Source organism: Cervus elaphus, chromosome 11, assembly GCF_910594005.1.
Source record: "Cervus elaphus chromosome 11, mCerEla1.1, whole genome shotgun sequence".
Taxonomy (NCBI): domain Eukaryota; kingdom Metazoa; phylum Chordata; class Mammalia; order Artiodactyla; family Cervidae; genus Cervus; species Cervus elaphus.
This window is the reverse complement of record NC_057825.1, coordinates 70,150,335-70,222,423: the sequence shown is the minus strand read 5'-3', so window position 1 is coordinate 70,222,423 and position 72,089 is coordinate 70,150,335. Positions and strand designations below refer to the sequence as shown.

The 72,089-nt window shown below is 36.7% G+C and overlaps 1 long non-coding RNA gene across 1 annotated transcript; it reads right to left on the bottom strand.

Moving 5' to 3' along the window:
- Window positions 1-44,020: 44,020 nt before the first annotated feature.
- Window positions 44,021-58,862, bottom strand: LOC122702806. The gene is made up of 3 exons (XR_006343340.1): window positions 58,656-58,862; window positions 56,334-56,335; window positions 44,021-44,124 (listed from the first exon to the last, which is right to left on the bottom strand). It is a non-coding gene; the product is annotated as an uncharacterized LOC122702806 (long non-coding RNA).
- Window positions 58,863-72,089: the final 13,227 nt, after the last annotated feature.

The following is a 72,089-nucleotide window of genomic DNA, read 5'->3' as shown; positions in this document are numbered from 1 at the left end:
AAATATAAATATTCTTTGAAATAATCTTCAATGCTTTTCTAATTTTTTACATAAATGTTTCCTCTAAATCTCTTCTGAGAATGGGGAATAAATTCACTTCTATATATGCACAGGGAGATATGGATATACAGTTTATTTTATTTCCATTTTAATTGGTCTTCTAACTAAATATAAGACAGATAATGCAAATGTTTGCCAAACTTTATATGCACTATGCTTAACATGTATAATACTAGAATTTATAACTGAATTGATCCCAAGAAAGTCTTTCTGAGTAAAAGCTTATTATCATATTTTTAGAATAGCAAAAGTTTTGCTTTAAAATTGAGTTTTTACTTTTTCTTATGATCCCTCCTGAAAAAACTGCATGCAGGTCAGGAAGCAACAGTTAGAACCAGACATGGAACAATGAACTAGTTTGAAATTGGAAAAGAAATCTGTCAAGGCTGTACACTGTTCTCCTGCTTACTTATATGGAGAGTACATCATGCAAAATGCCAGGCTGGATGAAGCACAAGCTGGAATAGAGATTGCCAGGAGACATATCAACAACCTCAGATGTGCAGATGACCCCAATCTTATGGCCAAAAGCAAAGAAGGACTAAAGAGCCTCTTGATGAAGGTGAAAGAGGAGAGTGAAAAAGTTGGCTTAAAACTCAACATTCAAAAAATAAAGATTATGGCATCTGGTTCCATCATTTCATGGCAAATAGATGGGAAAACAATAGAAACAGTGACAAACTTTATTTTTGGGGGCTCCAAAATCACTGCAGATGGTGACTTTAGCCATGAAATTAAAAGATGTTTGCTCCTTGGAAGAAAAGCTATGACCAAACTAGACAGCATATTAAATAGCAGAGACATTACTTTGCTGACAAAGGTCTGTCTAGTCAAAGTTATGGTTTTTCCAGTAGTCATATATGAATGTGAGAGTTGGACCATAAGGAAGGCTGAGTGTTGAAGAATTGATGCTTTTGAACTGTGATGCTGGAGAAGACTCTTGAGAGTCCCTTGGACTGCAAGGAGATCAGTCAATCCTGAAGGAAATCAACCTTGAATAATCATTGGAAGGACTGATTCTGAAGCTGAAGCTCCAATATTTGGCCACCTAATGGGAAGAGTTGGCTCATTGGAAATGACTGTGATGTTGGGAAAGATTGAAGTCAGGCGGAGAAGGGAACAATAGGATGACATGGTTGGATGGTATCACCAACTCAATGGACATGAGTTTGAGCAAACTCTGGGAGATGGTAAAGGACAGGGAAGCCTGGAGTGCTACAGTCTATGGGGCTGCAGAGTCAGACATGACTGAGCAACTGAACAGCAACAATGAAAGGTAAATACTTCATAAATTTAATCTAATTTCTTTTCACTTTTAATTGATTTTCATGAACTTGAGGGAACTTCTCTTTACATATATCCCCAAGGAAGACTTTCCACCTAGCTTTTTTTAAGTGAGTCAGCATAATTCAATTTTCAATGTCCAGAGCCCTAAAATAGGTACAGAATTTACATTAAATTACTTATTTTCTACTTTAAAGTATTGTTGGATCAGCAGAAGGTTGACACTAACTATACTAATTGTAAGGATAAAGTGGGCAAGAGTCATGAAAGCTTTGTATTTTCTGATAATTTTTTTAAGTATCATTTTTTTCTCTTAAATGCTTACACTTGTTTTAATTGTGAAGACTTATAAGTTATGCCTGTAAACTGTCTTAATCTTCTCAGCTAAATTTAGAATTCTTATGTGTCAAAAATTGTTGGCATTTGGCCATTTGTTGAATTTCTTGCTGATATCCTGACATGATTAAAAATACAATTATTCTACTCAAGTTACAAAAGTAAGAATCATTTGTGGTGCCTGCTGTGTCCTACTAATACCTTTTACTCTGAGAACATGTCCTCCCAACCTCCCACTATTGGTACATCCCAGAAAAATTAAAAAAAAAAATAGCACAACTAGGATTGTCCTACAGAATTCTGCTTCCTGGCAATAGTTGATCAGGGAGAGATGTCTGCTCTAAGCCAAGCTATATTGAGATTCCCTTTTCTGGGAATATGAAGTGAGAAAGATTTTAATTCAACTGTGCTGTTTGCTTGGACTTGAGTTATGCAAACCTGATGAGCACAGGTGGGGAGGAGCTGCTTTATACATGGAAGTAGAGATAAAGTCAATTCATTACAGAGAGTGAACCATTGTGCAACTAAAGCAGAAATGTATAAGGAAGAAGAGAAAGAGAGAAAGGAAGGGAGGGGTGTGCAAGAGTTATTTCTTAGTCTTCTTACAGCTTTCCAGTTCTTAGCTTCACTTACCTTAAAGACAGCCAATTTTGAATTTTTTTGTATTCTTTTATTAATGTTAAATCAATGAGTTCCATTACTTTGTAGCAATATACATATATATATATATGTATATATATATATATATATGAAGGCAAAGATAAGTTCTCATATTTTTTTCCTTGAAATACACGTGAGAAGTCATATATCTAAGTCCTACAGCCCTTTTTCTAGGTTTGGGAAACACACTTTAGACTTAAAAAATCCTGATGCCTGTTAAATGTGCTGTGTGACTTGGTTTCCTAGGTAACAGTGTATGTTGATTTAGTTGTAAAATTTCTACTTCTTTGAGCTCATGCTTGAGTGGGTAGGGAGTTCTAAAATATATATAAATCTCAGGATCAGAAATTTCCCTCTCATCCTCCACTTCTTGCTACCTGCATCCACAGAGGATCTATATTTACCAACCTTCAAGCAAGATTTGCTGTTCTTCAATTTTACCATAAGCCCTTAGGAGCTTATTTCTAATTTTATGACACTCTCAACCTATGTTGCCTAATGCGTCATAGGAATGATTTAAAAATTTATAAATAATGAAAAATTATAATATTAAATCATTCACTGAGCATTCACTGAATATGAAGAACTTTGTCCTTCATTTGCATTATTCCATTTGATCTGCACAACAATCCTAGACACTAAATACGATTATCATTTATTTTTTGAAACTTTTTTGCTTTAGAGTATAACTGATTAATGGGCTTATCTGGTGGCTCAGTGGTAAAGAATCTACCTGCCAGTGCAGGAGACATGGGTTCAGTCCCTGGGTCGGGAAGACAGCAACCCACTCCTGTATTCCTGCCTGGGAAATCCCATGAACAGAGGAGCCTGGTGGGCTATAGTCCATGGGGGTCACAAAAGGGATGGACATGACTTAGTGACTAAGTAACAACAGCCACAACAACATAGTTGATTAACAATGTTGTGTTAGTTTTAGATGTACAGCAAAGTGATTCAGTTATACATATAGGTATATCCATTCTTTCTCAGATTTTCCCCATATAGGCTGTTACATAATATTGAGCAGAGATCCCTGTGCTATATAGTAGGTCCCTGTTGGTTATCTATTTTAAATATGGCAGTGTATACATGTCAAGCATTTCTTTTTGTTAGGTGAGGAAACTGACATTTCATGAAGATAAATGGCTTAAGGTCATAAATTTGTGAGATCAAGACTTGAATCTTTGTCTGTAAATGCCAGACTCATGCCCTGGATCAATATACTGCACCAGAAATACACAGCTATGTGTTCATCTGATATTTTTGTATCAAGGCATAGGAGGAGGCAGGAAGAGAGTCAGGTCCCCTCTCTTTGGAGCCCCAGAGAATACAAGGGAGATACACTGGTAGGTAGAGAGAAATTTGACTTGCAGCACTTGCCATCATTTATTTATTTATTAAGGGCAGGGAGAACACGGCATTATCTTCTGGTCTCACCCATTGCACAATGTCTTACTGATGACAGGCTCTTAATAACAAGTTGATTAATAATTGGAACCATGAATGCAGCCTCTATTGCCACTACCAGGGCATCTCCCCTAAATTATAACCTCTGTTTTTACTTCTATAACATAATTCAATAAGTGTCATCTATAAAAAATGTTTATTTTTATTTTACAAAATTTCTTGTATATATACAAAAACATGATTGAGTAAACAGCTAATAAAATATAAGAGTATATGCTAGAAAATTTTGGGTTTGGAATTTTTTTGTCCATTTGAACTCACTTCATTACTTCTCCCACCTTGGACCTCCTATTGATACTATTTCTATAATGATGTGACTGATTCTCCTTCTAAGAACATTGGGGGTTGAAGGAATCCTGTCCTTTGTCATTATTTTTCAGGTTAAAAAAAAAAAAATCCTGAAGTTTTAAGAGACAAAGGGGCTCACCGAATGATCCACTCCATATACAACTGGAGACTGCAGAATGAGAAGTAAAATTAGGGTTTTCCAATCACCTATCTGCTGCATCTCACATATCCACTTTGGTATATACTGCTTTAGTCATCTCTATTAGCTATGTCTTTGGTTACGATATATAAAATGAATAGACTGGACAATTGGAAAAGAATTGAACATACTTGAAAAGAACTTGAAATTGCACAGAGTTGGTGGAATGTTGAAGAATCAGACGCAAAATGTTAGCAGAGACTGAGAGATTGGGCACCCAGAGCAACTGCTAAAGCCCTGTCCTCCTTCAGGAGCACAGTTGAGAGCAATGGGGAAAGCAGTGGTCACAGTTTTACTAGTGGTACCACTGTTCCTGACAAAGTTCAGCCTTTACCCCACTGCTCCTGGAATGATTTCCAGACTGGCTCCTGCATAACTGCACAGACCACTAGAGAGTCAAAATGCCAATAGGGGTTAGTCCAAGGCAAGTTAGGGTCAGAGACCCACATTTCAGCTGCCAAGGACCTAGAAGACAACCCCCAACCCTTTTCAGTTTTCGCAGTGAGAGATAAAATTCTGTCTTTCTTTCTAGAGATTTCCCCAAGCAGAAGAGATTTAGAGACTGGGCAGCTGCAACTGAGATATGTCCACTAAACACTTTCAAATAGTTTATTGTATTGACAAAAAGTGCCTTTGATAAGTTACACTGGCAAGGAAGATTTTAAGACTGTTGTAATAGGCGAGAAAGATTGAACTCCAAAAGCAGGAGAGTTTTTTTAAGTGCTGGGATAAGCTGGTAGAAAAGTACTGGAGGAAGTTGGAGGGGAAGTTGACCATTGAGATTAGGCCATCTGATTTATTAATTGGTGCTTATCACAGTGGGACAAATTGAGAAAGCAGCATATCATCATCCTTTTAAAATATAACAGTGGTAAAAGATGACTAAGTATTTGAATTAACACAATGGAAAGTCATGAAACTTCTTTTAGCTTCCTTTTTCCTATAATAAAAACTTTTGGACAATAAAAGATGTCTCAGATAACCAGAGGATGAAAACAGAGATGTCTCCAAAGGTACAAATAAAAAATTAGATTAGATGCATTTAATTTGCAGGAAAAATAATTCACAGGCTATATTTTATTTGTGGTTGTCTAAGAGATATTGATAAGGAAAATCTGAATTTTTTTCAGCAAGATTATTTAGAGAAATGACAGTAAATGAAAGTGAAATTTGCTCAGTCATGTCAGACTCTTTGCATCCCCATGAACTGTAGGCTGCCAGGATCCTCTGTCCATGGAATTTTCCAGGCAAGAATACTAGAGTGGGTAGCCATTCCCTTCTCCAGGGTATCTTCCCAACTTAGGGATTAAACTCAGGTCTCCTGCATTGCAGGCAGATTATTTACCATCTGAGTCTAAGAGATATTGATAAAGAAAATTTGAATTCTTTTCAGCAAGCCTATTTAGAGGAATGATAGTAACAAATATCTGATTACAACTCCATTTGGTTATTAATTCCCCGTGCAGTTTAACTTAAAGCATAATTTCATCACTAAAGTTTATATTATTTTTCACTAGTCCATTGACAGAATACTGCCCCTAATGTGTATTTCTTTTTTTTTTTTTCATTTATTTTTATTAGTTGGAGGCAAATTACTTTACACTATTGTAGTGGTTTTTGCCATACACTGACATGAATCAGCCATGGATTTACATGTGTTCCCCATCCTGAACCCCCCTCCCACCTCCCTCTCCATCCCATCCCTCTGGGTCATCCCAGTGCACCAGCCCCAAGCACTTGTCTCATGCATCCAACCTGGACTGGCAATCTGTTTCACACTTGATAATATACATGTTTCGATAGCTGTGGTACATATACACAATGGAATATTACTCAGCCATTAAAAAGAATACATTTGAATTAGTTTTAAAGAGATGGATGAAACTGGAGCCCATTATAGAGTGAAGTAAGCCAGAAAGATAAACACCAATACAGTATACTAATGCATATAAATGGAATTTAGAAGGATGGTAATGATAACCCTATATGCAAGACAGAAAAAGAGACACAGATGTGTAGAGCAGACTTTTGGACCCCAATGTGTATTTCTTCTAACATTGTAAAATAAGGAAATGATAAACTTATAAGAAATAGTATTGCTATATAAGATTTCAGAAAAATACGCAAAGTAAAAGCTTGACCCTGAACATAGCTATACTTTATTTCTGTGAAAACTACTCTCAGTCATTTAGTCAGTTCAGTCACTCAGTCGTGTCTGACTCTTTGCGACCCCATGAATTGCAACACGCCAGACCTCCCTGTCCATCACAAACTCCCGGAGTATACTCAAACCCATGTACATCGAGTCGGTGATGCCATCCAGCCATCTCATCCTCTGTTGTCCCCTTCTCCTCCTGCCCCCAATCCCTCCCAGCATCAGGGTCTTTTCCAATGAGTCAACTCTTCGCATGAGGTGGCCAAAGTATTGGAGTTTCAGCTTCATCATCAGTCCTTCCAATGAACACCCAGGACTGATCTCCTTCAGGATGGACTGGTTGGATCTCCTTGCAGTCCAAGGGACTCTCAAGAGTCTTCTCCAACACCACAGTTCAAAAGCATCAATTTTTTGGCGCTCAACTTTCTTCACAGTCCAACACTCACATCCATGCATGACCACTGGAAAAACCATAGCCTTGACAAGATGGACCTTTGCTGGCAAAATAATGTCTCTGCTTTTTAACATGCCATCTAGGTTGGTCATAACTTTCCTTCCAAAGAGTAAGCATCTTTTAATTTCATGGCTGCAGTCACCATCTGCACTGATTTTGGAGCCCAAAAAAAGAAAGTCTGACATAGTTTCCACTATCTCCCCATCTATTTCCCATGAGGTGATGGGACCAGATGCCATGATCTTAGTTTTCTGAATGTTGAGCTCTAAGCCAGCTTTTTCACTCCCCCTTTTCACTCTCATCAACAGGCTTTTTAGTTCCTCTTCACTCTCTGCCATAAGGGTGGTGTCACCTGCATATCTGAGGTTATTGATATTTCTCCCCCACAATCTTGATTCCAGCTTGTGCTTCATCCAGCCCAGCATTTCTCATGATGTACTCTGCATATAAGTTAAATAAGCAGAATGACAATATACAGCCTTGACATACTCCTTTTCCTATTTGGAACCAGTCTGTTGTTCCATGTCCAGTTCTAACTGTTGCTTCCTGACCTGCATACAGGTTTCTCAAGAGGCTGGTCAGGTGGTCTGGTATTCCCATCTCTTTCAGAATTTTCCACAGTTTATTGTGATTCACACAGTCGAAGGCTTTGGTGTAGTCAATAAAACAGAAATAGATGTTTTTCTGGAACTCTCTTGCTTTTTCTCTGGCAATTTGAATTGGCAATTTGATCTCTGGTTCCTCTGCCTTTTCTAAAACCAGATTGAACATTTGGAAGTTCTCATTTCACATATTGCTGAAGCCTGGCTTGGAGAATTTTGAGCATTACTTTACTAGCGTGTGAGATGAGTGCAATTGTGTGGTGCTGTGAGCATTCTTTGGGATTGCCTTTCTTAGGGATTGGAATGGAAACTGACCTTTTCCAGTCCTGTGGCCACTGCTGAGTTTTCCAAATTTGCTGACATATTGAGTGCAGCACTTTCACGGCATCATCTTTCAGGATTTGAAATAGCTCAACTGGAATTCCATCACATCCACTAGCTTTGTTCATAGTGATGCTTTCTAAGGCCCACTTGACTTCACATTCCAGGATGTCTGGCTCTAGGTGAGTGATCATACCATTGTGATTATCTGGGTTGTGAAGATCTTTTTTGTACAGTTCTTCTGTGTAGTCTTGCCATCTCTTCTTAATATCTTCTGCTTCTCTTAGGTCCATACCCTTTCTGTCCTTTATTGAACCCATCTTTGACTGAAATGTTCCCTTGATATCTCTGATTTTCTTGAAGAGATCTCTAGTCTTTCCCATTCTGTTGTTTTCCTCTATTTCTTTGCATTGATTGCTGAGGAAGGCTTTCTTATCTCTCTTGGCTATTCTTTGGAACTCTGCATTCAAATGGGAATATCTTTCTTTTTCTCCTTTGCCTTTCACTTCTCTTCTTTTCACAGCTATTTGTAAGGCCTCCTCAGACAACCATTTTGCTTTTTGCATTTCTTTTCCATGGGGATGTTCTTGATCCTTATCTCCTGTACAATGTCACAAATCTCCTTCCATAGTTCATCAGGCTCTCTGTCTATCAAATATAGTCCCTTAAATCTATTTCTCACTTTCACTGTAATCATAAGGGATTTGATTTAGGTCATACTTGAATGGTCTAGTGGGTTTCCCTACTTTCTTCAGTTTAATTCTGAATTTGGCAATAAGGAGTTCATGATCTGAGCCACAGTCAGCTCCTGGTCTTGTTTTTGCTGACTGTATAGAGCTTCTCCATCTTTGGCTGCAAAGAATATAATCAGTCTGATTTCGGTGTTGAGCATCTGGTGATGTCCATGTGTAGAGTTTTCTCTTTTGTTGTTGGAAGAGGGTGTTTGCTATGACCAGTGCATTCTCTTGACAAAACTCTATATTAGCCTTTCCCTGCTTCATTCCATACTGCAAGGCCAAATTTGCCTGTTTCTCCAGGTGTTTCTTGACTTCCTACTTTTGCATTCCAGTTCCCTATAATGAAAAGGACATCTTTTTTGGGTGTTAGTTCTAGAAGTTCTTGTAGGTCTTCATAGAACCGTTCAACTTCAGCTTCTTCAACGTTACTGGTTGGGGCATAGGCTTGGATTACTGTGATATTGAATGGTTTGCCTTGGAAATGAACAGAGATAATTCTGTCGTTTTGAGATTGCATCCAACTACTGCATTTTGGTCTCTTTTGTTGACCATGATGGCTACTCCATTTCTTCTAAGGGATTTCTGCCCACAGTAGTAGATATAATGGTCATTTGAGTTAGAGTCACCCATTCCCGTCCATTTTAGTTAGTTGATTCCTAGAATGTTGACATTCCTTCATGCCATCTCCTGTTTAACCACTTCCAATTTGCCTTGATTCATGGACCTAACATTCCAGGTTCCTATGCAATATTTCTCTTCACAGCATCGGACCTTGCTTCTATCACCAGTCACATCCGTAACTGGGTATTGTTTTTGCTTTGGCTTCATCCCTTCTTTCTTTCTGGTGTTATTTCTCCATTGATCTCCAGTAGCATATTGGGCACCTACCGACCTGGGGAGTTCCTATCTTTAGAGTACTCTAATTACCTACAGTAGAGACACTGAGCATTGCAGAAGAAGGCTTTGAAATAATGAGTGAATACTCTGATAGTGTTTTTGTTATAGTTAGTATTAAAAAGGATTGTTTGGAGGACACTATTTGAGACATACAGTTCCTTTTCTCTGGAATTTACACCTAACTGCTTGAAACATAATATAATAATGATTCATTTTTATTGGTGATGTACTTTAACATTCACTGTGTATTCTTCACGTGATGTAAGTATTGAACCTCAATGAAAGATAGTGAAGTACAGAGTAGGTTTTGTTTACATTTTATAGGACTTGAATGAGAATACTAACGTTATTGAAAAGTAAAAGGAAAAGTTCAACTTGGAATTCAGGTTTGCTGATTCCAAGTTCACTGATTTAATTGATATAAAGAACATAGCACATTTTTGATGTACAGAAAATTCTAGCCATCAATATTATTACTATTAGTATCTTAATAAATCTTTTATAATATCTCTTCTCTGAGTCAACTGTCAAACAGAAGTAAACAATTTATAAAATTTTTGCTCTGAGATAGCATTTTCTTATATTCATTTCTCATAAAATCTTTCTTATTATTCTACTTTAAAGAAGACTGCTGATTCTTCCTAAGACAGCAGGACAATATTTTAGGTAGAAGGGTTGTTTGTTAGTATGTATGAGCCTGATATCTAGGGTTAGCATAATAAGAAAGACAGATTATTTTCTTCCCATCCAAATGTATGCTCCTATGTTCACACTAATTCCTCTTTTACCACAAGTACACAGACCATCTGGGAGTCCGGGGTTCTATTGTTATTTAAGATGGTAATCTGCTACAGTTGTCTGCCTTTATTCACAACCAGTCCCACTGGAAATCTCAGTCACAACTTGGATGACATGGATGTTAAGCAAAAGAGGAATCATTCACTAGAGTGGAACTCAGAAAAGAGTAAAGAAAGATGAATCTGATTGTCAAGCAAGTAATTTCTATTCTGCAAAACTGACTGTTGCACTGTGATGGACAGCTAATTTTGACAGACACTGAAGTGAAAAGATTACAAATTAAACCTCCACCAAGATGGGAAGCTGTTAAAACCTCGACTGGATTAGGCCCATTTGATTTTTTAGAAGTTGCATTTATTCATGAACATTTTGCCCCAATTCCTACTTGTCTAGGTAAATTTGTTGGTCTTTTTTTCATGAAATCTTTCTGTAAAGGAATATATGATTAACAGAAACCAAACACACAGTACAAGCCTAGTTCTTTCAGGCATGTATAAATCATTTTACCCTTCACGGATCACAGCTTTGTCACTGGCGAGGGGATTGGATAACTCAAGGATGCCATGAGCCATGCTGTGGAGGACCAGTCAAGATGGACGGGTCATAGTGAAGAGTTTTGACAAATGGTGGTCCACTGGAGGAGGAAATGGCAAACTACTTCAGTATTCTTGTCAGGAGAATCCCATGAACAGTATGAAAAGGCAAAAAATATGACACCAGAAGATGAGTTCCTGAGGTCAGAAGGTGAGTAGAGGGCAGATACTAGTAGCTTCAGAAAGAATAAACCATGGGGAGAGCAGAGGGCAGATAATATGGGGAGAGTATGCTACTGGGGAAAGCAGAGGGCAGAAACTAATAGCTCCAGAAAGAATAAATCAACTGGGCCAAAGTGGAAATGACAATCAGTTGTGGATATGTCTGTAGTGAAAATAAAGCCCAATGATGTAAAGAGCAATATTTCATGTGAACCTGGAATGTTAGGGCCAGGAATCAAGGTAAATTGGACATGGTCAAGCAAGAGATAGCAAGACTGGACTTCGGCATCTTAGGAATAATTGAAGTAAAATGGATGGGAATGGGCAAATTTAATTCATATGACCATGATACCGACAGGCAAGAATCCCTTAGAAGAAAAGGAGTATCCCAGAGTCAACAAAAGAGTCTGAAATGCAGTACTAGGGTGCAACATCAAAAACTACAGAATGATCTTGGTTTGTTTCCAAGGCAAACCATTCAACATCAGAGTAATACAAGTCTATGCTCCAATCAATGATGTCAAAGAACTTGAAGCTGACCAGTTCTATAAAGACCTACAACACCTTCTAGAACTAATGAAAAGTTGTTGCTGAACCACAAAAGATGCCGGGATTCTTGGCCTCCAGAGGAGAAGAATTCAATCCGGGGCCAGAGACAAGGCTTGATCACTCAGGGCTTTTGTGTAACAAAGTTTTATTAAAGTATAAAAGAGATAGAGAAAGCTTCTGACACAGACATCAGAAGGGGGCAGAAAGAGTGCCGCCTTCACTAGTGTTAGCAAGGAAGTTATACACTTTTTAATTAGTTATTACAATGAATCAAAAGAATGTCTGGAAATTGTAAAGATCTTACTAGACTTATGCACATAATTTACATTTTAAGATAACAGGATTAGCCAGAGGGTTTTCAGGAAGGAGAAACTGTCCTCTAGCAGGATACATTGCTGTTATAGAATCCTTAGTACAGAGTTTAAACTGAGTTGTTGTGTAATCATCAGTTCCAGGCTTAAAGATAAAAACATTTTATATGATTAAGGCTAAGGAGTGTAAAGGGAAAAAAAGTTTGTCCTTTCTTCCTCCTCGAGAACCCCAGACCCTTCTGTCCTTGGGGACGCCCAGACTACTTATCAACCTGCCTAGGAAATGACTCTCTCACTAACACCAAGAAAAGATATATTTTTCATCACAGGGGATTGGATGCAAAAGTAGGAAGTCAAGGGATATCCAGAATAAGAGGCAAGTGTGGCCTTAGAGTACAAAATGAAGCAGGACAAAGGCTAAAAGAGTTTTATCAAGAAGACACACCGGTCATAATAAATACCCTCTTTCAACAACAAAAGAGATGACTCTACACATGGACATTACCAGATCAGTTCAGTTTAGTTCAGTTGCTCAGTAGTGTCCGACTTTTTGCGACCCCATGAATCGCAGCACGCCAGACCTCCCTGTCCATCACAAACTCCCGGAGTTTACTCAAACTCATGCCCATTGAGTCGGTGATGCCATCCAGCCATCTCATCCTCTGAAGTCCCCTTCTCCTCCTGCCCCCAATCCCTCCCAGCATCAGGGTCTTTTCCAATGAGTCAGCTCTTTGCATCAGGTAGCCAAAGTATTGGATTTTCAGCTTCATCATCAGTCCTTCCAATGAACACCCAGGACTGATCTCCTTCAGGATGGACTGGTTGGATCTCCTTGCAGTCCAAGGGACTCTCAAGAGTCTTCTCCAACACCACAGTTCAAAAGCATCAATTTTTCAGCGCTCAGCTTTCCTCACAGTCCAACTCTCACACCCACACATGACCACTGGAAAAACCATAGCCTTGACCAGATGGACCTTTGCTGGCAAAATAATGTCTCTGCTTTTTAACATGCCATCTAGGTTGGTCATAACTTTCCTTCCAAAGAGTAAGCGTCTTTTAATTTCATGGCTGCAGTCACCATCTGCACTGATTTTGGAGCCCCCCAAAAATAAAGTCTGACACTGTTTCCACTGTCTCCCCATCTATTTCCCATGAGGTGATGGGACCAGATGCCATGATCTTAGTTTTCTGAATGTTGAGCTCTAAGCCAGCTTTTTCACTCCCCCTTTTCACTCTCATCAACAGGCTTTTTAGTTCCTCTTCACTCTCTGCCATAAGGGTGGTGTCACCTGCATATCTGAGGTTATTGATATTTCTCCCCCACAATCTTGATTCCAGCTTGTGCTTCATCCAGCCCAGCATTTCTCATGATGTACTCTGCATATAAGTTAAATAAGCAGAATGACAATATACAGCCTTGACATACTCCTTTTCCTATTTGGAACCAGTCTGTTGTTCCATGTCCAGTTCTAACTGTTGCTTCCTGACCTGCATACAGGTTTCTCAAGAGGCTGGTCAGGTGGTCTGGTATTCCCATCTCTTTCAGAATTTTCCACAGTTTATTGTGATTCACACAGTCGAAGGCTTTGGTGTAGTCAATAAAACAGAAATAGATGTTTTTCTGGAACTCTCTTGCTTTTTCTCTGGCAATTTGAATTGGCAATTTGATCTCTGGTTCCTCTGCCTTTTCTAAAACCAGATTGAACATTTGGAAGTTCTCATTTCACATATTGCTGAAGCCTGGCTTGGAGAATTTTGAGCATTACTTTACTAGCGTGTGAGATGAGTGCAATTGTGTGGTGCTGTGAGCATTCTTTGGGATTGCCTTTCTTAGGGATTGGAATGGAAACTGACCTTTTCCAGTCCTGTGGCCACTGCTGAGTTTTCCAAATTTGCTGACATATTGAGTGCAGCACTTTCACGGCATCATCTTTCAGGATTTGAAATAGCTCAACTGGAATTCCATCACATCCACTAGCTTTGTTCATAGTGATGCTTTCTAAGGCCCACTTGACTTCACATTCCAGGATGTCTGGCTCTAGGTGAGTGATCATACCATTGTGATTATCTGGGTTGTGAAGATCTTTTTTGTACAGTTCTTCTGTGTAGTCTTGCCACCTCTTCTTAACATCTTCTGTTTCTGTTAAGTCCATACCCTTTCTGTCCTTTATTGAGCCCATTTTGCCTGAAATGTTCCCTTGATATCTCTAATTTTCTTGAAGAGATCTCTAGTCTTTCCCATTCTGTTGTTTTCCTCTATTTCTTTGCATTGATTGCTGAGGAAGGCTTTCTTATCTCTCCTGGGTATTCTTTGGAACTCTGCGTTCAAATGGGAATATCTTTCCTTTTTCCCTTTGCTTTTCGCTTCTCTTCATTTCACAGCTATTTGTAAGGCCTCCTCAGACAACCATTTTGTCTTTTCGCATTTCTTACCAAAACCAGATCAATTATATTCTTTGTGGCTGAAGATAGAGAAGCTCTATATAGTTATCAAAAGAAGACCTGGAGCTGACTGTGGCTCAGATCATTAGCTCCTTATTGCAAAATTCCGGCTTAAATTTAAGAAAGTAAGGAAAACTACCAGGCCCTTTAGATATAAGCTAAACCAAAACTCTTATGATTATACAATTGAAGTGACAAGTAGATTCAAAGGATTAGATCTGATAGAGTGCCTGAAGTATGGACAGAGGCTCATAGCACTGTACAGCAGAAGGTGACCAAAAACACCTGAAAGGAAAAGAAATGCAAGGAGGCAAAAATGGCTGTCTCTGGAGGCTTTAGGACTAGCTGCGGAAAGAAGAGAAGTGAAAGGCAAGAGAGAAAGGGAAAGACACACCCAAGTGAATGCAGAGTTCCAGAGAATAACAAGCAGAGACAAGAAGGCCTTTTTAGATGAACAATGTAAAAAAATAGAAGAAAAAACAGAATGATAAATACTAGAGATCTCTTCAACAAAACTGGAGATATCAAGTGAACACTTCATGCAAGGATGGGCGTGATAAAGGACAGAAATGGTAAGGACTGAGGTGGGGTGGAAGAGTGGGCAGCAGGCAGCCACAGAGGAGACTGTTTAAGACAGGGTAGCCTCACTGGTTGCTCCTGGGGCAAAAAAATTTTTTTAAATAAAAGGGATGGTAAGGACCGAACAGAAACAGAAGAGGTTAAAAAGAGGAGGCGAGAATATACAGAATAACTGTACAGAAAAGGTCTTAATGACCTGGAAAATTACAGTGGTGTGGTCACTCACCTGGAGCTGTACATTCTGGAGTGTAAGGTCCAGTGGGTCTTAGAAAGCATTACTAAGAACAAAGATAGTGGAGGATATGGAATTCCAGCTGAACTATTTTAAATACTAAAAGGTCGTGCTGTTAAACTACTGCATTCAATAGGTCAGTAAATTTGGAAAACTCAGCAGTGGCCACAGGACTGGAAAAGATCAGATTATTTTTCAGTCCCATCCCAAAGAAGAGCGATGCTAAAGAAAGTTCAACCTATTACACAATTGCACTCATTTCATACGATAGCAAGGTAATGCTCAAAATCCTTGAAGCTGGGCTTCAACAATATGTATATCAAGAACTTCTAACTGAACAAGCTGGATTTAGAAAAGGCAGAGGAACCAGAGATCAAATTGCCAACATTCATTGGATCATAGAGAAATCAAGGGAATACCAAAAAAACATCTACTTCTGTTTCATTCACTATGCTAAAGCATTTGACTGTGTGAATCACAATAAACTGTGCAAAATTCTTAGGGATGAGAGTATCAGACCAACTTAACCTTCTCCTGAGTATCTTGTGTGGGAGTCAATAAGCAACAGCTGGAACCATTGACTGGTTCAAAGTTGGGAAAAGAGTAACACAAGGCTGTACATTGCTATTCTGCTTATTTAACTTATATGCAGAATACATCCTGAGAAATGCTGGGCTGGATGAATTACAAGCTGGAGTCAAGACTGCCGAGAAAAATATCAACAACCTTATATATGCATACGATACCACTCTAATGGCAAAAAATGAACATGAATTAAAGAGCTTCTTGATAAGGGTGATAGAGGGGAGTGAAAAAGCTGTCTTAAAACTCAACATTTAAAAAACTAAGATCATGGTATCTGGTCCTATCACTTCATGGCAAATAGAAGGAAAAAGTGGAAGCAATGACATAATATATTTTCTTGAGGTCCAAAATCACTGAGGAGGATGACTGCAGCCATGAAATTAAAAGATGCTTACTCCTTAGAAGGAAAGCTATGACAAACTTAGACAGCATGTTAAAAAGCAGAGACATCACCTTTTTTTACAAAAATCCACATAATCAAATTTATGTTTTTTCCTGTAGTCATGTGCAGATGTGAGAGTCTGTTAGTAAAGAAAGCTAAGTGCTAAAGAACTGATGCTTTTGAATTGTGGTGCTGCAGAAAACTCTTGAGAAATCAACCCAGTCCATCCTATAGAAAATCAACCCTGAATAATCACTGAAAGAACCAATGTTGAAACTGAAGCTCCAATACTTTGGCCACTTTATGGGAAGAACCAACTCATTGGAAGACTCTGATGCTGGGAAAGATTGAAGAAGGCAAAAGGAGAAGGGGACAGAAGAGGATGAGATGATTAGATATCATCACAGATTCAATGTACATGAAATTGAACAAATTCTGGTAGATAGTGGAGAACAGAAGAGTCTAGCGTGCTGCAGTCCATGCAGTCACAAAGAGTTGGACATGACTTAGAGACTGAACAACCACAAGAAATTATTTTTAGTATGATTTTACTGTTTTATTATTCATTTACTATTATACTACTGTATTTTTTGCTTGTTTACACCCTAAGAACTATCATTGTTAAAAGAAAAAACAGGTGGTTTTAAGGGAATCTATAGTATAATGCCTATATGCAGTAGGTACTCTGCATACAAAGGAATAAGTTCAGAAATGATTGCATTGCTTTGAAGATCATTAAATGGGCTATCATTTCTATTGCCAGAGTTCATCATGGATTCTGAAAGGTTTCTGTGACTTGGAGAATAGGTCATCCAGAGAGCTAGAAGCAGTGAATCAATTATTCTGTAGTACAATTTCAATTGAAACTAAATTGGTAAGAATGACTGCCTGATGTAGTTGTCAATTGTTTAAGAAATTAACAAACAGGTTTTGGAGAAGTTGATGTACTAAGGCACTCATTATTTAACTATTCATTTAACACATTTATTTAGAGTCTTCTATGTTTACACACAGTTTTCTGTGTTGGGAATATATCATAAACAAGAACAAATTGCAAAGTTTATCACAAGTTACCCAACATGAAACATTTTAAACAGAGACAAGAAAGTCTTGCTAAATCTAACTGGAGAGGTCAAGAAGTGAGCCTGTCTTTCTTTATCAAATTATTATTGACATAAAAATTATTAGGAATAAACAAAGGAGATGAAAGACTTGTACAAAAAAAACACAAAACACTGATGAGAGAAATTTTATAAAAAGATATAAATAACTGATAAGATATCCTATTTTCATGAACTGGAAGATGTAATATAGTTAATGAACTGGAAGATGTAATATAGTTAAGATGTCCACATTACTCCCAGCAATCTACATCTTCAATGCAAGCACTATCACCATCCCAATGACAAAAAAAAAAAAAATCTAAAATTCATACAGAACCACAAAACCTTAAATAGACAACACAATTTGAGAAAGAACAAAGCTAGAGATATTTCAAAATACATTATTCCTGATTTCAACATATGTTACAATCAGCCCTCAGTATCTCTGGATGCCAAAACTACAGATGAGGAGGACTGACTGAACTATTCCATTTCATACAAAAGACTATTTGTGGATTTTGGTATTTACAAGGGTTCTGGTACGAATCCCCTAACAGATAATGAGGGATGATTGTACAAAGCTATAGTAATTAAAATATTATGGTACTAGAATAAACACAGACATATATCAATGGAATGAAATAGTGAGAAATAAATCCATACATACCTGGTCAATGGATCTTAAATAGGAGTGCCAAAACATACAATGCAGAAAGAATAGTTTTCTCAATAAATGTTGGGAAAACTGGATATCCACATGCAAACAAATGTTTATCATAGACTACACACAAAAACCAAATCAAAATGCATTAGACTTAAATGCAAGACCTGAAACTGTAAAACTCCTAGAAGAAAACATAAAGGGAAGACTTAAGGGCTTAGTCTTTGCAATGATGTTTTGGATGTGACAATAAAAGCACAGGTGACAAAATAAAAAACAGGAGAGAGCTGCATCAGTCTAAAAAGTTTTATATAGAAAACATATAACATAGGATGAAAAAGTAACCTGTGGAATGGGAGACAATATTTGCAACCCCGAAAAGGGGTTAATATGTATCTGAAAAGGGGTTAATATTTAAAATATATACAAAATTCCCTCAACTCAAGGAAGTAAATAAGTGACTTGATTTTTAAAATAAGCCAAATAATAAATAGATGTTTATTTAAAGAAGTCATACAAATTATCAACAGGTATATGAAAAGATACTCAAGCACTAATTGAGTTAGATGTTCATTCATCATTAGGGAAATGCAAATCAAAACCATATCACCTCATACCTGTTAGGATGGACAACTTTTGTCAGAAGACAACACATAATAAAGTCTTAGATTTGGATTAGAAAGGGACCTTGTACACTTTTGGAAGGTATGTAAACTGCTAGCTATCATGGAAACAGTATAGAGTTTCCTCAAAATATTAAAAATAGAAATACCGTATGATCCAGCAATCCCACTTTCAGGTTACTAACCCCAAATGATTGGAATCAGGATTTTGAAGAGAAACTAATGCTTTTGTGTTCTCTGCAGCATTATCCATGGTAGTCAAGGGGTATAAACAACCTAAAAGTCCATTCAATATGAAAGGATGAAGAAAATGTGGTAAAATGGATAATTAGCCAGTCTTTAAAAAAAAAGGAAATTCTGTCATATGTGACCATATGGAAGGACACTGAGGATCTTATGGTAAGTGAAATGAGCTGGTAACAGATGGACAAATACCACATCATTCCACTTCTGTGAGTTATCTAAGGTAGCAAAACATAAAAGCACAAAGTAGAATAGTGGTTTACAGGGGCATCAAGGAGAAGAAGAAAATGGGGAGGTGTTCTTCATGGAGTATAAATGTTCAGTTATGCAAGATGATTAATTTCTAGATATCTAAAGTACTGCATTGTGCTATCATTAAAAATAATGTATAGTACACTAAAAATAGAGTTAAGGGGGTATAGCTCATGTTGTCTTCTTACCACAATTAAAAAATATATCAAATGATAGCTTTTATTATCTATTGGAAGGTATATGAACATTTTGCATTTACATATTTTTATATCATGCATTACTATACATATGTATTTTGGGTTTCCCTGTGGCTCGGTGGTAAAGAGTCTGTCTACCAATGTAGGAGTTCCTAGTTTGATCCCTGGGTTAAGAAGTTCCCTTGGAAAAGGAAATGGCAACCCACTCCTGTATTCTTACCTGGAAAGAGGAGATTGGCAGGCCACAGTTCATGGGATGGTTAAAGAGTCAGATGTGACTCAAGAAACTACAACAATATATGCATTTTATGTAAAAATCTATTGCCACTCATATATATTGAAAGTCTTGTAGGATGGCACCAAATAAAATGATGAAAGTCACATAAGTTTCTTGACTAGCATTTTTTAATCTTTTATCAGAGGGAATTAAATAATTGAGTCTAAGGTCTAATCAAGATTAAAGCCCATTTCTATGATGCTCTTTCAATATCCAGTTGGTATGTAAAATAGTACTAGACATCAAGTAATGACTGAATGAAAACATGCTGACTATTAGACGTTATAATTCAAAAAGCTGAATTTGAATTATTTAAAGTAAAATCTGAACTTTAGTATTTTAAGGTTTCTCTTGTTGAGGGTATGTGTAACTTTTTAAAGTCTTCCATACAATTTTTCATGAGATCTTTCCATTCAAGTATGTGTGTATCTGTAAATAGAAAAAAAAAAAAAAAAACTTGCTGTGAATAAAGAAAACATCTCTTACTTTAAAAAAAAAAAACTCTGTCATACAGCTATAAAATTTGAATGTTTGAATAAAAAAATACAGCATGAAGAGTGTTTTTCACCCATTTTCCCTTAAAGAGGACTTTTGGAGCTTATGAGACTAAGAAAAAGGGAGAGAAGGTGGAAGGAAAAGAGAGAGAGGGAGGGGGAGAATGAAAGGAAGGGATAAGGAAAAGCTTAGCAGGTGTGTTCAACAAAGACATAGGATAGAATGACTCACTGAAGAGATCCTGGAGTATACAAATTGAAGTGCTTTAAATAGATAATAGAAAGAGAATCAGAAAATGTCACTTTTGTGCCTCGCTGTGGGGAAATTAGAAGGTAAACTTTTACATCAAACAGAGAGATAATGTTTTCTCCCCAAGGTGATGGACAAGCAGTTATTGATTTTCTTCTTTTTCACTATGTAAAGCACTGTGGGATGTACTGGGGATTAAAAGCCCCTAATCTTGAGCAGCTTAGATTCAAGTGAAAGTGAAAGAGAAAGTCACTCAGTCAAGTCCAACTCTTTGCTACCCCATGGACTATACAGTCCATGAAATTCTCCAGGCCAGAATACTGGAGCGGTTAGCCTTTCCCTTCTCCAGGGAATCTTCCCAACCCAGGGATCGAACCCAGGTCTCCTGCATTGCAGGTGGATTCTTTACCAGCTGAGCCACCAGGGAAGACCAAGAATACTGGAGTGGGTAGCCTATCGCTTCTCCAAAGGATCTTCCAGACACAGGAATCCAACCAGAGTCTCCTTACTTGCAATCTTATAACACTAAATAAAAAGGGAAAAAAACAGTTATAAGATAACTTTTGTTATAACTATGTAGTCTAAGTTTTATATATATATAGATTCACAAAGCAGAACAGAGTGCTACACTGATTGCTGTTGATTTGACTTGAACTGACCTTAAGTGATTTAAATTAGCAAAGGATTCCTAAAGAAAACATATTTGAGACAAAATGACGCAATGGAAGGTTGTCTTTTATTTATTTTTTTGGTAGTTATATCAATACATATACAAAACTCCTATTTTACTTATATATCTTTGTAAATGGGCCCTTTGCTTCCTAAATCACTAAAGTGAAAATCAAAACAAAACTTGTGGCTTGCTCCATTGTGGCTTAATAACACCACTGACCCTGATATTTCTCTAAGCAGAAACTGGATTTTCCTTCCATAGTTTTATATTAAAAAACTGTTCTCCAAAACCAGTACATAAATAAAGTAAGGAGACAATCAAAAGTGAAGACAATTAGGTATGATTGTCTTCTTTACAACATATGATCTTATGAGCATTTCAATGACTATTACCTGCTATGATTGAAATTACTGCTATGCGGGAGACAGCGGTTCAATCTTTGGCTCAGGAAGATCCCCGGAGAAGGGTATGGCTACCCACTCCAGTATTTTTGCCTGGAGAATTCCATGGAGAGGAGCCTGGTGAGCTATAGTTCATGGGTTACAAAGAGTTGGACACGTCTAAGCATTTTGACTTTGATGTTCTGATTAGTTAGTTTAGTTAGTTCAGTCGCTCAATCGTGTCCAACTCCTTGCGACCCTGTGAATCGCAGCACGCCAGGCCTCCTTGTCCATCACCAACTCCCGGAGTTTACTCAAAATCATGCCCATCGTCAGTGATGCCATCCAGCCATCTCATCCTCTGCCGTCCCCTTCTCCTCTTGCCCCCAATCCCTCTCAGCATCAGGGTCTTTCCCAATGAGTCAACTCTTCGCATGAGGTGGCGAAGGTATTGGAGTTTCAGCTTCAGCATCAGTCCTTCCAATGAACACCCAGGACTGATCTCCTTTAGGATGGACTGGTTGGATCTCCTTGCAGTCCAAGGGACTCTCAAGAGTCTTATCCAACACCATAGTTCAAAAGCATCAATTTTTCGGTGCTCAGCTTTCTTCACAGTCCAACTCTCACATCCACACATGACCACTGGAAAAACCATAGCCTTGACCAGACGGACCTTTGTTGGCAAAGTAATGCCTCTGCTTTTCAATATGCTATCTAGGTTAGCTAGCAACAACAACAAAAAAATACTTAGTTTCAGAAAATAAGGTTATGGATAGAAAACCAGTTTCTGGCAATGAAAATAAAGTTACAACTAGGAATATTTAATGCTCCCCAGAGTTTCCTGAATACTTCCATCTATACACTTGTTTGACTGATTTAGATGGATGTTTTATCCACATCCAATTTCTATTCTAAAATGATTTCCTCTGCCACACAAAATCATTACACTCAGTACTTCTAACATGTCATATATTTTGAATCAACAAGTTGAAAGAATATAGGCTGTGTAAATTGATAACTGGGAATTACCTGATGTCATTTTTCATGTTAATAAGAAAACAATTAGGAAGTAAAGACATATTTCTATTGGTTTACTCATATAGCTTAAGTTACATGAATGGTGCAATTATTATATACACAGAGATGCATATGTATGGATATATACTCATATGTAAAGAAATATAAAAATGTTATTAGAAGTAAAAAATGACATAATATATTAAATTTATATCTCCCTTTCTAATTCCCTTCCATCTCAAAGTTTTATGATTTGGTAGTCACCTTTTTTATTTCTTTTTCAGACTGAATTATCATCATAATTTCTTGATATGTATTACATTGTTTACTGTTACTTTCTCCATCTAAGTCCATAAATGTTAAACTCCTATCTTAACTATTCTTTGGAATAAGAAATAATGTAAGACAGATGGTCCTCTGCAGTTTAAAATATGATGCTGACATTTTTTGGTGATTACAACAAAATGGTAACTCTTTATCCTGCCTACAATGATCTATGTGATTTGATATCTAGCTACTTCACCAAACCTATCTTCTAACTCTCTCCTATACTGTGTCCTATAGCCTCACTAGGCTTTGGTATTTTACATGTATCCATTCCTTTTACTTCTTGGAACATGTTCATGTGTTGCTTCTTTGTCTGCAGTGTTCTTCCTTTAGCCCTTTCCACAGCTGGATCCTCCTCAGAAGTCAGCTCTCAGCTGACTATTATCCCCTCAGTAATTCTTTCCTTGATTATGCATACAAAGTGGCTTCATAGCATCTTATAGCTTGCTATCTTCTTTATTATACTCATGGTATACATCACAATCTGTAATCATCTTGTTTACTGATTTATATTGTGATCTAAATTTTCTTAGAGGGATTTCCCATTAGTAATATTTTGAGAAAGGTAAAGAGAAACAGTAAGTCTATGACAACAACTACCAAATCGCTCAAGCAAAGAGATGCAGAGCACACTCCAGAATTTTATAACCCCAGAATACAAAGCATTTTGAACTGAGAAGCATTCTACTCCTTTATGATACCAAAAGGAACAGTAAAATCTAAGAGGATAATGGAACAAAAGGAAGAAAAGTGGTATCCCAAGCAGGAGAAACATATACAAAGGCCTTTTTCTGGAGATAAGAGAAATTATATTGTGAGTATGGAAAACCAGAGAGAATTTAGCTTGGATCAAGGAGAAAGTGAAAAGGGGCAGTAATGCAAGATAATGTTAGAGAAACAAGCTAAGGGAAATGAAGATCGTGGTTTTATCTGTAAGCCTCAAATAACAAATGTTAAAATAACTTCATAGAGGAAAATAATAATTCAGGTGTAAGGTATTCATTTTAGAAGAAGCAAAGAGAGGTGCAAAGAACACTTGTTCCATCAAAAGCCACAAGACCTGGGAATATGAGCTTGGCACTACTGGAAATAAGCCATGTGATTTTGAATAAGTCATTTTAGGATTGCAGACATATTTATAAAGAATAAATATTTGAACAAGTGATTTCTATGTTCCTTTCTTTGCTTTAAAATTGGAAACACAGATGAATCATCATAACCACTTTTCCACTGTTACTCCCTACAAAAACTAATGTTTCAAATGCATGATGATGGTTCTTCTGTCTACTCTTAACTATCCTTGCAGATTGTCACTTCTTTTATCTCATTAATATTTATCAACTGGTTACTTTTCACTTTCTCCATAATATGGCATCATCCTGTTTATGACTGGTGTTAGGACAAAGAAAATAATGTTATGCTTACTATACACTGTATTTGTTTTTCTGTCCCTTATATTGAAGTTTTAACCTGACCTAAGTTCTAAGCTCACAGTTTGGTGGAAGATGCCATCTCTGGGGCTGAGATTGTAGCAGCCCTTTGCCTTCCAGCTCTGGTGTTTCAAACCTGCCTCTATGCCTCCTGGTGGGGAGGGGAAAGTACATATTCAGCTAGCTTTCCTTTGGTATTCACTCAATCCTTTGTTCTGTGAGCAGGCCAGGCTGCACTTTTCGTTGTTAGGTTAGAGTCTTTCTTGGGAAAGTTCTCTTCTCCACAGTTGTGATAGGCGTGTATTCAGTAGGTTTTATGTTTTCTTTTGTTTTCTCCTGGTTATGATATATTGCCTTCTGAGATTCCAAAACTCCCCACAGACTCACCTGTGAGAGGGTTTCCTACCATGTGGAAACTTCTCCTGCTTCTGGACTCCCTCCCCAGGACAGGTCTCCATCCCTAACTCTTTTATCTTTTTTTCCTGTCTTATATTTTGTCCTACCTCTTTTTGAAGAGAACAGGCTGCCTTTCTGGGTGCCTGGTGTTCTCTGCCAGTGTTCAGACGTTGTTTTGTGGAAGTTTCTCAGCATTCAAATGATCTTCTGATGAATTTGTGGCAGAAAAAGTGGTCTTTCTGTCCTATTCCTCTGCCATCTTGAAGCTTATGATTATACTCTTTCCAGCCAAAGAAGGTGAAGCTCTAAAAAGTCAGCAAAAACAAGACTGGGAGCTGACTGTGGCTCAGCTTATGAACTCCTTATTGCTGAGTTCAGACTTAAACCTCAAATTCAGAATTAAATTGAAGAAAGTAGGGAAAACCACTAGACCATTCAGGTATGACCTAAATCAAATCCCTTACGATTATAGACTGGAAGTGAGAAATAGACTCAAGGGATTAGATCTGAGAGACAGAGTGCCAGAAGAACTATGGATGGAGCTTTGTACATTGTACAGGAGGCAGAGATCAAGACCACCCCCAAGAAAAAGAAATGCAAAAAGGGAAAATGGTTGTCTGAGGAGGGAGGCCTTCATAGCTGTAAGAAGAAGACAAGCAAAAGGCAAAGGAGAAAAGGAAAGATATACCCATTTGAATGCAAAGTTCCAAACAGTAGCAAGGAGAGATAAGAAAGCCTTCCTCAGTGATCAATGCAAAGAAATAGAGAAAAACAATAGAATGAGAATGACTAGAGATCTCTTCAAGAAAATTAGGGATACCAAGTGAAAATTTCATGCAAAGATGGGCTCAATAAAGGACAGAAATGGTATGGACCTAACAGAAGCAGAAGATATTAAGAGGTGGCAAGAATATAAAGGAGAACTATACAAAAAAGCTCTTCACAACCCAGATAATCACAATAGTGTGATCACTCAACTAGAGCCAGACATCCTGGAATGTGAAGTCAAGTGGACCTTAGGAAGCATCACTATGAACAAAGTTTGTGGAGGTAATGGAATTCCAGTTGAGCTACTTCAAATCCTGAAAGATGATACTGTGAAAGTGCTATACTCAATATGCCAGCAAATCTGGAAAACTCAGCAGTGGCACAGAACTGGAAAAGGTCAATTTTCAATCCAATCCCAAAGAAAGACACTGCCAAAGAATGCTCAAACTACTGCACAATTGCACTCATCTCACATGCTAGCAAAGTAATGCTCAAAGTTCTCCAAGCCAGGCTTCAACGGTATATGAACTGTGAACTTCCAGATGTTCAAGTTGAATTTTGAAAAGGCAGAGGAACCAGAGATCAAATTACTAACATCTGCTGGATCATTGAAAAAACAAGAGAGTTCCAGTAAAACATCTACTTCTGCTTTATTGACTACACCAAAGCCTTTGACTGTGTGGATCACAACAAACTATGGAAAATTCTTCAAGTGATGGGAATACCAGACCACCTGACCTGCCTCCTGAGAAATCTGTATGCAGGTCAAGAAGCAACAGTTAGAACTGGACATGAAACAACAGACAGGTTTCAAATCAAGAAAGGAGTATGTCAAGGCTGTATATTGTCACCCTGCTTATTTAACTTATATGCAGAGAACATTATGCGAAATGCTGGGCTAGATGAATCACAAGCTGGAATCAAGATCACCAGTAGAAATATCGGTATCGTCAGATATGCAGATGACACCACCCTTATGGCAGACAGCAAAGGAAAACTTTTGATGAAAGAGCCTTTGATGAAAGTGAAAGAGGGGAGTGAAAACTTTGGCTTAAAACTCAATAATCAGAAAACTAAGGTCATGGCATCAAGGCAAATAGATGGGGAAACAGTGGAAACAGTGAGAGACCTTATTTTTGGAAGCTCCAAAATCATGGCAGATGGTGACTGCAGCCATGAAATTAAAAGATGTTTGTTCCTTGGAAAAAAAGTTATGACCAACCTAGACAGCATAATAAAAAGCAGAGACATTACTTTGCCAACAAAGGTCCATCTAGTGAAATCTATGCTTTTTCCAGTAGTGATGTATGGATATGAGTTGGACTATAAAGAAAGCAGAGAGCCAAAGAATTGATGCTTTTGAATTGTGGTGTTGGAGAAGACTCTTGAGAGTCCCTTGGACAGCAGTGAGATCCAGCCAGTCCATCCTAAAGGAAATCAGTTCTGACTGTTCATTGGAAGGACTGATGCTGAAACTGAAACTCCAAACCTTTGGCCACCTGATGCAAAGAACCAACTCACTGAAAAAGACCCTGATGCTGGGAAAGATTGAAGGTGGGAGGAGAAGGGGATGAGAGAGGATAAGATGGTTGGATGGCATCACCAATATGATGGACACGAATTTTTGTAGGCTCCGGGAATTGTTGATGGACGGGGAAGACTGGCGTGCTGCAGTTCATGGGATTGCAAAGAGTCAGACATGACTGAGCGACTGAACTGAACTGAACTGAAGTTCTAAACTCACATAGTTGTCTGGAAAACCTGTCCTAACATATGCATAACCTTTATATCTGTCTTTAAAAAATATATATGTGTATTTCCTAAAGTGAAAAGAAACTGGTGAACAAAACAGAACAAAAAGCCCGATTGAGGTTGCATCAACAATTTCAACAAATCAACGAAGAAATGAAAGGGAATGAACTTAGTTCCTTCCAAATAGCAGTTTAGTTTGTTTCCATATTGCCCTCTTTTTTTTTCTCTCTCTCTTATTAAGCAGTTAATGCAATCTATTCAGTAATGTCTTCTGACTGATTAAGCCATTTATAATTGAACCTGATGTAGAAAATGAGAAAAGCCTCTTAGATATCAAAATAGTATAATTCCTATTAGCTGTTGTAAATCACAACCAGAATGCTATTGAATTCAACATTTTGCTCAGGCACAAATATTTCCAGAATTGAATCATTTTTATCAATGTTTGTAATGAAACTTAGAAAAGAAATTAGAACTCTGGACAATACATTATTTTTATTGTTTGTTGAATTTTCTCTCTGAAAGATATTTTGTGGAGATGTCAGTGTTCCTGTTCAAGAACTTCAAATGGAAAGATTAGGACAAACAGCAGGTTTTTCATGCTAATGCCCTTCAACATATCAAGGGGTTAACAGTCTTTTTAGAGTCTGATAGTATCTGATATTATATTTTGCAGAATAATTCATATTAAATTCTGAAAATTGTAAAGGGGTACATAGGACAATATGCAGCTATTTAGCTTGGATTTTCAAATATATATATATATATATGTAATTTTTAATGTTAATAGGCATGGTCCTCATATATCCCAGTTACCATTATTAACTATTTGAGTAATATAAATGCACTAATTGTACCAGAAAGTTTACTCATGTTAACATAATCTTTGAAATAAATATGCTTTGCTGTCTCTGCTCACAATTTTAAATGGCTTGTACATGCATGGTCAATGGTTAAAAGTTTATGGCTCTAGTTCTGTGAAAAATACTGTTGGTAGCTTAATAGGGATTGCATTGAATCTATAGATTGCTTTGGGTAGTATAGCCATTTTGACAATATTGATTCTTTCAATCCATGAACACGGTATGTTTCTCCATCTGTTTGTGTCCTCTTTGATTTCTTTCATCAGTGTTTTATAGTTTTCTATGTATAGGTCTTTTGTTTCTTTAGGTAGATATACTCCTAAGTGTTTTATTCTTTTTGTTGCAGTGGTGAATGGTATTGTTTCCTTAATTTCTTTTTCTGTTTTCTCATTGTTAGTGTATAGGAATGCAAGGGATTTCTCTGTGTTAATTTTATATCCTGCAACTTTACTATATTCATTGATTAGCTCTAGTAATTTTCTGGTAGAGTCTTTAGGGTTTTCTATGTAGAAGATCATGTCATCTGCAAACAGTGAGAGTTTCACTTCTTCTTTTCCTAAATCAAAACCACAATGAGGTACCATTACACACCAGTCAGGATGGCTGCTATCCAAAAGTCTACAAGCAATAAATGCTGGAGAGGATGTGGAGAAAAGGGAACCCTCTTACACTGTTGGTGGGAATGCAAACTAGTACAGCTGCTATGGAGAACAGTGTGAAGATTTCTTAAAAAACTGGAAATAGAACTGCCATATGACCCAGCAATACCACTTCTGGGCATACACACTGACGAAACCAGATCTGAAAGAGACACATGCACCCCAATGTTCATCACAGCACTGTTTATAATAGCCAGGACATGGAAGCAACCTAGATGCCCATCAGCAGATGAATGGATAAGGAAGCTGTGGTACATATACACCATGGAATATTACTCAGCCATTAAAAAGAATTCATTTGAATCAGTTCTAATGAGATGGATGAAACTGGAGCCCCTTATACAGAGTGAAGTAAGCCAGAAAGATAAAGAACATTACAGCATACTAACACATATATATGGAATTTAGAAAGATGGTAATGATAACCCTACATGCAAAACAGAAAGAGACACAGATGTACAGAACAGACTTTTGGACCCTGTGGGAGAAGGCGAGGGTGGGATGTTTCGAGAGAACAGCATCAAAACATGTATATTATCTATGGTGAAACAGATCACCAGCCCAGGTTGTATGTATGAGACAAGTGCTCGGGCCTGGTGCACTGGGAAGACCCAGAGGGATCGGGTAGAGAGGGAGGTGGGAGGGGGGATCGGGATGGGGAATACATGTAAATCCATGGCTGATTCATGTCAATGTATGACAAAACCCACTACAATATTGTAAAGTAATTAGCCTCCAACTAATAAAAATAAATGAAAAAAAAAGAGAAAAATTAGAAATGTAAAAAAAAAAAGTTTATGGCTCTCTAATGATTTTTTTAATCTTAGGTTTGAACATACATCTATCTTCCAACTTGCATAAACAGGGACAGTGCTCTATTCTTTAGTTCCAGGCTCAGTTGATGCCAGGCAAGTTTAATATACATCTGTTCCTGCATGTTCTTGGGTGGAGTATTGGTTTGTTGCAAAATAACAAGCAGTATCATTATGTGTTGTAATAAGGTAATATTACAGAAGGTTTCAGATCATTTTTTTTATGGTTGCTTCTTATCTAATACTTTTGTATATATGTTATTTACTTTAAGTAAAGTGAATTACATTCAAAAGCCCATATTTTACATAGGTGAATAAAATAACTTCCCCTAAGATTTTTTAAAAACGACAGATCAATCAGGATTTACAAGACATGACACTACCAAGACCAGGTAATTCTTCAATGATTTGACAGACTAGAAAGCTATATAAAATGAAAGAAAACACAAAATTCATACTTCCACACAGTCTTTCAAAAGAAGAATATATGTTCTGCTCTGAGACATGGCTATTGGGCCCCTGCCTGAGGTCCTATGCCCCTGGGACTCCATGTTTTAGAATACCTTCCTTGAAATTTTCTAAGCTCCCCTCTGGTGTCTGGGATAGAATAGGCTGTTGGTGTTATCTGGATAGTATTTCTCAGATGTCACCTGGGGTCCAAGTGGGCCTTGGAGAGCTCTTCAATCCTTTCCTCATGTGTGAATTGGTCAAATACTCTTGGAAACTTAAAGACTCATGCCTTTGAGGTTGTCCTAGGGCCTTGAAGCCAGGTTAACCTCTGCAGCAAAATATCTCTTCAAAATATCATGTGAGACTGTGTCAACAGTATGGTGCTGAAGACATTAGTTTAGGTGCTCTAACTGTTTATGTAGATAAGACTGCCACAGAAAGTTTTGTCCAGGGTCCCACATATTCTAGAGGCAACCTGAATTACATGTTGTGTAAAAATCATTCAATTGTTATCATGTATTATTCTATACATTTGAACAATAGATTCAAGTACAAGGCACAAAAGTCATTTTGAAGCAAACATAGTGAACATAAGAATAAATCTCTTGGTTTCTTCCAATGAAAATAAATAAGCTAATATTATCAAACATTATATCAATAAATGTTGAAGGTGACAATTAAAATGCTATTCTAACACCACTCAGGGAAGTTACTGCATCATACACCAGGAGGAAGCATATACAATTAGGAAAAAAATATTGAAGTTTATGTTATTGACAAAGTGGTGTTCTGGTGAACTGCTGTAACACAAAACTGTCCAAAACACAGTGGTGTTTAGAGAAACAGCAATAATTTTTTGGTCACAGATCTGCAAGTAGGTAAAGTTCATAATGGATGGCTTTAATTTTTCCATACAACAGTAGCTGGGACATATCAATTAAGGCTGAAGGATCCACTTCCAAAATAATTTTCCAATTTTGTGGCAAAGTTGTTGCTGGGCATTGTCCAGTAGCTCAGTCAAGGTTGTCAGCAGCCCTCAAGTCCTCTTCATGTGGACCTTCTGCTAGTTGGGCTTACTTATAGTATGGCAGCTGGATCTAAGAGTGAGTATTACAAGTGGTAAGAAATGGAAACTGCCAGTATTTTCTTGACTGGGACCAGAACTTGGGTCAGTATCACTTGTACAGTTCTGTTGGTAAAAGGAGCCACAGAGCTCTTACTACTGACTTAAGGAAAAAAGACATAAATCTCATTTTTCAGTGGAAGCAGTGTCAAAGCACTTGTTCAGTTCAGTTCAGTCACTCAGTCATGTCCAACTCTTTAGTGACCGCATGCTCTGCCACACGCCAGGCTTCCCTGTCCATCACCAACTTCTGGAACTTGCTTCCAAAGTACTTGTGGCCATCTTTAATACACCACAGGTAGGCAAAAAAAGATTACTACAAAAATATGATTAGAATTATTGTCTGAGTCCAAAGAAATTGTCTAGATTCCAGAAGGGGAAAAAAATGTCCATTCTAAGAATACAGAATGAGAAGATGAGTGTCTAAAACTCATTTTGCCACTATGAGTCTATGAGGACACCCAAACAGATAAAAGTCACTTTTCTGGAAGTAAGGGTATCAGTTTTACCCTTACTTTCATAAAAGAGGCAAGAAAACTACTGCTACATGCCATTGTTTAACTGTTTAAAAAGCCGCATCTGAAGCTCTATGCAAAGTCTGAAATTTACAGGTATATGAACAACTAAATTACATACATTTGTTTAATCTAATTTCAGTGATCTTTCCTATTAGCTGGAATTAAGATTATACTAACTAGTTCAGTCATTTAAAAGTATAAAAACAGAGGTTCTGTTAGTTAAAGTGATGATTTTCAAACATTTAAACAGCTGTTTGATAGTAGAATTAGTACTCAATCTACTGCTTCTTTTTCCATACTTTGTATCAGATATTTCAATCATGCTACATTTATCATCATGTATTATTTTGAAGGAGTTGTTTTTAAAAATTATTTGAATAAGGCAAATATAGAAAAACAAGTAAATATATTAAAATAAGTACAATGCCATAACAAAGTTTTCTTTAAAAGTTAAATAGACATAATTACTTGAGGATTCCTTTTTTTCATAGTAAATATTCTTACCCATGGCAATAGTAAAGGCAAATCATACAAAGATAGCTAGGTCAAAAATCAGTTGTTCAATCATTTTAACGGCTGCAAAAGTCAGGTCTGCAGTGTCAAAGTGAATGGTTTTTCACTTTGAAATGTTGCCTGAGAATTATTTTCAGATTTAAAAATTCTGCCTTTTAGAACACACTCTTTGGCATGTAACATTTTCCTATTCATCATTAATTGTCCTTCAGAAAAGGAGACATATGAGGTTTTTTTTTTTTTTTTTTGAGAATATGAGTTTTGCATGTGTGTGCTCAGCTTCTCAGTTGTGTCCAACTCTTTGCGACCCCATGGACTGCAGTCTGCCAGGCTCCTCTATTCATGAGATTTCCAAGGCAAGAATACTGGAGTGGGTTGCCATCTCTTCCACCAAGGAGTCTTCATGACAGAGGTATTGAACCTGCATCTCCTAAGTTTTACCATAGGCAAAACGGACTCAATTACAATTTCCTCCTATGCCAAAAGGCACATTTGTGAGTAAATGATAATAATTCACAAGTATAAGGCTTTAAATATTTAAAAAATAAATTGCAAAATATCTTGGATATAAAATTAGTAGAGTGTAATGATAATATTAATATTAAAATATAATGGTCATTCATTCATTCATTCATCTGTCCATCCAACTAGCATTATTGAACCCTTGAAGTAATTAGCGAGATTAAGTATGCAAAAAATTATAAAGAACTGAGATGGGAAATAGCTTCCAAAATATTAGCTAATAATAGTAGCTGACATTAACAACTTTAGTTCTGTGCTTGCAACTTGAAATTCTAATTTTAAGCATCATCTTATTTAATGTTTATCATGAGCTGATCAGTTAATTTCTGGAATTATCTCCTTTTCTGGAATTATGAGGTAACTGAAATGTTGCCCAAAGGCTTTATGCTGAGAATTGAGCTCACTGAGAAACAGAGATGAAAGGGATGTTGTCAAAAAATATGTAGAATGAAAAAAAATCACTTTTATTGTATGTGATTATTTTTCTATTCAGAATTTCTATGAGCAATTCCTTCTGCCCTTCTCCCCACCATCAATCAAGTAACAATCAGGATTCTCCAGAAGAAAAGATGACAAAGCAAAGCACAGAGATTAAAAGAATCCAATTACTTAATTTCAAAAACTGTTTCAAAAACTACACAGTTTCAAAAACTGTGGAGTAGACCTAAGACAAAAGATTTGAAATATATCCAGAGCTAGTTTTGCTGCTCTAGAGGTAAGCAAATTTTCCCTGAACTAGAGAAAGTGAAAGCCACTCAGTCGTGTCCAGCTCTTTGCAACCCCATGGACTATAAGAGTCTATGGAATTCTCCAGGCCAGAATACTGGAGTGGGTAGCTGTTCCCTTCTCCAGGGGATCTTCCCGACCCAGGGATCAAACCCAGGTCTCCCACATTGCAGGGGGATTCTTTACCAGCTGAGCCACAAGGGAAGCCCAAGAATACTGGAGTGGGTAGCTTATCCATTTTCCAGGGAATCTTCCTGACCCAGGAATCAAACCACGGTCTCCTGCATTGAGACAGATTCTTTAACAACTGAGTTATCAGGGAAGCTCAAACTGGAGGAAAGGGGAAGAAAATAAATTTTACTCCAAACTGGATAAAAGGGGAAGAGAATAAAATTGGAAATGGCCATTTCTCCTCAGGCTCCCTTCATGGATGAGAAGAAATGTAATGTGTATAAACGTTGTGGATGCCTAGACAAATGGATCTGAGAGCTCTCCAGGATTGCCCAGATTAGAAATGATAGTATAGAGATACTGAGAAACCTAAGAGTTCTTGTGGTCAAGAGGAAAGAATAGCCATTATAGACTAATAAGTGAAGTCCAGATGGAAATGCAGATATCATAGCTATCTTCATCAAGGAGAGTTGACAACATGGAGGACCAAACATCTCTGTCCTTACTCCCCTCTCCATTATTTTTGAAACCATATTAGCCCCTGAGATTAAATACATCATTGGAAAAGTAAAGGGAAATCATAGCTTAATCGAGATCAACTTCTATTGCCCTTTAAAATGATGTTTAAGTGGAAACTAAGTTCATTTATGGGAAAAAAAATAAATATGCATTTCTTAGAAACCTGATACTAATTATTGCTATCAATACATTTACTAGATTAGTATAGAAATGAAAGGATACAAATAATGCTTAAAAAAATCAAGCAGTGATTTATATTTCCTTTTTTTCTCTTTCTTGATGATATTTTCCCTGATATAAAATGGGAAAGAAAAAAAGAAACCTGGCCAGGCCTTGTAGTAACCATTTGTGTGAGTTATTTTATGACAGGAGGGTCTAGTAAGGAACACAGAACTAACAAGCCACCATTATCTGGAAAGAATCTGGGGAAGGTCAAAAGGTGATGCCACATGTGCTACCAACTCCCAAAAGCCTCCTCATTGAAATCCATTTTGGCTGAGCAATCCATGCACCACCTTCTGGTTCCAGCTTAAAATGTATTTAATATCTAGAGAATATATAACTGATTACAGATAGGGTTCTTTGACTACTATTTGTTGGGGAAGTAAGATACAAGCAGAACTACTACAATATAAAGCATTCTTATATTCAGTCAAGTAGAGAGAAATGAATTGGATTATCATGGTTGCATTGGTAAGACTATATTGACAATTTTATTCTTTGTGTGTCAAAGATTGAGATAAAGCAAAAGATAAATTTCATGATAATCCCACACACACACACTCAGCCACCCAAAAGTACTTTCTGACATTTCCTAAGAAAAGATATTAACCAGTGTGAAGCAGAAAATGTCATTTCCCAGACAGGTAAATTGTTATTATAATTTTGCAATAGCTTTTAAAATATTCATAAAATTTGGCCCAGAAATCCTAGTTCTAAATATTTAAACTTTAAAATAATCATAAAACCATAAAACTTCTTGAAGAGTCACATATAAGTTATTCTTCTGAAAGATATTTGTAATAATAGAATAATAACAATAATGTAATTTCCTAACAAGAGAAAGTTGATTAATTAAATAGCATAGCAATAGTTCTTAAAAATGATGAATTTTATACAAATTTAGTAGCATGGTTAAATATATCACAAAGCAGTAAATAACACAGATTAAAAAAATTAAAGCTATGTTATTTTAGAGAAATAAAATTATTTACATCAGTTATATATGGTGTCAAGGTTATGGATAATTTTTATTTTCTTTATAACTTTCTGTATTATCCAAATTCATCTTCTAAACACATTCCTTGCTTTTGTGTGATATTTTGTGTGACATTATTTAAAAACAAAGTAAGCATACAAAATGCAATGTAAAAACCTAAAAACTTAGCTAGAAGCTGTTACTTGGTATTCTACCTGCATGGGTCCATCTTTGAATGCTGCTGAGAAGGAAGAAAATCAACCCACAAGGTCAACACACACCAGTGCTCAATGAGTCTCCAAAGGATGAGCTTGGATGAGCCCCAAAATATTCAGCTGTGCTATTGAAAATTAACCTGTACCATCTGAACCTCTGAGGTTTATAATATTACAGATAAAATTTGTCTGAATAGAAGAGATAAAAGTAGAAAGAACAGTTCAACTCTGAATCAAAATTTCTCATTGATTTTAAAATTTATTTTAGTCATTATTACTAAGGCTGAATGAAATGATAGATTTAAATCTACATTAGAGTATAAGTGTGATCATATTTATCTAAAGCATGATTCCATTAGACCCAATGGCTTTTAAAAAAATTTTAATTACATAACAGAAATGGCTTCAATGTTTGTTTTATCCCTTATGATAAAATTTACAGGCGCTTACTATAGACATATCTCACCAAACACATATACACACATAGAACCACATAGACAAAAAAAATCAATCAGCAAACAGAAGACTAGGTAATAAAACCTTGATGCATATTCCAATATTTCAAGTATTTCTGTTTATAGGTACACACACAGTATAGCATTTCAAAACTATTATAAATATTTTCATCTATTTCCCTCAGATAATAAGACTTAAACTAATACAGTCTTAGCTTTAAATCTGCAGTAAAATATTATTCTCTAATTTGTTTTAATTAAATATAGTATAAATATATCCTTGTCAATAGAACTAAATCTGTGTCACCAGTTTCACCAACAGAATACTGTTTTATTATATGGCTAACCTATTATTCAATGTTTCTTCTCATAATGTATGTTTAGGTTATACATTGCATAAGTCACTAGATAAAGTACATTTCTAAAAGAAATACAGAGTGATTACCTCAAGAATTACTGTGAATGAACTCAAAATAGATTAAAGACCTAAATGTAAAGTGAGATACTATAAAACTCCTAGAGGAAAACAGGCAGAACACACTTTGACATGAATTGCAGCAATATCTTTTTAGATCCACCTAACGGAGTAATGAAATTCACACAAAAACAAACAAATGGGGCTTAATTAAATGTAAAAGTTCTTGGATAGCAAAGGAAACCATCAACCAAACAAAAAGACAATCCACAGAAAGGGAGAAAATATTTGCAAATGATGCACTCAAGAAATGATTAATCTCCAAAATATACAAACTGTGGCTCTATATCAAACTCAATCAAAAAGTGGGCAGGAGATCTAAACAGACATTTTTCCAAAGAAAACATACAGATGACTGAAAAGCACGTGAAAAGATGCTCAACATCACTAATTATAGAAAAGAAAAAATCAAAACTACTATGAGGTATCAGCTCATGCCTGTCAGAATGACCATCATCAAAAAGTCTACAAACAAAAAAAGTCTGGAGAGTCTAGAGAAAGGGGAACCATCTACTCTGCGGGTAGGAATGTAAATTAGTGCAGTATCCATGGAGAACAGTGTGGAAGTTCCTTAAAAAAACTAAAAATACAGCTACCATATGATCCAGCAATACCACTCCTGGATATTCCAAAGAAAGTCAAAATTTGAAAAGATACATATACCCTAATGTTAATTGCAGCACATTTACAATACCCAGAACATAAAAGAAATATAAATGCCCATCAACAGAAAGATGTATAAAAAATATGTGGTATTATATATTCAGTGGAATATTACTCAGCCATTCGAGAAAAAACAAATATATGATATCACTAATGTGGAATCTAAAAAAATGGTACAAATGATCTTATTTATAAGACGGAATCAAACTCATTTACAAAGAAAACAAACATAATTATGAAAGGGGAAAAAGGTATGTGGGAAGGATAAATTAGGAGGTTGGGATTAAGATATACAGAATATTAAAAAATAAAAATAAAAACAAAACAAACAAAAAAAAGAAAAAAGATATACAGAATACTATATATAAAACAGATCATCAACAAGGACATACTCTGTGTCACAGGGAAGTCTATTTAATACTCTGTATTAACCTATACTGGAGAAGGGAATGGCAAACCACTTCAGGATTCCTGCCTTGAGAAACACATGAACAGTATGAAAAGGCAAGATGATAGGACACTGAAAGATGAACTCCCCAGGTCAGTAGGTACCCAATATCCTACTGGAGATCAGTGGAGAAATAACTGCAGAAAGAATGAAGAGGTGGAGTCAAAGCAAAAAGAACACACAGTTGTGGATGGGACTGGTGATGGAAGCAAGATCCGAGGCTGTAAAGAAGAATATTGTAAAGGAACCTGGAATGTTAGGTCCAGGAATCAAGGCAAATTGGAAGTGGTCAAACAGGAGATGGCAAGAGTGAACGTCAACATTCTAGGAATCAGCTAACTAAAATGGACTGGAATGGGTGAATTTAACTCAGATGACCATTATATCTACTACTGTGGGCAAGAATCCCTTAGAAGAAATGGAGCAGTCATCATAGTCAACACAAGAGTTCAAAATGCAGTACTTGGATGCAGGCTCAGAAACAACAGAATGATCTCTGTTCGTTTCCAAGGCAAACCATTCAATATCACAGTAATCCAAGTCTATGCCCTGACCAATAATGGTGAAGAAGCTGAAGTTGAATGGTTCTATGAAGACTTATAAGACCTTCTAGAACTAACACCCAAAAAAGATGTCCTTTTCATTATAGGGGATTGGAATGCAAAAGGAGGAAGTCAAGAAACACCTGGAGTAACAGGCAAATTCGGCTTTGGAGTACAGAATGAAGCAGGGAAAGGCCAAGAGAATGCACTGGTCATACCAAACACCCTCTTCCAACAACACAAGAGAAGACTCTACACATGGACATCACCAGATGGCCAACACTGAAATCAGATTGATTATATTATTTGCAGCCAAAGATGGAGAAACTCTATACGGTCAGCAAAAACAAAACCAGGAGCTGGCTGTGGCTCAGATCACGAACTCCTTATTGCCAAATTCAGACTTAAATTGAAGAAAGTAGGAAAACCACTAGATTTAGGTATGACCTAAATCAAATCCTTAACAATTACACAGTGGAAGTAAAAAATAGATTTAAGGGACTAGATCTGATAGAGTGCCTGATGACCTATGGATGGAGGTTCATGACATTGTACAGGAGACAGGGATCAAGACCATTCCCAGGAAAAAGAAATGCAAAAAGCAAAATAGCTGACTGAGGAGGCCTTACAAATAGCTGTGAAAAAAAGAGAAGTGAAAAGCAAAGAAGAAAAGGAAAGATATTCCCATTTGAATGAAGAGTTCCAAAGAACAGCAAGGAGAGATAAGAAACACTTCCGCAGTGATCAGTTCTAAGAAACAGAGAAAAATAGAATGCAAAGACTAGAGATCTCTTCAAGAAAATTCGAGATACCAAGGGAACATTTCATGCAAAGATGAGCTCAATAAAGGACAGAAATGTTATGGACCTAACAGAAGCAGAAGATATTAAGAAGAGGTGGCAAGAACACACAGAAGAACAGAACAAAAAAGATCTTCATGAACCAGTTAATCACAATGGTTTAATCACTCACCTAGAGCCAGACATCCTGGAATATGAAGTCAAGTGGACCTTAGGAAGCATCACTACCAACAAAGCTAGTGGAAGTGATGAAATTCCAGTTGAGCTATTTCAAATCCTAAAAGATGATGCTGTGAAAGTGCTGCACTCAATATGCCAGCAAATTTGGAAAACCCAGCAGTGGCCACAGGACGGGAAAAGTCAGTTTCCATTCCAATCCCTAAGAAAGGCAATGCCAAAGAATGCTCAAACTACCGCAAAATTGCACTCATCTCACAGGCTAGCAAAGTAATGTTCAAAATTCTCCAAGCCAGGTTTCAACAATCTGTGAACCGCAAACTTCCAGATGTTCAAGCTGGTTTTAAAAAAGGCAGAGGAACCAGAAATAAAATTGCCATCATCTGCTGGATCATCAAAAAAGCAAAAGAGTTTCAGAGAAACACCTATTTCTGCTTTACTGACTATGCCAAAGCCTTTGACTGTGTGGACTACAATAAACTGTGGAAAATTCTGAAAGAGACGGGAATACCAGACCACCTGAACTGCCACTTGAGAAACCTGTATGCAGGTCAGGAAGCAACAGTTAGAACTGGACATGGAACAACAGACTGGTTCCAAATAGGAAAAGGAGTACGTCAAGGCTGTATATTGTCACCCTGTTTATTTAACTTATATGCAGAGTACATCATGAGAAATGCTGGGCTGGAAGAAGCACAAGCTGGAATCAAGATTGCCGGGAGAAATATCAATAACCTCAGATATGCAGATGACACCACCCTTATGGCAGAAAGTGAAGAAGATCTAAAGAGCCTCTTGATGAAAGTGAAAGAGGAGAGTGAAAAAGTTGGCTTAGAGCTCAACATTCAGAAAAGTAAAATTATGGCATCCGGTCCCATTACTTCATGGCAAATAGATGGGGAAACAGTGGAAAGAGTGGCAGACTTTATTTTCTTGAGCTCCAAAATCACTGCAGATGGTGACTGCAGCCATGAAATTAAAAGACACTTACTCCTTGGAAGAAAAGTTATGACCAACCTAGACAGCATGTTAAAAAGCAGAGATATTACTTTGTCAACAGAAGTCCATCTAATCAAGATTTTGGTTTTTCCAGTAGTCATGTACAGATGTGAGAGTTGGAGTATAAAGAAAGCTGAGCAGCAAAGAATTGATGCTTTTGAACTGTGGTGTTGGAGAAGACTCTTGAGAGTCGCTTAGACTGCAAGGAGTTCCAACCAGTCTATCCTAAAGGTAATCAGTCTTGAATGTTTATTGGAAGGACTGATGTTGAAGCTGAAACTTTGATATTTTGGCTACCTGATGAGATCAACTGACTCACTGGAAAAGACCCTGATGCTGGAAAATGTTGAAGGCAGGAGGAGAAGGTGACCTTAGAGGATGAGATAGTTGGATGGCATCACTGACTCAATGGACATGAACTTGATTAAGCTCCAAGAGTCGTTAATGGACAAGGAGGCCTGGTATGCTGCAGCAATGGGGTCACAAAGAGTTGGACACAACTGAGTGAATGAACTAACTAAATAATAACCTATATGGGAAAAGGATCTGAAAAAGAATAGATATATGTATATGTATAACTGAATCTCTTTGCTGTACATCTGACCCTAACACACTGTTAAGCAACTATACTCCAATATAAAATTTTAAAATATTTATTGTGATGACTGTTTATACACTGTACCAATACAATTGGGACCATATCATAAAGATAATGGCTAAAGCACACAACTAGAGATCTATATCCATAATTTATTTTAAAGTATAAAATATATTGCAGATGATCACGTTAAACTGTCAAATAGAACCAATTTAAGCAAGTAACAAGTGACACAAGTAGAAAATCCAAAAGGCTGAAAAAATATATATATATTATATATATATATATACACACACATATATATATAAACACTCTCTATATAGTACTGTATATACTATAACTATATATATAATCTTTATATATATATGTAACAATTCTTAATCTTCAGTGAAGTCATTCACAACTAGTAATATATATAAATATAAGCTATATTATATATATATATATAATATATATAAATATAAGTATATATACTTATATTTAAATATATAGCTTGTGAATGAGTTCACCAAAGACAGATTAAGCCCTTAGGTATAGTATCAGGAGATAAAATCAAGGCCAATTGGGAATTACACAGAGAAATATGATGGCTCTGATGTATACTGATTCTAAATTATCTGTAACTGAGTCAAATTACTCCAGCTACTCAGTTTCTGGCTTTTATGAAGTAACAGAGACCAAATTTTCCCTCACACCTGAAGTAAATAAAAAATTGCCAAAAATTTTCAACCAGTGGTTTGTAAGAAAAGGCATATCAGGCAATGAAGGACATTGGTTGCTGAGAGGCAGAAAACAAATGACATAAGTTCCGTAATCGTCTAAGATTAATGCCTCCAATGACAACATTCAGTTTAAACAAAAAATTAAAATATGATATGAGATTTATAACACATGTGAAAGTAAAATGCATTATAATACACTATAATAACAGTAAAGGTAGTGAAGGGGAGGAATGATTCTTATATGTATAATGCTATTTGAAGAACTATAATAGTTAGAGATATGTTAGAAATGTTAAAGAAACTACATAAATAACAAAGATGTATAGTAAATCAGATATCCAAGGAAAAATGCAGAATCATAAAATAAATACAATTCATTCCAAAGAATACAGATAACAAAGAAAAAAGTGAAAAATTAACAGATGAGACTAAAACAAATGCCAAGAAGACAGTTTAAACCTAACTATATCAACCAATAAATTAAATGTTTGGACTGAAAGACAAAGACTCTTAGCTTTGATTTTAAAAAGACTCAATTCTAAGTTGACTACAAGAAATGTACGTAAAACAGGATGTGAATCTTTTAAATGGAAAAGAATGGTAAAAGATATTCCATGCAAACATTAATCAAAGAAAAAGTGCTTACAATAATATGAGAAGAATCACATTTTAAAGTAAAGAATATCACAATTATAGAGTAAGGTTTAAATATTCCTGTTTCAATATTTAATAGAACAGTAAATAGGACAGTAGTAAGCATTAAGAAGGGCTTCCCTGGTGGCTCAGTCAGTAGAGAATTTGCCTGCAATGCAGGAGACATGGGTTCAATCCCTGGGCTTGGTAGATCCCAGAAAAGAAGATGGCAACCCACTCCAGTACTCTTGCCTGGAGAATTCCATGGACAGAGGAGTTTGGCAGGCTACAGACCATGGGGTCACAAAGAGTCAGACATGACTGAGTGACTAACGCTTTCATTTTTCAAGCATTAAGAAAATTTGAGCAATATCATCATGTAATTTCCCCTAATTTACATTCATAAAACATTTCCCCCAAGACTGATGAAATACACATTATTTTCAAGTGGACACAGAAACTTTAACAAGATATACCATATTTGGAACCATAGTACAAGACATAATAAATATTTAAAGGGGTTCAAGATACACAGTTATTCTTTGACCACCATGGATTTAAATTAGAAATCACTAACAGAAAGGTCTCTGGAAAAATGAACAAATAAGCAAAAAACAATTTTTTAAAAACAAAATAATCCACTATTTATCATCATGAGCCAATGTTAATCAAATTCCAGGACAAGATGTATTCACTGTTGAAATCGATGTAACATTCAAGAGGAAATAATACCAATTCAATATAAGCTGTTACAGAATAATAAAGAGGAAAGGATAATTTAAAACTCATCCTACTAGGTCAGTATTATTCCAATATTAAAGTCAGATAAAATAAATGCAAATAAATACACCAGTACCTTTCATAGTTATGATATAAAATTCTAAACAAAATTTTAGTAAGTGCTATGGGATGCAAAATCAACTTAACATTTAGAAATCAATCACTATAACATCAATTTCCTAAGTTAATAAATAAAAACTTATAGTCAACTTGGGATTGAAAGAAATGTTTTCATCCTGATAAAGAGCATTTTGGGGAAACCAACATATAACATAACTGTTAATATTGAAAGATTAACTGCTTTTCCTCAAAGAAAGAAAATGAGACAAAATTTGTATTCTCCCCACATTAACATTACACTTGTGTCTAACCAGGAAATAAGGTAAAAAACAAAAACAAAAACAAAAAAAAAACAAGACACTGATTAGAAATAAAGAGGTAAACTTATCTATTCTTGTGTAAATGTTCCAATGGAATCTAAAGGATTACTAGAACTAAAATTAGTTTAGAAAATTTGTCAGATATAAGAAAAATACAAACAAAAATTTGTTTTCTATACTAGAAAATTATAAATTTGAAATTAAAATTTAAAAAGGCTCTTATGATGCAATCAAATTATAAATAATTAGGGAATAGATTTAAGAAATTAGATCTGATAGTGTACATGACGAACTATGGAGAGAGGTTTGTGACATTGTACAGGAAACGGAGTAAGACCATCCCCAAGAAAAATGCAAAAAAGCAAAATGGCTGTCTGAGGAGGCCTTACAAATAGCTGTGAAAAGAAGAGAAGCCAGACGAGATCGGGCGTGTGAGGGTGAAAAAAAAAAAAAAAAAGAAGAGAAGCCAAAAGCAAAGGAGAAGAGGAAAGATATACCCATTTGAATGCAGAGTTTCAAAGAATAGCAAGGAGAGATAAGAAAACCTTCCTCAGTGATTGGTGCAAAGAAATAGAGGAAAACAATAGAATGCGAAAGACTAGATATCTCTTCAAGAAAATTAGAGATACTAAGGCAACATTTCATGCAAAGATGAGCTCAATAAAGAACAGAAATGATATGGACCTAACAAAAGCAGAAGATATTAAGAAGAGGTGGCAAGAACACAGAGAAGAACTGTACAAAAGTTCTTCACGACCCAGATAATCACGATGGTGTGATCATTCACCTAGAGCCAGACATCCTGGAATGTGAAATCAAGTGGGCCTTAGGAAGCATCACTATGAACAAAGCTAGTGGAGGTGATGGAATTCCAGTTGAGCTATTTTAAATCCTAAAAGATGATGCTGTGAAAGTGCTGCACTCAATATGCCAGCAAATTTGGAAAACTCAGCAATGGCCACAGGACTGGAAAAGGTCAGTTTTCATTCCAATCCCAAAGAAAGGCAATCCCAAAGAATGCTCAAACTACTGCACAATTGCACTCATCTCTCAAGCTAGCAAAGTAATGCTCAAAATTCTTCAAGTCAGACCTCAGCAATACATGAACTGCAAACTTCCAGATGTTCAAACTGGTTTTAGAAAAGGTAGGGGAACCAGAGATCAAATTGCCAACATCTGCTGGATCATCAAAAAAGCAAGAGAGTTCCAGTAAAACATCTACTTCTGCTTTATTGACTATGCCAAAGCCTTTGACTTTGTGGATCACAATAAACTGTGGAAAATTCTGAAAGAGATGGGAATACCAGACCACCTGAACTGCCACTTGAGGAACCTGTATGCGGATCAGGAAGCAAGAGTAAGAAGTGGACATGGAACAGACTGGTTCCAAATAGGAAAGGGAGTACATCAAGTCTGTATATTGTCATCCTGTTTATTTAACTTACATGCAGAGTACATCATGAGAAATACTGGGCTGGATGATGCACCAGCTGGAATCAAGATTGCTGGGAGAAATATCAATAACCTCAGATATGCAGATGACACCACCCTTATGGCAGAAAGTGAAGAAGAACTAAAGAGCGTCTTGATGAAAGTGAAAGAGGAGAGTGAAAAAGTTGGCTTAAAACTAAATAATAAGAAAACTAAGATCATGGCATCTTGTCCAATCACTTCATGGCAAATAGATGGGGAAACAGTGGAAAGAGTGAGAGACTTTATTTTGGGGGGCTCCAAAATTGCTGCAGATGGTGACTTCACCCTTGAAATTAATAGATGTTTGCTCCTTGGAAGAAAAGCTATGACCAACCTAGACAGCATATTAAAAAAACAGAGACATTACTCTGCCAACAAAGTCCTCTAGTCAAGGCTATGTTTTTTTCCAGTAGTCACATATGGACGTGAGAGTTGGAACATAAAGAAAGCTGCTGCTGCTACTGCCCATAGGTGGCAGGCAGCCCACCAGGCTCCCCTGTCCCTGGGATTCTCCAGGCAAGAACACTGGAGTGGGTTGCCATTTCCTTCTCCAATGCACGAAAATGAAAAGTGAAAGTGAAGTTGCTCAGTCGTGTCTGACTCTCAGCGACCCCACTGACTGCAGCCCACCAGGCTCTTCCCTCCATGGGATTTCCAGGCAAGGGTACTGGAGTGGGTGGCCACTGCCTTCTCCGAAACAAAGCTGAGCACCGAAGAATTTTGGCTTTTGAACTGTGGTGTTGGAGAAGACTCTTGAGTCCCTTGGATTGCAAGGAGATCCAACCAGTCCATCCTAAAGGAAATTAATCCTGAGTGTTCATTGGAAGGACTGATGTTGAAGCTGAAACTGCAATGCTTTGGCCACCTGACGCAAAGAACTGACTCTTTGAAAAGACCCTGATGTTGGGAAAGATTGAAGGCAGTTGGAGAAGGGGATGACAGAGAATGAAATGGTTGAATGGCACCACCGATTCAATGAACATGAGTTTGAGTAAACTCGGGGGTTGTTGAGTAAACTCGGGAGTAAACACAGGGAGACTTGGCGTGCTGCAGTCGTGGTAGCGAAGAGTCAGACACGACCTAGCGACTGAACTGAACTGAACTGAGGGAATATCTGACAAATGTATGAATAATGTATTTGCAAAATCAAAAAAGTACTGAGATAAACTAAACTGCATCTAAATAAATGGAGAATTACATCACACTCAGTATTGATTTGAAGCTTAGTATTTGTAAAGCTGTCAATTCTCTCCTGACTGCTTTATAGATTGCAAAAAAATAACAATCGAAATTCCAGTTGGCATCTTTTAAAAAGGGGAACACATGTAAATCCATGGCTGATTCATATCAATGTATGGCAAAAACCACTACAATATAAAAAAAATAAAAATAAAAAAATAAATAATTCAATTACAAAAAAAAAAAAAAAAAGATACTGACCCAGTGATTCTAAAAGTTCATACAGGAATGTAAATGACCCAGAATTTTGAAAACAATTTTGAATAAATTAAAGTTGAAGGATTAATACTACTTGATAATGAAACATTGAAAACCTCCAATAATTGAAACAGTGTGGAATTGGAATCAAGGAAGACAGATAGATGGATAAAACAATATAAAGAGTCAGGAAACAGACTCACATATTTGTAAAAAAATAATTTTGACAAAGTTTCAAAGACAAATCAATGAAAAAATTATATACTTTTGAACAACAATTCTGGAACAATTGGGTTCATATACAAGACAGAACTTTCATTCGTATCTCATATCACACAAAAATTAAATGATGATGAATCCAAGATCTTAAAATATAAAACTTTTGGAAAACATACAGGACAACATTGTCACTCTGGATTAGGCAAAGTTTTCTTAGACAAAAAACAAAAGCATAATCATAAAAGAAAAAGGATGAATTGGATGTCAGCGAAATTAAAATCCCCTGCTCTATAAAAACACACAGGAAAATGAAGAGACAGTAAGAAAATGTTTGCAGATCATATATGCAATAAATGATTCATATAAAGAACTTCAAAAGATAACAATAAAAGTACTAAAAATGGGTAAAAAGATTTACCAAGGAAAATATTGGGATATCAAGTGAGCTCACAAACAGATACTCAGGTTCATTACTCAATAGGGAAACACAAATTAAAATCAAAATTAGATATGATCACAAACCAATCAGAATGACTAAAATCTAAAAATTCTAAATTCCAAATGTTAACAAGAATATGGAAATCTGGAACTCTCAAATACTTCTGGGGGAATACATAATGGTATAACTCATTTAGAAGTCATTTTGGCAGTGTCTTGAAAAATTAAACCTTTTTTTTAAGACTTCAATTTTACTCTGGATGAGCTGCAAAATTATGTCACCATTTCAGCAAGAATGAAAATGGTTCTAATCATTGGATTTCAAAAGATATAACTTAATCCAAATACACTTACCATGCAATATAATGAGAAAATAAAGTAAAAATCTTCATCAGGCAACTATTCACTTGTGGCCACTGCATTAGCAAGTAAAGATTATTTCTACCTTCTTGAGGGCTCAGGCTATTTGGCATCAAGAAATCACATGTTACACATACTTCTCATTTATTATTAGGGACTTGAATTCACACCTTTTTTTCTTTTGCCTAGTACAAAATTCTCTCAAATGAAAGATTATGTCTACATATTGAATAAAAATCCTTATGTAGTATAAAATTATCTTAATTTCTAAGAGAAAAAGTACTTAATTTATATGAATGAAGTCTATAGTTAATATAGCAAATTTAACTCCGCAATCCAGGGATCCAGTAGTCTCCTTTCTGTTAAGACTTAAAGCAAAAAGCTCAGACTAAACCAATGAAGTCAGTTCATATTTTCTAATTCCTGAAACTCTCTGGATTTCAACTTAAGTGCAAATTAGTATCATCTGAATATAAAACAAATTATTAGCCAGTCATAGATATTGTACAGTCTCTAGGGATTTAAATTAAAAAAATACACTTCAGATGTAAGGCTGAAACTACTTGATTTATGTTAATACTGATGTGTACTTAGTGTTTTATAAAAGGATTTTATTACTATCTAAAACCAGCAGTGTCTTAAACTCACAAATTAGCTTCAGTTTTGTTGGAATCTAATTATTTTTATGTAGGGCAACAGTCCAGCAAGCCAGGGCAAAATTTTACCTCTTAAATGGAAACTTGAATAGGGAAAATGATAGACTTCAAAGCTAAACAATATTTACTGTGGAGCGTCCACATGGGACTGGGGTGAGGAAATATGAACAGCATGAAGGTATGTGCTGCCAATATAATGGTAGATAGGAAGGTCCAATTTTTCCTTCACATTTGGTGAGGTTTTAATCTTTCTTAGAATGTATTCAAAGTTAATTCTTATTTCCTGCTTTTAAAAAATTCCTTTTGGGTACTCAATTCTATATCAAAAACATATACTAGTTGTCACTTCTTTTTAGGCTTTGGTAAAGATCAAGTCTCCATCTTTTCTGGGCATAGCATGAAATCACTAATTTAATAATTTTTATTTCTTTTATCTTTTGCTTCTATGATCTACCATTGATCCTACACATTTCTTTAAAGACTCAAAGGCAGTGACCAGTCAAGTATGGAGCAGACATCCTTGTAAAATATCCAGAATTAACAGAAATAAACCTGGCTAAAAATAATCCTATAAGAAATATTTTTTTTACTTGATAAAGCTACTTTAGATACTTTGAAGTATGATTAATAATATAGAAAACTGACTAGAGGGCTTCCTAGGATTCTGTGATAAAGAAGAATTAATAGAAAATGTTTAAAAAGCACACTATGGAATTGATTATATAAATTTAGAAGGTATTAGACTGGATTACGTCAAGGCTGTATATTGTCACCCTGTTTATTTAACTTATATGCAGAGTACATCATGAGAAACACTGGGCTGGAAGAAGCACAAGCTGGAATCAAGACTGCCAGGAGAAATATCAATAACCTCAGATATGCAGATGACACCACCCTTATGGCAGAAAGTGAAGAGTAACTAAAAAGCCTATTGATGAAAGTGAAAGAGGAGAGTGAAAAAGTTGGCTTAAAGCTCAACATTCAGAAAACTAAGATCATGGCATGTGGTCCCATCACTTCATGGGAAATAGATGGGGAAACAGTGGAAACAGTGACAGACTTTATTTTGAGGGGCTCCAAAATCACTGCAGATGGTGATTGCAGCCATGAAATTAAAAGACGCTTGCTCCTTGGAAGGAAAGTTATGGCCAACCTAGACAGCATATTAAAAAGCAGAGACATTATTTGCCAACAAAGGTTCATTTTGTCAAGGCTATGGTTTTTCCAGTGGTCATGTATGGATGTGAGAGTTGGACTGTGAAGAAAGCTGAGCGCCAAAGAATTGATGCTTTTGAACTGTGGTGTTGGAGAAGACTCTTGAGAGTCCCTTGGACTGCAAGGAGATCCAACCAGTCCATCCTTAAGGAGATCAATCCTGGGTGTTCATTGGAAAGACTGATGCTGAAGCTAAAACTCCAATACTTTGGCCACCTTATGTGAAGAGTTGACTCATGGAAAAGACCCTGATGCTGGGAGGGATTGGGGGCAGGAGGAGAAGGGGACGACAGAGGGTGAGATGGCTAGATGGCATCACCGACTCAATGGACTGAGTTTGTGTAAACTCCGGGAGTTGCTGATGGACAGGGCGGCCTGGCATGCTGTGATTCGTGGGGTTGCAAAGAGTTGGACACGACAGCAACTGAACTGAACTGAACTGAGACTTAACTCAACATGAGGGTAAACCACAAAATGTTATATATTGAAGCTTCAATACCATACCTCAACTCCATCTAACAGAACTTAATGCATTTAGGCATGCATTGTTAAGAGGATTTCTTTATTCTTTACTAATTAAATGAACATTTATTGAGCATCTTCTCTGTGGGGTATTATGATAACCACTATGGTTATTTCTCCACTCCTTATGTGGCCAGGCTGTGTAGCCAATGTAAAAAAGCAGTTAAGTGTCATCCAGGGAAGAGACTAGTTCCTGATTCAAGGTCACTGTGAGCAAACACCCAAGTGTGCAAGGCTCAAGTTGTACAGTCTTTCCTTTCAAGAGAGGATAGACAGTGCACACAAGATCTAGCCTCTTGCAATGTGCTAGTCTCCTATGGCCTAAGTGAGCCCTCTGCACACCCAACAAGTGAAGTAACTGCAAGCACCGCACTACTTCGTGCTCCTGCGGAAGGATCACAACATTGCCCCCATGGGATCTTTCTGTGAAATATAAAAAGTGAGGGGTATGCCTGCGGGCCACTGATGCACATCTTAAGCAGTACTCAAGCCCAGCACAGGCTGCCAAAACTCTTAATCTTTCAAGGAAATGTTCCAAGTGTTCCAAATGTTCCAAATGTAAGGAAATGTTCCAAGACCAAGGGCATTCTTATGTTACTGTACAATAGATGGGGAACTAAGTCTAACTACCTCTCCCAACAAGAAATATAATGGTGAACAAGGCATTAAAAATATTGCCTTTCTTGTGAGATGAACATAATAAGGAAAAAGACTAAAGCAGTTTTAGAAAAGACCCTTTGAGGAAATTAAGACAGTGATGCCTAAACTGAGACCTGATTGGACAGAAGGGGCTGGCAAAGTGATGAGAAGGGGAACACAATCTAATGAGATAAGTAAGATACAAGTTTGAAGACCCTTTGCCAGAATTAGTTTCATGCATTCTAGAAATGAAAGAAGACCATGAGGTTGGTGAGTTAAGGTGCTGAAGAACAGGAGGCCTATGAAAGTAGGGAGAGGAGAGGGGGAGAGGGTGGCAGGAGATGAGCATGCATTGGGCAAGCAGCAGATACAAGACCACAGAATGCTTAGGTTTCTTAATTTCTTTACATGTGACTTGACTTTTTATTGTAGGTCCTCCTGATATATAACTTGTTATTATGAGTTCTTTTGACAGTGTTTGCAGATGGTAACTAACACATACGCAGTTCAGTTCAGTTCAGTCGCTCAGTCGTGTCTGACTCTGTGACCCCATGAATCGCAGCACGCCAGGCCTCCCTGTCCATCACAAACTCCCTGAGTTCACCCAAACTCATGTCCATCGAGTTGGTGATGCCATCCAGCCATCTCATCCTCTGTCGTCCCCTTCTCCTCCTAACCCCAATCCCTCCCAGAATCAGGGACTTTTCCAATGAGTCAACTCTTCGCATGAGGTGGCCAAAGTATTGGAGTTTCAGCTTCAACATCAGTCCTACCAATGAACACTCAGGACTGATCTCCTTTAGGATGGACTGGTTGGATCTCCTTGTGGTCCAAGGGACTCTCAAGAGTCTTCTCCAACACCACAGTTCAAAAGCATCAATTCTTCTGCGCTCAGCTTTCTTCACAGTCCAACTCTCACATCCATACATGACCACTGGAAAAACCATAGCCTTGACTAGATGGACCTTTGTTAAAAGTAATGTCTCTGCTTCTAATATGCCATCTAGGTTGATCACAACTTTTCTTCCAAGGAGTAAGTATCTTTTAATTTCATGGCTGCAATCACCATCTGCAGTGATTTTGGAGCCCCAAAAAAGAAAGTCAGCCACTGTTTCCACTGTTTCCCCATCTATTTGCCATGAAATGATGGGACCGGGTGCCATAATCTTAGTTTTCTGATGTTGAGCTCTAAGCCAAATTTTTCACTATCCGCTTTCACTTTCTTCAAGACGCTCTTTAGTTCTTCTTCACTTTCTGCCATAAGGGTGGTGTCATCTGCATATCTGAGGTTATTGGTATTTCTCCCAGCAATCTTGATTCCAGCTTGTGCTTCATCCAGCCCAGCGTTTCTCATGATGTACTTTACATATAAGTTAAGGAAGCAGGGTGACAATATACAGCCTTGACGTACTCCTTTTCCTGTTTGGAACCAGTCTGTTGTTCCATGTCCAGTTCTAACTGTTGCTTCTTGACCTGCACACAAGTTTCTCAAGAGACAGGTCAGGTGGTCTGGTATTCCCATCTCTTTCAGAATTTTCCACAGTTTATTGTGGTCCACACAGTCAAAGGCTTTGGTATAGTTAATAAAGCAGAAATAGATGTTTTTCTGGAACTCTCTTGCTTTTTCAATGATCCAGCAGATGTTGACAATTTGATCTCTGGTTCCTCTGTTTTCCTAAAACCAGCTTGAACACCTAAAGTTCACAGTTCATGTATTGCTGAAGCCTGGCTTGGAGAATTTTGAGCATTACTTTGCTAGCGTGTGAGATAAGTGTAATTGTGTGGTAGTTCATATTCTTTGGCATTGCCTTTCTTTGGGATTGGAAAGAAAACTAACCCTTTCCAGTCTTGTGGCCACTGCTGAGTTTTCCAAATTTGCTGACATACTGAATGTAGCACTTTCATAGCATCATCTTTTAGGATTTGAAATAGCTCAACTGAAATTCCATCACCTCCACTAGCTTTGTTTGTAGTGATTCTTCCTAAGGCCCACTTGACTTCACATTCAAGGATGTCTGGCTCTAGGTGAGTGATCACACCATTGTGATTATCTGTGTCCTGATGATCTCTTTTGTAGAGTTCTTTTTTTCTTGTCACCTCTTCTTAATATCTTCTGCTTTTGTTAGGTCCATACATTTTCTGTCCTTTATTGAGCCCATCTTTGTATGAAATATTCCCTTAGTATCTCTAATTTTCTTGAAGAGATCTCTAGTCTTTCCTATTCTATTGTTTTCTTCTATTTCTTTGCATTGATCGCTGAGGAAGGCTTTTATCTCTCCTTGCTATTCTTTGGAACTCTGCATTCAAATGGGAATATCTTTCCTTTTCTCCTTTGCTTTTCACTTTTCTTCGTTTCACAGCTATTTGTAAGGCCTCCTCAGACAGCCATTTTGCTTTTTTGCATTTCTTTTCCATGGGGATGGTCTTGATCCCTGTCTCCTGTACAATGTCATGAACCTCCATCCATAGTTCATCAGGCACTCTGTCTATCAGATCTAGTCCCTTAAAACTATTTTTCACTTCTACTGTATAATCATAAGGGGCTTGATTTAGGTTATACCTGAATGGTCTAGTGGTTTTCCCTACTATCTTCAATTCAAGTCTGAATTGGGCAATTAGGAGTTCATGATCTGCGCCACAGTTAGCTCCCAGGCTTGTTTTTTGACTGCATAGAGCTTCTCTATCTTTGGCTGCAAAGAATATAATCAATCTGATTTCGCTATTGACCATCTGGTGATGTGAATGTATAGAGTCTCTCTTTTGTTGTTGGAAGAGCGTGTTTGGTATGACCAGTGCGTTCTCTTGGCAAAAGTCTATTAGCTTTTGCCCTGCTTCATTCTGTACTCTAAAGCCAAATTCGCCTGTTACTCCAGGTGTTTCTTGACTTCCTACTTTTGCATTCCAGTCCCCTATAATGAAAAGGACATCCTTTTTGGGTGTTAGTTCTAAAAGATCTTGTAGGTCTTCATAGAACATTTCAACTTCAGCATCTTCACCGTTACTGGTTGGGGCATAGGCTTGGATTACCATGATATTGAATGGTTTGCCTTGGAAACAAACAGATATCATTCTGTTGTTTTTGAGATTGCATCCAAGTACTGCATTTCGGACTCTTGTTGACAATGAGGGCTACTCCATTTCTTCTAAGGGATTCCTGCCTACAGTAGTAGATATAATGGTCATCTGAGTTAAATTCACCCATTCCAGTCCATTTTAGTTAGCTGATTCCTAGAATGTTGACGTTCACTCTTACCATCTCCTGTTTGACCACTTCCAATTTGCCTTGATTCATGGACCCAACATTCCAGGTTCCTATGCAATATTGTTCTTTACAGCATTGGACCTTGCTTCTATCACCAGTCATATCCACAACTGTGTGTTTTCTTTGCTTTGACTCCATCTCTTCATTCTTTCTGGTGTTATTTCTCCATTGATCTCCAGTAGCATATTGGGCACCTACTGACCTGGGGAGTTCATCTTTCAGTGTCCTATCTTCTTGCCTTTTCATACTGTTCATGTGGTTCTCAAGGCAGGAATACTGAAGTGGTTTGCCATTCCCTTCTCCAGTGGACCACGTTATTGACATTAAAAATATTTTGGCACATTTTAAAAGGTGTTTTACTGTTTTATGGTACCAAGGTTTTGACAGGAAGTCTGTAGAAATTCTAATTTTATTTTCACATATATAATATACCATTTTTCTGCTGAGAATGCTTTCAATATTTTTTTTATTAATCTTTCATTTTCAGTAGTTGGTCTGTGATGAGTCTAGAATTTTTTTTTGCCTTCATATTGATCTATTTTGACATTTGTGATCTTCTTAAATACATAATTATGTATTGCATGAAATGTGAGAAGTTTGGGCAATTACTTCTTCAAATATTTTTTTCTGCCCTATTCTCACTTTTCTTCTGGCATTCTAATTACATATTTCAGATTATTTGATATTGTCCCACAGGTTCCTGAGGTGCTTCTTCAATCTATTTCTTTCTCTAATATATGCATAAGAATATAATACATAATATTGCATTATTATGTTTTATAATGGGCTTCCTGTTGGCTCAGAGGGTAGAGCGTCTGTCTGCAATTTTGGAGACCTTGGTTTGATCCCTGGGTCGGGAAGATCCCCTGGAGAAGGAAATGGCAACGCACTCCAGTACTCTTGTCTGGAAAATCCCATGGACAGAGGAGCCTGTTAGGCTTCAGTCCATGGGGTCGCAATAAGTCGGACATGGCTGAGCGACTTTACTTTACTTTATGTATTATAATATATAGGTATATAACACAATAATAACTATAAATATCTTACTCTGCTGCTGCTGCTGCTGCTGCTAAGTCACTTCAGTCGTGTCCAACCCTGTGCGACCCCATAGACAGCAGCCCACCAGGTTCCTCTGTCCCCGGATTCTCCAGGCAAGAATACTGGAGTGTGTTGCCATTTCCTTCTCCAATGCATGAGAGTGAAAAGTGAAAGTGAATTCACTCAGTCGTGTCTGACTCTTTGCGACTCCATGAACTGTACCCTACCAGGCTCCTCCAGCCATGGGATTTTCCAGGCAAGAGTACTGGTGTGGTTTGCCATTTCCTTTTCCGACCTTACTCTATATACTGCATATTATATTGCATGAGTGTATGCTAAGTCGCTTCATTCGTGTTCAATTTTTTGTGACCCTAAAGACTGTAGCCCACCATGTTGCTCTGTCCATTGGATTCTCAAGGCAAGATTATGGAGATGGTTGCCAGTCTTCATCAATGGGATCTTCCCGACATGGAATGAGTCTGTGTCTCTTAACATCTCCTGCGCTGGAAGGTGGGTTCTTTACCACTAGCACCACCTGGGAAGTCCTATATACAATGCTATATAGGTATGATAGAGTGCATATTATATAGGTATAAAATATAATAGTAACTATAGATATAGATCTTAGTCTTTCCTTTTTTAATTTATTGCACAATTTCCATTGCTTTATCTTCAAGTTCATTAACTCTTGATATTATGCCTATCTGGAGTCTTGTTTTGTTTTTCCAAGATGTTAAATTTTTCAGTTCTAGACTTCCCATGTAAAGTTTTTTAAAAGTTTCTATTTCTCAATGAAATAGAAAATACTATCACTTTATTTATAATAGGCACATATGCTTGTCTAGTTGAGTATAGCTATACCAGCTACTTCTAAAAATTCTGATAATTAGAAGATGTAAGTTATTTTGAGGTTACCCAGGTTGATTGTATTTACCTTTGAGAATAGATAACATTTCTAGTTTTATTTTGCAGGACAACGGCTCTTAGATTACACTTTGGAAACTGAAGAGATTATCCTGTAGATAATATAAACCTTGCTTATTTCTTTGAAGAGTATTACTTTTTTGTTTTATCAAGGCAGTAACATATTTAAGGGCTTCCCTGGTGGCCCAGAGGTTAAAGCATCTGCCTGCAATGCGGGAGACCCAGGTTTAATCCGTTGGTAGAGAAGATCCCCTGGAGAAGGAAATGGCAACACACTCCAATATTCTTGCCCGGAGAATCCCATGGACTGAAGAGTCTGGTGGGCTACAGTCCATGGGATCGCAAAGAGTCGGACAAGACTGAGCAACTTCACTTAGGGACTTAACATATTTAGAATAAAACTGAAGATTTGTCTTGAGTGAGTACCCACCCTAATAACATTTTAATTTTTTTTTTTCCCTCTAGATAAGCTATTTTGTGTCTTCTTTGTGCATGAGCAGTTAAGGGCCAGCCAGAGATTTGGGCATCATTTATAATCTCATTGCTTTCTTGTGGCAGTGGTTGCCATGGAAGCAAGATGTAATGACTGACTATCTCCCAGTTCCTCAGATCAGTAAATGGCGGTATTTTGGTTTTTTTTTTTTTTTTTTTAATCATCTGAGTATTAGTTGTTGTGGCAGTGACACATCTTCAATATACTCTCAGGATAACACCATAACAGGAGAGATTTCAGTTAATGCTAGCTTCTCCTTCCAAGGTTCAGTTCTCCAAAATCTGCTTGCTTTTCACTCGTTCTCCAGAGTCCAAAATTTCATAGGATGTATAATCAACAAAGTATTTCAGAATTGGGTAAACACATCATAGGTTTGTTTAATTACCACTTAAGATATCATAAGCAGAGATTATCTTCTCCTAGTTTTTGTTGTTATATAATGTTAATTTTATAAGTATATTTTCTATTGCATGATTGGTTTACAATATTTAATTATTACAAATAATAAATAATGTGATAAATAGTGTGACTCTCTGGGTTATATCTGGAAAACATTTTGGTATCTTTCAGAAACAAAATATAAATCTCTAAGATCTCTTTGCTGAATTAAGACGAGAACCTGTAATTTATATAGAGTTAATATAATTTATTTCAACAAGAACAGCCTTCACGTATATTCACATGAAATCTATTTTAAAGTAGTCATAAATGAGATTAATGTTGTCATGATATCAATTTAGTAGAATTAAAAAAAAAACACTTCTATCTAATAAATTATACCATCTAATTAACTAGTGGTTTGGCTAGTAAAATAATGGTGGTCAGTTTCACCAAAAGGAATAAAAGGATTTGGGGGGTCCATTATTTTCAAAAAGTTCTTTTATAAAGTTCAGAATAACAAATAACATAAGAGCATATTCATTTATTGTTGGACCATTAGATACCTGGTAGGAATAATCATACATGTTGATTGAAATGATGGTTGCTAATGTTTTAACTCCAAGGTAAGGGAACTTCCATCAATTAAATGTTCCTATTTTTCAGATACTTGCACATATGTTTAAACTATTAACTTTCATAAAATCCTTGAGAGTATTAATAGCTTATTATATATAAAGAAACTAGGACCACAGAGATTAAATATCTTAAGCACAATCATCTCAAAACCACCATGTGAGGAATCCTACTCTGGACAGTTTTCATTATAATTTACTGCTTCTAGCCACTCTAAGAAAGGCCTCCATTCCACTAAAAACTTTCCCCTTTGTTTCTACTGCTTAAAATTCAGCACATGAAAGGTGTAAAATTAGAAATAATGTTTAAAATGCAAGCATAATCATCAGGAAAGATATTACATTGATTCAAATTCAAATTTAGGTTATTTACATCATATGTCAGGGTCCATTATTTACTCAGTACCGTATTCAACATGTACTATGTTCTTTGCCTGCCATATACAATTCACTGTAGATTGCAGAAACAGGTTATGATGGAGTAAAAAACATGGTGATAGAAGGGGAAAACATAAAGGATGGAACATTACTGCATAGCACCAAAACACTGATAGGAAAGCTTCAGATGGCACATTCATCCTTACAGAAATTTCAGTCTTTGCTAAGAATGAGTCAGTCAGTCTGTATCCTGGTTATATTAATTATGAACCAAAACTCTCCTTTTAGAGTAATGTGAAATCTTTATTCTGAATGTGGTACTAAGTAACAAATATGCTTTCACTTTTATTGACTGAAACTAGGTGATGATTTTATGAAAACTTGCAAGCAGAGAAACCACAACAAAAAGTTATTAAGTGCTATGCCAGGCAGCTTTGATAGCATAAAAGCAATTGATAAGCCTTGTTATTTGAAGAAGGAAAAGGCAACCCAATCCAGTATTCTTGCTTGGGAAATCCCATGGACAGGGAAGCCAGGCAGGCTAGAGGCCATGTGTGGGGTTGCAAAAGAGTACAACACAACTTAGAGACTAAACGAAAACAAAAACAAGCTTTGTCATTAGGGTGATATGATGAAATTTACTTTCAGAAATAGCTTAAAGTTGGTAGAAAGTAGGCTATCGCAAAAAGGTGTTTTTGTTGTTTTTTGTTTTTTAAATAGTACATAAAGTTAATGGTTATTTCTAAAATATTGGTTTCAAAAATAAAGCCTCAATCACATTCTATTGAGATAAATTCAAAAATCCAAGTTTGGTGAGCTTTTGAAAGCTCTTTCATAGAAATATTACTGGATACTACCCAACAAGGGTATTTTCTCAGTCACCAATCTCCCTCACATAACTCTAATTTATAAAATAGGATCACGTAGTGTAGAATTACCCTGTGATTATGCCCAATGAGAGTAACATTTTGAGAAACACTAGGAAAAGATCCAGAAAAAGAGAGAGTAGGGATAGGCAGATGGTGATTATAAATGCAATAACACTGTTTAAAGGCAGCAGAATCTCCTATTTTAGAAATATCATATTGATATGCTTTAATTATTCTCAGACCTCTGATCCCAAACACAATTATTCATTTAGAGAGACATGCTACCAATACTAGTAAAAATAAAGTAAAAATTAAAAAGAACACTTCGATCAGCCTAGTCTCTTATCTCTTCTTTGTTCATATAAAGAATCATTAAATGCATTTTAGATAATGATTCACAAGGCACACTTTGAAATCATAGTCTTTTCAGCTGAACTTTCATGAGAAGATATCTATTGAGATGAATTCTCCATCTTTTTATATTTAAAATCATATTTTAGCTTTAGCTTATGAACTGGATAATTTATTTCCTACTCTTCTAAACAAATATGTTACATTGTTTTACCTTGTGTAACTTTTCTAATTAGATCTGATTTTCAGTGTAAATAAAATTTACCTAAAGAAATAGATTGGTTCAGTAGAAGTCTGAACACTATCAAATAAGCATCCACATTATTTTATTTTCCCAGAATTTTTATTATAAAATGCATGTCTATCTGACTAGAATCTGTATAACCTTCAGAGGAACCAGAGATCAAATTGCCAACATCTGTTGGATCTTAGAAAGAGTAAGAGAATTCCAGGAAAACATATATTTCTGACTCACTGACTACACTAATGCCTTTAACTCTGTGGATCACAACAAACTGCAAAATCCTTAAAGAGATGGGACTAGCAGACCACATTACCTGCCTCCTGAGAAACTTATATGTAGGTTAAGAAGCAACGATTTGAAGTGGACATGGAAAAACAGACTGGATTAAAATTGGGAAAGGAGTGCAGCAAGGCTGTATATTGTCACTCTGCTTATTTAACCTATATGCAGAATAGATCATGCAAAATGCCAGGCTGGATGAAGCACAAGCTAGAATCAAGATTGCTAGGAGAAGCATCAATAACCTCAGATATGTAGATGACACTACCTTTATGGGAGAAAGTGAAGAGGAACTAAAGAGCCTCTTGATGAAAGTGAAAGAGAAGAGTGAAAAAAGTTGGCTTAAAACTCAACATTCAGAAAACTCAGATCATGGCATCCAGCCACATCACTTCAAGGCAAATAGATGGGAAAACAATGGAAACAGTGACAGAATTATTTTCTTGGGCTTCAAAAATCACTGCAGATGGTGACCGAAGCCATGAAATTAAAATACACTTGCTCCTTGGAAGAAAAGCTATGACCAACTTAGACAGCATATTAAAAAGCAGAGACATTACTTTGCCAATAAAGTCCATCTAGTCAAAGTTATGGTTTTTCCAGTAGTCATGTACAGATGTGATAGTTCGACCATAAAGGAGGCTGAGTGCTGAAGAATTAAAACTGGTTTGTTGTAGAAGACTCTTGAGAGTCCCTTGAACTGCAAGGAGATCAAACCAGTCAATCCTAAAGGAAATTAACCCTAAATATTAATTAGAAGGACTGATACTGAAGCTGAAGCTCCAATACTTTGGCCACCTGATGGAAACAGCTGATTCATTGAAAAGTCCCTAATGCTGAGAAAGATTGAAGGCAGGAGGTGAAGGGGATGACAGAGGATAAGATGGTTGGATGGCATTACTGACTGAATAAACATGAGTTTGAGCAAGCTCTGGGAGATGGTGAAGGACAAGGATTCCTGGTGTGCTGCAGTCCATGGGGTCACAAAGAGTCAGACACGACTTAGCGACTGAACAAATTCATATGACTATAGAAGATACAATATATCATTTTATTTTTTGAAGTGAAAACTGAAAATGTCTATTAAGTTATTGAAAGTAGGAACTGATATCTAGAAAATAGTTCAGATAGTAGATTGACATGTCAATGTGTATGAACTAAATGAAAGTGAAAGTGGAAGTCACTCAGTCCTATCTGACTCTTTGTGACCCCATGGACTAGAGAGTCCATGGACTTCTCCAGGCCAGAATACTGGAGTGGGTAGCCTTTCCCTTCTCCAGGGGATCTTCCCAACCCAGGGACTGAACTCAGGGCTCCCACATTGTCAGCAGATTCTTTACCAGCTGAGCCACAATGAACTAAACTAAAGCTATATAAGTTGTACTGGCTTTACACCATCACTTTTGGATTTCTCTCTTGTCAAATGAACATTGCTATAAAACAGTGTTCTAAAACAGGGATCTAGAAAACCCACGGGTTCTCCATATAATGAAACAAGATTCAGCACATTTGGAGTGCTAAACTATAGCCTTGTCAACATATAAATGACATTTTGTGCACATTCATAATATAATTAAAGCTATGGCTTTTCATGTATACATCAGTCCCATCAGTCCCATTAGTTCAGTCGCTCAGTCATATCCAACTCTTTAAGACCCCATGAATCACAGCACGCCAGGCCACCCTGTCTATCACCAACTCCCAGAGTTTACTCAAACTCATGCCCATCGAGTCGGTGATGTCATCCAACCATCTCATCCTCTGTCATCCCCTTCTCCTCCTGCCCCCAATCCCTCCCAGCATCAGGGTCTTTTCCAATGAGTCAACTCTTCGCATGAGGTGGCCAAAGTATTGGAGTTTCAGCTTCAGCATCAGTCTTTCCCATGAACATCCAGGACTGATCTCCTTTAGGATGGACATGTTGGATCTCCTTGCAGTCCAAGGGACTCTCAAGAGTCTTCTCCAACACCACAGTTCAAAAGCAGCAATTTTTCAGCGCTCAGCTTTCTTCACAGTCCAACTCTTACATCCATACATGACTACTAGAAAATCCATAGCCTTGACTAGATGGACCTTTGTTGACAAAGTAATGTCTCTGCTTTTTAATATGCTATCTAGGTTGGTCATAAATTTCCTTCCAAGGAGTAAACGTCTTTTAATTTCATGGCTGCAATCACCATCTGCAGTGATTTTGGAGCCCCCAAAAATAAAGTCAGCCACAGTTTCCTCATTTATTTTCCATGAAGTGATGTGACCAGATGCCATGATCTTAGGTTTCTGAATGTTGAGCTTTAACCCAACTTTTTCACTCTCTGCTTTCACTTTCATAAAGAAGATTTTTAGTTACTCTTCACTTCCTGCCATAAGGGTGGTGTCATATATATATCTGAGTTCATTGATATTTCTCCTGGCAATCTTGATTCCAGCTTGTGCTTCTTCCAGGCCAGTTTTTCTCATGATGTACTCTGCATATAAGTTAAGTAAGCGGGGTGACAATATACAGCCTTGACGTAAACATTTTCCTATTTGGAAGCAGTCTGTAGTTCCATGTCCAGTTCTAACTGTTGCTTCCTAACCTGCATATAGGTTTCTCAAGAGGCAGGTCAGGTGGTCTGGTATTCCCATCTCTTTCAGAATTTTCCACAGTTTATTGTGATCCACATAATTAAAGGCTTTGGCATAGTCAAAAAAGCAGAAGTAGATGTTTTTCTGGAACTCTCTTGCCTTTTCGATGATGGCAATTTGATCTCTGGTTCCCCTGCCTTTTCTAAAACCAGCTTGAACATCTGGAAGTTCACGGTTCATGTATTGCTGAAGCCTGGCTTGGAGAATTTGAAGCATTACTTTACTAGTGTGTGAGATGAGTGCCATTGTGCAGTAGTTTGAGAATTCTTTGGCGTTGCCTTTCTTAGGGATTGGAATGAAAACTGACCTTTTGCAGTCCTATGGCCACTGCTGAGTTTTCCAAATTTGCTGGCACATTGAGTGCAACACTTTCACAGCATCATCTTCAGGATTTGAAATAACTCAACTAGAATTCCATCACCTCTACTAGCTTGTTCGTAGGGATGCTTTCTAAGGCCTACTTGACTTCACATTCCAGGATGTCTGGCTCTAGGTGAGTGATCACATCATCGTGATTATCTGGGTCGTGAAGATCTTTTTTGTACAATTCTTCTGTGTATTCTTGCCACCTCTTCTTAATATCTTCTGCTTCTGTTAGGTCCATACCATTTCTGTCCTTTATCGAAGCCATCTTTGCATGAAATGTTCCCTTGGTATCTCGAATTTTCTTGAAGAGATCTCTAGTCTTTCCAATTCTGTTGTTTTCCTCTATTTCTTTGCAATGATCACTGAAGATGCCTTTCTTATCTCTTCCTGCTATTCTTTGGAACTCTGCATTCAAATGAGAATATCTTTCCTTTTCTCCTTTGCTTTACACTTCTTTTCTTTTCACAGCTATTTGGAAGGCCTCCTCAGACAGCCATTTTGCTTTTTGCATTTCTTTTCCATGGGGATGATCTCAATCCCTGTCTCCTGTACAATGTCATGAACCTCCATCCATAGTTCATCAGGCTCTCTGTCTATCAGATCCAGTCCCTTAAATCTATTTCTCACTTCCACTGTATAATCATAAGGGATTTGATTTAGGTTATATCTGTATGGTCTAGTGGTTTTCCCTACTTTCCTCAATTTAAGTCTGAATTTGGCAATAAGGAGTTCATGATCTGAGCCATAGTCAGCTCCTGGTCTTCTTTTGCTGGCTGCAAAGAGCTTCTCCATCTTTGGCTGCAAAGAATAAAATCAATCTGATTTCAGTGTTGACCATCTGTTGATGTCCATGTGTAGAGTCTTCTCTTGTGTTGTTGGGAGAGGGTGTTTGGTATGACCAGTGCATTCTCTTGGCAAAACTCTATTAGCCTTTGCCCTGCTTCATTCTGTACTCCAAAGTCAAATTTGCCTGTTACTCCAGGTGTTTCTTGACTTCCTAATTTTGCATTCCAGGCCCCTATAATGAAAAGGACATCCTTTTTGGGTGTTAGCTCTAAAAGGTCTTATAGGTCTTCATAGAACCATTCTACTTCAGCTTCTTCAGCATTACTGGTTGGGTCATAGGCTTGGATTATCATGGTATTGAATGGTTTGCCTTGGAAATGAACAGAGATCATTCTCTCATTTTTGAGATTGCACCCAAATACTGCATCTTGGACTCTTTTGTTGACTATGAGGGCTACTCCATTTCTTCTAAGGGATTCCTGCCCACAGTAGTAGATATAATGGTCATCTGAGTTAAATTCACCCATTCCAGTCTGCTTTAGTTCGCTGATTCCTAGAATGTTGACGTTCACGCTTGCCGCCATTTGTTTGACCACTTCCAATGTGCCTTGATTCATGGACCTAACATTCCAGGTTCCTATGCAATATTGTTCTTTACAGCATCGGACCTTGCTTTCACAACTGGGTGTTATCAGTCACATCCACAGCTGTGTGTTGTTTTTGCTTTGACTCCATCCCTTCAGTCTTTCTGGAGTTATTTCACCACTAATCTCCAGTAGCATATTGGGTACCTACTGACCTGGGGAGTTCCTCTTTCAATATCCTTTCATTTTGCCTTTTCATACTGTTCATGCGGTTCCCAAGGCAAGAATACTAAAGTGGTTTGCCATTCCCTTCTCCAGTGGACCACATCCTGTCAGACGTCTCCACCATGACCCGTCCATCTTGGGTGGCCCCACATGGCATGGCTTGGTTTTGTTGAGTTAGACAAGACTGTGGTCCCTGTGATACTCAGCCATAAAAAGAAGCAGACATTGACATTTGCAGCAACATGTATTGATCTAGAAAATATCATTCTAACTGAAGTAAGAGAAATACTCTATGATATCACTTATATGTAGAATCTAAAAAATAATATAAATGAATCTATACAGCTATAGAAGACAAATCTATGGTTACTAAAGAGGAAAGGGAGGGAAAGTTAAATTAGGAATATGGGATTAATAGATACAAACTACTTTATGTAAAATTAAAAAAATAGTCAAAATTTTTAAAAAATATGTTGCAAAAACAATAATTTTAATTTCATGATACATTTTAATTCATTATGCATTTTAGTGAGAACTGGAATTTAGTTACAGAATCAAGTGGATAGAAAACTCCTTTGATCCAGGGCATCAGAAAAGGCTTCAGGAAGGGTTTGGCATTTAACCTAAGTCTATAAGGTTAGAAAGGATATTATTAAGAGTGACAGGGCATCAAAACATGTATGTTATCTATAGTGAAACAGATCACCAGCCCACGTTGGATGCATGAGACAAGTGCTCGGGCCTGGTGCACTGGGAAGACCCAGAGGGACTGGGTAGAAAGGGAGGTGGGAGGGGGGATCGGGATGGGGAATACATGTAAATCCATGGCTGATTCATGTCAGTGTATGACAAAACCCACTACAATACTGTAAAGTAATCAGCCTCCAACTAATAAAAATAAATGAAAAAAAAAATGAGGGACAGGCATTTTATAAAAGTTTAGATAAAGTTACACATGAATGAAAGGATTGTAAGTGATTCATAGTAGTAAATTTCATTGCAATTCAGAAACTGAATAATAGACTGCAACAAAAGATTATGAATAAATTTTTGTAACATTATGAGAGAATAATTGAGAGATGAGAAATGATGAGGTGTCAGAGAACACTTAGGAAGATATTAGAAAATAGGTCTGTTAAAAAAATCTGATCTATGAAAATTTACTTGGAATGGAATAAAAAGATTCCGAAGACACTCTGGAAAGACAGAAACTTTGACTTGAAAAAGACTGCCTGTGGGGATGAAGGGTGAGATAATGGTCAAGATCAGTAAGATCTTGTACAATAAGATCAGTAATTTGGTTAGCCTGCTAAGTTATGAGGGTATTTTCTGAGGTAGAAAAAAAAAAAGATAATATTATTAGCTCATGTATAAGCCTTGTAAGTTTGCAGTATATATGAGACAGATCTTCATAAACATGTTCAACAGGGATTTCAAAATAACGTCTTAGACTTCAAAGGAGAAGTTCATATAAATGGCAGGCTGGTAACTAAGTTCAAGGATCCAGTTGCTCTCGATAAGAGTAATTTGCAATCATATAAATGTAAGTCAAAATCATGTGAATGGATGTCACTGAAAAGAAAAAGAGAGAAAAAAAGAGGAAAATGGATCCAATAACTGAAGGATGTGATGTGATGGAGGGAGGTTAACCAACCCTATTGTGATAATTATTTGCAAAATATACATGTATCAAAATTAAATCATATTGTACACATTAAACATTCTAAAATGAAATGTTTTAAATAAATATCTAAGTAACAAAGGTTTGAAAATTGAGGAGACAGTGAGGTAAAAGGAGAAGCAGAACATAAGACAGTATTATTAAAGTATTAAAGATGAAGTGAAAAAAAAAAAAAAAAAAGATGAAGTGAGTCTCAATAAGAAGTTTCCAAACAGTGGAAATTTTGTAGGGATGAAACCTAAGAACAGATTATTGATTATGGCTACTTGAAAGTCTTTAAACTTTCCTATTAAGATCAATTTATGGGGACAAAATAAGTTTGCAGTACTTTGAGGAATGTGTGAAATATGAGAAATTGGAATCAGAAAAGCTACATTTAATTTTGAGAATACTTTTAAAAGACAGAAGTATGAAACTTGAATGAGAAGTGAAGTTAAGATACTTTTTTAGGATATAAAAAGAATTGAACCTTTTTATCTACCCTTTGGAGTAGCAATAGAGAAAAACAGAAGAAAGATATAAGAAAAAAAATTAGGCAAAGACGAGAAAAGAGGCAAAAAGTTGAGAGCAAAAATATAAGTTATATATAAGGAGGGCTAAGAATAAAATGTCTCTGGAAAAAAAATGTATTGAACACTATTCTGTTCCCTCAGAATAGGTTTAATTCATTTGATAGTAAGAAAAGGCTGAGAAAGGAATGAAGATACCAAGCTGCCACAGATGATAAATACTAAGTCAAAGCATGAAACCAGCAGAATACGCTCTGCCATGTCCCAGTCCAGGGCCCTTGTAACAGATAAGTGAGGCAGCCTGATTCATAATCACTGCTTTTATTTTATTTTTGTTATATACCATGCTAGTAGGAATAAAATGGAACGCTGGTAACTAAGTTCAAGGATCCAGTTGCTCTTGATATTTCCTGCCCAGTTTATATAGGCCAATAACTGCAGTTCAGTGTATGCAGACAAAGGTTTGTTCTCTAAAATCAAATAATTGTTGTCTGATGTTTCTATTATCTCAAGGAACAAAATGTTTACAAGCTTAGGCAACAACAATGTTAAGCCTTTATACTCCATTTTAAATTTATATACTTAACATTGCATATGTCCAGCTCTGATTTCCTAATCTGTCCTATAGCACTCATGGAATACCGGAGTTGCTAAGCATGATCCTTGACTTTTCCAGATAGTCTTCTGGGGTTTTTTTGTTTGTTTGTTTGTTTTTCATTTACTTTTATTAGTTGGAGGCTAATTACTTTACAATATTGTAGTGGTTTTTGCCATACATTGACATGAATCAGCCATGGATTTACATGTGTTCCCCATTCCAATAGTCTTCTGAATGAAAAAGTAAAAGTAAAATTAGAGAATTAGGTAAAATAGTGAAAAATATGCTTCAGAGAGATAAAAGATGACAAATGAAGAAATATAAAGTTACTGAGCAATATTAAAGAGAAAACTCAGATTGACAGGCTTGGAAGCACAAGTTATAATAGTGAACACATACAGCATTGCACACACATAAAGCAATGTACTGACATTCTTACTGTAGTAGCGTATGCTAAGCTCTCTACACCTTTCCTTACCCCCTACTCATTTTGGAAAGGAAACTTCTCATTCTGACTTCCACTGGCAAGATTTCAGTGGGACAACTAATCTGGATTCTCATCCTTTCCTCAAGCTCTGAAAACCATAGTTCTATTTACACCTCACCCCAAACCCTACTTATCCCCCTCAATGACAGGATTACCTTTAAACAATTTTTCCAATGAAAAATACCAATCAGAGATGAATCGCTGATAAGAGAGAACCCTAGAGGTATAGGTCAAGGTTTCCGTTCTTTAAGTTTCCAAAGCTTCTCTAGTTACTGCAAAGAGATCTTTTTTGTTTTGTTTTGTTTTTCTAACTCCAATGTATCTTCATATAGCTTTCTTTTAAGTTTTTTGAGTTAGGCCTTTATCGCTTATAACCTAAATAGCCTTGGCTAATAGACTAATTAAAACCAGTATAGTTTATTTGTATGGAATCTAGCATTAGTTCACTTTTATGGGTCCTATGAAAGATAAATAATTAATCCAGCAAGCTCTGCTTCTGTACATATGAAAATTAGGGTATAAGAAAGGTTAATATTTGATAAGATGTGCGTAATCTTCTAAATTAAAAATAATGATAACCAAGACTATGGACAGAATATTTTCCCTGAGAAAATAGACTATTTTCAAATATTGAATAGTTTGCATTCAAAATATATACCAATTACAAGTGATACTTGATGTTTCACTACAATATGTCTCACTGAACACCTACATGGAAATCAGCCGATATTTCTGCTGGAATGTGTTTGATAATACAAAAACACTTATTTTGCTGTTATTATGCATGATGAATACATTTTTATTTTAAAATAGCCAGGCAGTATTCATTAAGTTTAGATTTTTTTTGATACATACATAACACAAAAGGAATATTCTGCCTAGAGGCAACCACTAGTTTAAATCTGACATTTATCTTTCCAGGTGAAATTCTTACATATCCTTACTTTCCTTGCCTGTGTGTGCACACACTTGGTAGCTCAGTTGTGTCCAACTCTTTGTGACTCCTCAGACTGTAGCCTACCAGTCTCCACTGTTTATGGAATTTTCCAGGCAGGAATACTGGAGTGGGTTGTCCTTTACTACTTAGGGGATCTTCCTGACCCAGGGATAGAACCCAGATCTCCTTCACTGGCAGGTTGATTCTTTATCACTGCACCCACCTGGGAAGCCCCCTACTTTTCTTAGGAAATATATATAAAAACTTACAGAATTATGTGTATTTGTAACAACACTTTTTCTCTGTGTATTTTAATATAGATGCAACATTTAATATTGTATGAAGCTCTTTACATTTATGAATATTCTTAGATTTTTTCATAACAGTAGACATAAAATTAAACATCCTTTTAAACTGTGCCTCATTTTCCATAATTTTGATACATCATAGTTTACTTAACCCCAGTTCTCAACTGATGAAAATGCCGGTGGAGTGTGTACCACTAAACAGTTGACCTTATTTTCGTGCTTGCTGCCAACAAAAAATTAATCAAATATTTTGTTTCACTTGGGCTTTTAGCTACTCTTATTGTCTACCCTTTTTGCCACTGTCAATATAACATGGGGTCAATACTCCACAAAGTACACACATACCACATATGCGCACTATACATTTGAAAGAAATAGGAAAACTCTAAGTTTAAGAAAGACAATAACTTGTCTAAAATAAGCAAGCAAACAAATACTTGTCTAAAATAAGTAAGTAGACAAAATTCTTGCTAAGTTCTGGAAATAAATTTGGGCGCTAATCTCAAATACTCTAATCAATACAACATTAAATAATCACTCTCAAAACTAGGATGAATTAAATTACAACTACTCATGTTAAGACAGGACTTGAGTCATTATTTTGTTTTACTTTCTACGTCTTGTCTGACTCTTTTGCAACCCCATGGACTGCAAGGCTGCAAGGCTCCTCTATTCATGGGATTTCCCAAGGAAGAATAATGGAGTGGGTTGCTATTTCTATATCCAGGGGATCTTCCCCACCCAGGGAGAGAACCCATGTCTTCTGCATTGGCAGGCTGATTCTTTACCATTGAGTCACCTGGTAGTCATTTTACTCATGATCTAACTGAAGTTTTTCTGTCCCTTTTTTGGTAATATTCACTTTTCGAAAGAGCAACATGTGAACTGATTTCGGATAGTTTCAGCCGTGTACCGCAGCCGAGATGGGGCTTCCCATGTGGCCCACTTGGTATAGATGCACCTGACAAAGTGGGAGATGCGGGCTCGATCCCTGGGTTGGGAAGATGCCTTGGAGGAGGAAATGGCAACCCACTCCAGTATTCTTGCCTGAGAAATCCCTTGAACAGAGGAACCTGCTGGGCTATAGTCCAGGGGGATGCAAAGAGTTGAACATGGCTTAGCAATTAAATCACCACCACTGCCCCTGGAATCACTGCTTTATGCATGTTTATGTTTGACATCATAAATTAATTGAACATTTGATGGAACCAATAAGTAATAATTCTTTGCTGAGGTCCTTCTGAAAGTAAGATATTTACTAATGTTTAAAAAAAAATGAAGCTCTCTGGTACATGATATTATTTAAAAAAATAATTGAAATGATTTCTTAAAAAACTGGAAATAGAACTGCCATATGACCCAGCAATACCACTTCTGGGCATACACACTGAGGAAACCAGATCTGAAAGAGACACGTGCACCCCAATGTTCATCGCAGCACTGTTTATAATAGCCAGGACATGGAAGCAACCTAGATGCCCATCAGCAGATGAATGGATAAGGAAGCTGTGGTACATATACACCATGGAATATTACTCAGCCGTTAAAAAGAATTCATTTGAATCAGTCCTAATGAGATGGATGAAACTGGAGCCCCTTATACAGAGTGAAGTAAGCCAGAAAGATAAAGAACATTACAGCATACTAACACATATATATGGAATTTAGAAAGATGGTAACGATAACCCTATATGCAAAACGGAAAAAGAGACACAGAAATACAGAACAGACTTTTGAACTCTGTGGGAGAATGTGAGGGTGGGATATTTCAAAAGAACAGCATGTATACTATTTATGGTGAAACAGATCACCAGCCCAGGTGGGATGCATGAGACAAATGCTCGGGCCTGGTGCACTGGGAAGACCCAGAGGAATCGGGTGGAGAGGGAGGTGGGAGGGGGGATCGGGATGGGGAATAAGTGTAAATCTATGGCTGATTCATATCAATGTATGACAAAAAAATAAATAAATAAAAATTAAAAAAAATAATTGATAACTGTAAATAACTAAAATGCTTCTTAATTGTGCAAAAAAAAAAAAAAAAAACTTAGCCAATGTACAGCTTCATCAGTGTCCTGGGAATGCTGTTTATGTTTTAAGTTTAAACATGTTTTAAGTTTAATAAATACTGTTCACTGTTTCTAGTTGTCTTGATACCAAAAGATAGTCTATGTGAGTAATAATAGAAGGAAATAATATCTGACAGAGAACTTAAGAAGTAGTGACCATGGAAACTGCAGAAAAATGAAAAACATCTGCTGTTGGTATTACTCAAACATTATTTGTTAAGGAGGGAATTTTCAAAACAATTAAGGAGCATTCTCTTGTCAGACTTAGTCTGTACTATTTCCGGAAGTAGAACAGGTGCTAACTTTAAAAGATGAAGTTTCAGTCTTCAACCAATCATCTTCTTACAATTTCATTGTAAAGATATAATGTGTTATATAAGCATCCCTGGTGCCAAATGTCACTGAGAACTTTGGTTTCCATCTACATGGCCCACTTTTGCTTATAACATCAGCAAGGAATAAAAAATTTCTAATTTGATGGAGTAAGACATATTGTAGACAAAGAGGAATTTTGATAACTGCTGGAGTAAAAAGGGAGGAGGTCATTTTATGTTTCCAAACTGAAAAAAGTATTTAGCAAATTTAGCTAAATTAGGGCAAGAAACAGATGCCCAGACTGTTGAATTTTCTCTAAATCAAGAAGATATTGAATATTCTGCATATTTTAAATAAATTAAGTCATCCAGGAATCTATTATACTTATGAGCCATGCTAATCTATGCTGTATTATAGAACCTGTATTCTAACATAAAACATCTTACAAACTGAACAGATGGTTCTGCTAATATATCACAGATGAGTTAAACTTGCCTCACTGTTTATAAGGAAGTGATCTTAAATGCACCTCAGTAAGGATATGAATAGCTTATTTTAACTACATTTAAGGAAATGTCAGAAAGCTACACATTGCCAAAGACATGTAAAATAAAATTAGCTTTACTATTTTCATAAATTTAAATTACTGGTATAAAAATATTTTATGTTCATTATACAAATTAAAATCTGCTAAATTAGAGACAAAAAGATATTGCTTAGTATATGAAATAAATACATATATGTATAGGATGAATGAAAGAGCTGGCGTTTATTCTTTTTCACAGAAAAATTTTACCTTTTCTTTTTTTTTTTCTTTTTATAAGAATGCCTCATGACTAAAAGGCAGGATTGCAGTAAAAAAAAAAAAAAAGTTTAAAGCCCTACAAAAGTATCAAATAAAATGCAGCTTTAACCTGTGAAATAAAGGATTACAGAAATTAGAATTAATAAAAGGCAGGGTAGCAAAGTACATATTGTTATTCACTTTAAAGTGATTGAAAGATATGATGAAATCTGGAAGATGAAACTTTTCTCAGCCTCTCTGCAATTGTTGATTAAGGAAACCTTGGAAATTTGGCTAGCAGGTTAGAGCTTTTTTTTTTTAATACTGCTTCATGGATTTAGGGTTGTAGAAGATGTGCTAATAGAGATGCTTGATTTTCTTCTGTCTTGAAAAATTATTTAGTGAGTTGCAACCTAGTCTTAACTTTTAATAAATGAACCAAGAGAAACTTAAATTTTTGGATACTTAAAAAAATATCTGCTTAGGTAATTATGTGACAGGCATTGTACTAGGCCCTTTAAAGTTTTCTTATAATGCATATATATAATGCATAGATATATATATATAAGTTGTAAGTTTTGTTTTTTATTACTATATATAAAAGTCAAATCCACATTAATTTTCTCTGTCTTATGTGCAGATGCTTTGCTGCAAATACCTCATTCCTTACTTTGGATTACTTTGCTTAATTTTTCTCATATTAATTTCCCCCCAAAGAAATACTGAATGAGGAATAAGTTTTGGTTGTTTGGATTTTCAGTAATCTGGACCAGGAGCAGGAATGGCTCAGAAAAATGATGATGACAAATAGTTGCTGTAACGGTTGAAAGTCTAAAAAAGTATACTTGAATGCTTAAATGCTATTAACTGTGCCAAAAAAAAAAAGTCACTCAGTCGTGTCCGACTCTTTGAGACCCCATGGATTGTAGCCCACCAGGCTCATCTGTCCATGGGACTTTTCAGGCAAGACTACTGGAGTGGGTTGCCATTTCCTTCTCCAGGGAAACTTCCCAATCCAGGGATTGAACCCAGGGATCGTACCCAGGTCTTCTGCATTGCAGGCAGATTCTTTACCATCTGAACCACCAAGGAAGCCCCTTAGAGCCCC